Source organism: Aegilops tauschii, chromosome 4 (assembly GCF_002575655.3).
Source record: "Aegilops tauschii subsp. strangulata cultivar AL8/78 chromosome 4, Aet v6.0, whole genome shotgun sequence".
NCBI lineage: Eukaryota > Viridiplantae > Streptophyta > Magnoliopsida > Poales > Poaceae > Aegilops > Aegilops tauschii.
Window position 1 is genome coordinate 299,459,462 of NC_053038.3, and position 72,089 is coordinate 299,531,550.

Below are 72,089 nucleotides of genomic sequence, written 5' to 3' on the forward strand. Positions count from 1 at the left end.
TTTTTCATTATGGTACGACCGATAAAGATCTTCGTAGAATATGTGGGAACCAATATGAGCATCCAGGTTCCGTTGTTGGTTATTGACCGGAGAGGTGTCTCGGTCGTGTCTACATAGTTCTCGAACACATAGGGTCCGCACTCTTAACGTTCGATGACGATTTTGTATTATATGAGTTATGTGATTTGGTGACCGAATGTTGTTCGGAGTCCTGGATGAGATCACGGACATGACGAGGAGTCTTGAAATGGTCGAGAGGTAAAGATTCATATATTGGACGATGATATTTGGACACCAGAAGTGTTCCGGGGGTACCGGGTACATATTGGGTCACCGGAAGGGGTTCCGGGCATCCCCCCGGGCCTAATTGGCCAAGAAGGGGACAGACCAGCCCCCAGGGGGCTAGTGCGCCCCATGCAGGCCGAAATAAGGGGGAAGGAAAGAGGGGAAGAGAGAAAGGAAGGGGAGCAATTCAGCCGCCCCCTTCCTTCTCTCCTCCCTCCTCCTTCCTTCCCCCTCCGGATGAATATGGAAGGGGGGAGGCCGAATTGGGAGGCGCCCAAGTAGGATTCCTCCTACTTGGGGCGCCCCCTGGGCTGCCTCTCCTCCCCTCCAACCTATATATATGAGGGGGGCACCGCTAGAAGATAGATCAACAATTGTTAGCCGTGTGCGGCGGCCCCCTCCACAGTTTACGCCTCCGGTCATATTGACGTAGTGCTTAGGCGAAGCCCTGCGCAGATCACTTCACCATCACCGTCACCACGCCGTCGTGCTGACAGAACTCTCCCTCGACACTTTGCTGGATCAAGAGTTCGAGGGACGTCATCGAGCTAAACATGTGCAGAACTCGGAGGTGTCGTACGTTCGGTGCTTGATCAGTCAGAACGAGAAGAAGTTCGACTACATCAACCGCGTTGTCAAACGCTTCCGCTTTCGGTCTACGAGGGTACGTGGACACACTCTCCCCCTCTTGTTGATATGCATGTCCTAGATAGATCTTGCGTGAGCGTAGGAAAAATTTGAAATTGCATGCTACATTTCCCAATAATGGCATCCGAGCCAGGTCTATGCGTAGATGATATGCACGAGTAGAACACAAAGTGTTGTGGGCGGTGATCATCATACTGCTTACCACCAATGTCTTATTTTGATTCGGCGGTATTGTTGGATGAAGCGGCCCAGACCAACCTTACATGACCATGTTCATGAGACCGGTTCCACCGACAGACATGCAACTAGTTTTGCATAAAGGTGGCTGGCGGGTGTCTGTTTCTCCAACTTTAGTTGAATCGAAATTGACTGCGGCCGGTCCTTGTTGAAGGTTAAAACAGCAAACTTTATAAATCACCATTGTGGTTTTGATGCGTAGGTAAGAACGGTTCTTACTAGAAGCCCGTAGCAGCTACATAAAACTTGCAACAACAAAGTAGAGGACGTCTAACTTGTTTTTGCAGGGCATGTTGTGATGTGATATGGTCAAGACATGATGTGATATACATTATTGCATGAGATGATCATGTTTTGTAAAAGTTATCGGCAACTGCAGGAGCCTTATGGTTGTCACTTTATTGTATGAAATGCAAACGCCATGTAATTGCTTTACTTTATCACTATGTGTTAGTGATAGTTGTAGAAGCAATAGTTGGCGAGACGACCACGACGCTACGATGGAGATCAAGGTGTCAATCCGGTGACGATGGAGATCATGACGGTGCTTTGGAGATGGAGATCAAAAGCACAAGATGATTATGGCCATGTCATGTCACATATTTTGATTGCATGCGATGTTTATCTTTTATGCATCTTATTTTGCTTAGTACGGCGGTAGCATTATAAGATGATCCCTCACTAAAATTTCAAGGTATAAGTGTTCTCCCTGAGTATGCACCGTTGTGACAGTTCGTCGTGCTGAGACACCACGTGATGATCGGGTGTGATAGGTTGTACGTTCACATACAACGGGTGCTAGACAGTTTTGCACATGCAGAATACTGAGGTTAAACTTGACGAGCCTAGCATGTACAGACATGGCCTCAGAACATTGGAGACTGAAAGGTCGAACGTGAATCATATAGTAGATATGATCAACATAGAGATGTTCACCATTGAAGACTACTCCATCTCATGTGATGATCAGACATGGTTTAGTTGATTTGGATCACGTGATCATTTAGATGGCTCGAGGGATGTCTATCTAAGTGGGAGTTCTTAAGTAATATGATTAATTGAACTTAATTTATCATGAACTTACTCCTGATAGTTTTTGCATATCTATAGTTCCCCTGTTTTTTTTATATGTTCCTAGAGAAAACAAAGTTGAAAGATGATAGTAGCAAATATACGGATTGGGTCCGTGATCTGAGGATTATCCTCATTGCTGCACAGAAGAATTATGTCCTTGATGCACCGCTAGGTGACAGACCTATTGTAGGAGCAGATGCAGACGTTATGAACGTTTGACAAGCTCGGTATGATGACTACTTGATAGTTCAGTGCACCATGCTTTACGGCTTAGAACCGGGACTTCAAAAATGTTTTGACCGCCTTGGGAGCATATGAGATGTTCCAAGAGCTGAAAATGATATTTCAGACTCATGCCCGTGTTAAGAGGTATGAGACCTCTGACAAGTACTTTGCCTACAATATGGAGGAGAATAGCTCAGCTAGTGAGCATGTGCTCGGAATGTCTGGGTTACTACAATCGCTTGAATCAAGTGGGAGTTAATCTTCTAGATCAAATAGTAATTGACAGAGTTCTCTAGTCACTATCACCAAGTTACTGGAACTTCATGAGGAACTATAATATGCAAGGGGTGATGAAAACGATTCCCAAGCTCTTCGCGATGCTGAAATTGGCGAAGGTAGAAATCAAGAAAAGCATCAAGTGTTGATGGTTGACAAGACCACTAGTTTCAAGTAAAAGGGCAAGGGAAAGAAATGGAACTTCAAGCAAAATGGGAAGCAAGTTGCCACTCCCATGAAGAAGCCCAAAGCTAGACCCAAGCCTGAAACTGAGTGCTTTTACTGCAAAGGAAATGGTCACTGGAAGCGGAACTACCCCAAATACTTGGCGGATAAGAAGGATGGCAAAGTGAACAAAAGGTATATTTGATATACATGTTATTGATGTGTACTTTACTAGTGTTCATAGTAACCCCTGGGTATTTGATACCGGTTCAGTTGCTAAGATTAATAACTCGAAACAGGAGTTGCAAAATGAACAGAGACTAGTTAAGGGCAAGGTGACGATGTGTGTTGGAAGTGATTCCAAGGTTGATAAGATCACCATCGCACACTCCCTCTACCTTCAGGATTAGTGTAGAACCTAAATAAATGTTATTTGGTGTTTGCGTTGAGCATGAGTATGATTGGATCATGTTTATTGCAATACGGTTATTCATTTAAGTCAAAGAATAATTGTTATTCTGTTTACATGAATAAAACCTTCTATGGTCATACACTCAATATAAATGGTTTATTGAATCTCGATTGTAATAATACACATATTCATAATATTGATGCCAAAAGATGCAAAGTTGATAATGATAGTGCAACATGCTTGTGGCACTTCCGTTTAGGTCATAATGGTGCGCATGAAGAAACTCCATGCGGATGGACTTTTGGAATCACTTGATTATGAATCATTTTATGCTTGCGAACCATGCCTCATGGGCAAGATGACTAAGACTACGTTCTCCAGAACAATGGAGCAAGCCACTGACTTATTGGAAATAATACATACCGATGTATGCGGTCCGATGAGTGTTGAGGCTCGCGGCGGGTATCGTTATTTTCTGACCTTCACAGATGATTTGAGAATATATGGGTATATCTACTTGATGAAACACAAGTCTGAAACATTTGAAAAGTTCAAATAATTTCAGAGTGAAGTGGAGAATCATCGTAACAAGAAAATAAAGTTTCTACGATCTGATCGTGGAGGCGAATATTTGAGTTACGAGTTTGGCCTTCATTTAAAACAATGTGGAATAGTTTCACAACTCACGCCACCTGGAACACCACAGCGTAATGGTGTGTCTGAACGTCGTAACTATACTTTATTAGATATGGTGCGATCTATGATGTCTCTTACCGATTTACCACTATCATTTTGGGGTTATGCATTAGAGACAACTGCATTCACTTTAAATAGGGCACCATCTAAATCCGTTGAGACGACACCGTGTGAACTGTGGTTTGGTAAGAAACCTAAGCTGTCGTTTCTTAAAGTTTGGGATGGCGATGCTTATGTGAAAAAGCTTCAGTATGATAAGCTTGAACCCAAATCAGAGAAGTGCATCTTCATAGGATACCTAAAAGAAACTGTTGGGTACACCTTCTATCACAGATCCAAAGGCAAGATCTTTGTTGCTAAGAATGGATCCTTTCTAGAGAAGGAGTTTCTCTCGAAAGAAGTGAGTGGGAGGAAAGTAGAACTTGATGAGGTAACTGTACCTTCTCTCGAATTGGAAAGTAGCTCATCACCGAAAAACGTTCCCGTGATGCCTACACCAACTAGAGAAGAAGCTAATGATAACGATCATGAAACTTCAGATCAAGTTGGTACTGAACCTCGTAGGTCAACCAGAGCACGCTCCGCACCAGAGTGGTACGGTAATTATGTTCTGGAAGTCATGTTACTAGACCATGACGAACCTATGAACTATGAGGAAGCGATGATGAGCCCAGATTTCGATAAATGGCTTGAGGCCATGAAATCTGAGATAGGATCCATGTATAAGAACAAAGAGTGGACTTTGGTTGACTTGCGCGGTGATCGGCAAGCCATAGAGAATAAGTGGATCTTCAAGAAGAAGACTGGCGTTGATGGTAATATTACTGTCTACAAAGCTCGACCTGTCGCGAAAGGTTTTCGACAAGTTTAAGGAGTTGACTACAATGAGACCTTCTCACCCGTAGCGATGCTTAAGTCTTTCCGAATCATGTTAGCAATTGTCGCATTTTATGATTGTGAAATCTAGCAAATGGACGTCAAAACTGCATTACTTAATGGATTTCTTAAAGAAGAGTTGTATATGGTGCAACCAGAAGGTTTTTTCGATCCTAAAGGTGCTAACAAAGTGTGCAAGCTCCAGCGATCCATCTATGGACTGGTGCAAGCATCTCAGAGTTGGAATATATGCTTTGATGAGGTGATCAAAGCATATGGTTTTATACAGACTTTTGGAGAAGCCTGTATTTACAAGAAAGTGAGTGGGAGCTATGTAGCATTTCTGATATTATATGTGGATGACATATTGTTGATTGGAAATGTTATAGAATTTTGGGATAACATAAAAGGATACTTGATTAAGAATTTTCAATGAAAGACCTCGGTGAAGCTACTTATATATTGGGCATCAAGATCTATAGGGATAGATCGAGACGCTTAATAGGACTTTCACCAAGCACATACCTTGACAAGATTTTGAAGAAGTACAAAATTGATCAGTCAAAGGAAGGGTTCTTGCCTGTGTTGCAAGGTGTGAAGTTGAGTAAGACTCAAAGCCCGACCACGGCAGAAGATAGAGAGAGAATGAAAGTCATTCCTTATGCCTCAGCCATAGGTTATATAAAGTATGCCATGTTGTGTGCCAGAACTATTGTGTGCCTTGCCATGAGTTTGGCAAGGAGGTACTATAGTGATCCAGGAGTAGATCACTAGACAGCGGTCATAATTATCCTGAGAGGACTAAGGAAATGTTTCTCGGTTATGGAGGTGATAAAGAGTTCGTCGTAAAGAGTTACATTGATACAAGCTTTGACACTAATCTAGATGACTCTAAGTCTCAATCTAGATACGTATTGAACGTGGGAGCAATTAGCTAGAGTAGCTCCATGCAGAGCATTGCAGACATAGAAATTTGCAAAATACATACGGATCTGAATGTGGCAGACCCGTTGACTAAACTTCTCTCACAAGCAAAACATGATCACACCTTAGTACTCTTTGGGTGTTAATCACATAGTGATGTGAACTAGATTATTGACTCTAGTAAACCCTTTGGGTGTTAATCACATGGCGATGTGAACTAGATTATTGGCTCTAGTAAACCCTTTGAGTATTGGTCACATGGCGATGTGAACTATTGGTGTTAATCACATGGCGATGTGAACTAGATTATTGACTCTAGTGCAAGTGGGAGACTGAAGGAAATACGCCCTAGAGGCAATAATAAAGTTGTTATATATTTCCTTATTCATGATAAATTTTTATTATTCATGCTAGAATTGTATTGATCGGAAACATAAATACACGTGTGAATACATAAACAAAACACTATGTCCCTAGCGAGCCTCTACTTGACTAGCTCGTTGATCACAGATGGTTAAGGTTTCCTAACCATGGACATGAGTTTTCATTTGATAACGGGATCACATCATTAGGAGAATGATGTGATGAACATGACCCATCCGTTAGCTTAGCATATTGATCGTTCAGTTTTATAGCTATTGCTTTCTTCATGTGTGCTATCAAACGTCACAATGTAACTGGGTGATTATAAAGATGCTCTACAGGTATCTCCGAAGGTGTTTTGTTGGGTTGGAATGAATCGAGATTAGGATTTGTCACTCCGAGTATCGGAGAGGTATCTCTAGGCCCTCTTGGTAATACACATCATAAGCTTGCAAGCAAACGACTAAGGAGTTAGTCACGAGGTATGATGACCCACAAGTATAGGGGATCTATCGTAGTCCTTTCGATAAGTAAGAGTGTCGAACCCAACGAGGAGCAGAAGGAAATGACAAGTGGTTTTCAGCAAGGTATTCTCTGCAAGCATTAAAATTATTGGTAACCGATAGTTTTGTGATAAGATAATTCGTAATGGGTAACAAGTAAATAAAGTAACTAAGGTGCAGCAAGGTGGCCCAATCCTTTTTGTATCAAAGGACAAGCCTGGACGAACTCTTATATAAAGCAAAGTGCTCCCGAGGACACATGGGAATTGTTGTCAAGTTAGTTTTCATCATGCTCATGTGATTCGCGTTCGTTACTTTGATAATTTGATATGTGGGTGGACCGGTGCTTGGGTGCTGCCCTTCCTTGGACAAGCCTCCCACTTATGATTAACCCCTCTCGCAAGCATCTGCAACTACAAAAGAAGAATTAAGGTAAACCTAACCATAGCATGAAATATATGGATCCAAATCAACCCCTTACGAGGCAACGCATAAACTAGGGTTTAAGCTTCTATCACTCTAGCAACCCATCATCTACTTATTACTTCCCAATGCCTTCCCCTAGGCCCAAATAATGGTGAAGTGTCATGTAGTCGACGTTCACATAACACCACTAGAGGAAAGACAACATACGTCTCATCAAAATATCGAACGAATACCAAATTCACATGACTACTTATAACAAGACTTCTCCCATGTCCTCAGGAACAAACGTAACTACTCACAAAGCATATTAATAATCATAATTAGAGGAGTATTAATTATCATTAAGGATCTGAACATATGATCTTGCACCGGATAAACCAACTAGCATCAACTACAAGGAGTAATCAACACTACTAGCAACCCACACTTACCAATCTGAGGTTTTGGGACCAAGATCGAATACAAGATATGAACTAGGGTTTGAGAGGAGATGGTGCTGGTGAAGATGTTGATGGATATGGACCCCCTCTCGATGAGAGGATCGTTGGTGATGATGATGGCTTCGATTTCCCCGTCCCGGAGGGATGTTTCCCCGGCAGAACAGCTCCGCCGGAGCCCTAGATTGGTTCTGCCCAGGTTCCGCCTCGAGACGGCGGCGCTTCGTCCCGAAAGCTTCCTTCTGATTTTTTACAGGTCAAAACACACCATATAGCCAAAGATTGGCACCGGAGGCCTGCCAGGGGGCCCAGAAGGTCGGGGGCGCGCCCAGGGGGTAGGGCGTGCCCTCCACCCTTGTGGCTGGCTGGTGGCCCCCCTCTGGTATTTTCTTCACCCAATATTTTTTATATATTCCAAAAACATGCTCCGTGAAGTTTCAGGACTTTTGGAGTTGTGCAGAATAGGTCTCTAATATTTGCTCCATTTCCAGTCCAGAATTCCAACTGCCGGCATTCTCCCTCTTCATGTAAACCTTATAAAATAAGAGAGAAAAAGCATAAGTATTGTGATATAATGTGTAATAACAACCCATAATGCAACAAATATCAATATAAAAACATGATGCAAAATGGACGTATCAACTCCCCCAAGCTTAGACCTCGCTTGTCCTCAAGCGAAAGCCGATATCGATAAATGTGTCCACATGTTTGGAGATAGAGGTGTCGATAAAATAAAAATACAGACATGAGAGCATCATGATCATCTTTAGAATAGCAACATATAATGCCATATAATTTCTTATGCTAAAGTAACAATTTGTTCACAAGGTAAAGTATGAATCAGAAACTTCATTGAAAACTAACAAACTATGATCTCAGTCATTGATGAAATTGCAATTTATTATAACATCAGAAGGAGTCAATTCAAGAGCTTTTCAGCAAGTCCACATATTCAACTATCATATAATCTTTCACAATTTCTAACACTCACGCGATACTTATGGGTTCAAAGTTTCAATCGGACATAGAGAAACATAAGGGCTTATAGTTTCGCCTCCCAACCTTTTACCTCAAGGGTAATGTCAACAATAATACGTTATGAAAACCTACATCCGAGTGGATATATATATATCCGGATCTCTCCAACACATAGAGCTTGCCAAAGGAAAAAATGTAAAAAGGAAAGGTGATGATCACCATGACTCTTGTATAAGGGCAGGAGATAAAAGTAAAAGATAGGCCCTTCGCAGAGGGAAGCAGAGGTTGTCATGTGCTTTTATGGTTGGATGCACAATGCAAAAGAACGTCACTTTATATTGACGCTTGTGATAAAGACCTTTATTATGTAGTCCGTTGCTTTTATTTCTTCCATATCACAAGTTCGTATAAAGCTTATTTTCTTCACACTAATATTTCATGCATATTTAGAGGAGCAATTTTTATTGCTTGCACTGATGACAACTTACTTGAAGGATCTTACTCAATCCATAGGTAGGTATGGTGGACTCTCATGGCAAAAATGGGTTTAGGGATGTTTGTAAGCACAAGTAGTATTTCTACTTGGTGCAAAGAATTTGGCTAGCATGAGAGGGAAAGGCAAACTCAACATGTTGGATGATCCATGACAATATAACTTCTATTCGGATATAAGAAAACATAACCTATTATGTTGTCTTCCTTATCCAACATCAACTTTTTAGCATGTCATATTTTAATGAGTGCTCATAATTACAAAAGATGTCCAAGATAGTATATTTATATGTGAAATCCCTCTTTCTTTATTACTTCCTATTAATTGCAACAATGACCGAAACTATGTTTGTCAACTCTCAACAACTTTTATTCATCATACTCTTTATATGTGAAGTCATTACTCTCCATAAGATCAATATATGAACTTTTTATTTCTTTCTTTTTACTTAATTCCCTCAAGATCATAGCAAGAAAGCAAAGCCCTCAACTCAAAATTACTCTTTATTATATAGCTCACGGACTCATTACATAGATAGAGATCAAAGCAAAACTCAAAGCTAGATCATACTAAAAACTTTATTCTACTAGATCAAGATATAACCAAAAGGATCGAACTAAGAAAAACGATAAAGGTAAAGATGTGGTGATGATACGATACCGGGGCACCTCCCTCAAGCTTGGAAGTTGCCAAGGGGAGTGCCCATACCCATGTATTTAGATCTCTTTCTTCGGAGGTGGTGATGATGGATTTGTTGCACTCTTCTTCTCCAGCTTACGTCCGAGGCTAAAATTTTCTTCCCTCAGAAGGTTGAGGTAGTGGATCGTCCTCTTCATCGGAGCTTGCCTCCTCCTTCCTCTTTGGATCATAGTCTTCTTCTTCCTCTGTGGTCCAGCCATAATGTTCCACATCCCCATATGCCTTTGGGTTTGTGATATAATTAGCCATGTAGCTCTCTCCCTCTGAATCCTGGGACGACATCTTGCTCCAAATCTACTGCAGAAACAACTCAAAACAAGAACAGAGGATTTTGTCGAGGTACGGTGGTCAAAACCTTCGGGAGATTATATAATGAATTTTTACCGACCATAAGAAGTATCGTGCAAGAAAACGGAGTCCAGAGGGCACACGAGGTGGCCACAAGGACGGGGGGCGCGCCTTCCACCCTTATGGACGCCTCGTGTCTCTTTTGGACTACTTTCAATTTTTCCTAATTTTTTAAATATTCCAAAACGGAGAAAATTTATCATCGGAAACATTTTGGAGTCGATTTACTTACCGTACCACATACCTACTCTTTTTCGGAGTCTGAAACGTTCTGGAGAGTGTCCCTTATGTACTCCTCCGGTGTTACGGTATTAATTATATTGGTCTCAACATTTATGGGAGCACCTGAGATATAATGTTTGATTCTTTGACTGTTTACCACCTTCGGCATTGTTAATTTTTATGGCACTGGAACGATAGACCTCCTTGATGATGTAAGGGCCTTCCCATTTAGAGAGAAGCTTTCCTGCAAAAAATCTTAAACGAGATTTGTATAGCAAAACATGATCACCTACATTAAACTCACGCTTTTGTATCCTTCTGTCATGCCATCTTTTAACTTTTTCTTTAAACAACTTGGCATTCTCATAGGCCTGGGTTCTCCATTCATCAAGTGAGCTAATGTCAAATAACCTCTTCTCACTGGCAAGTTTAAAATCATAATTGAGCTCTTTAATAGCCCAATATGCCTTATGTTCTACTCCCTCCGTTCCAATGTAACGACCCGACCTCAAACGGTCAAGTCTCTATGTATCTGTGCCATCCCTGGATCAGTATGCTGGCACACACAGTACATCAGTGTATATATCAAAGTGCAATCACATGTATAAATAACGTAGAACTGATATATACCTTATAAGTCTCAGCGGAAACAAACAATCAGGTGTGGAGTCCCATCAACGCCATCGGCAAGTTGAGTGTAGACCGTAACCCTGTATCGTAACTCTTACTCGTCGAAGAAATATCTGCAACATGATACGTTGCAGCCGTGTAGGTCAGTACATTGAATGTACCGGCAAGATCACTGTAAGAAAAACAAATGATAAACTATACTATATGCAATATGGCTTTGTGGCTCTGTATCTGAGTTTTTGCGTAAAAGCTGGATTTATTTTCCCTACAACAAAGGAAATAACCGGAGTCTGTACTACGGAGTTTTCTACCATGACATGGTTCCTCCAACCGATGTCTCATAACCCAAATCATCATAAGTTGCCCACAATTAAGTTATCAGTCCGGTGTTGAGAGTTCCAAGATAGATCCAAGTCCAGAGGCTCAAATTTTCTGTAATCGGGGACACGACTAATCGATTATGTTCTAACCCTCTGTAGAGGTTTGTACACTTTACCCGCAAGATTCGATCCCTGTTTTTACGTTCTCGCACTTCAGGGTGTTTTGAGAACAAGACGACCGAAACATGGTCTTCCGAAAAGTTCCCCTAACCACTATCCGGTACTCATCCGATCCTACCGTAGTTTTACATCAGCTAGCACCGTCCCAGCCAGAGTCACAACTAAGGTCAACCAAGCCAGAGCCCATAATGACTTGCGGTTGCACAGGTAAGCTTCCGGGCATGAAGTATTCTTCCATCTCTTTGAGCCTGGGTGGAGCTTTCCGCATGATATCACGGCGCTTCTCCGGAATCACTGAGTACTGGACGCACCATTGTACCCTTCTTAACTATTCTCCACCCAGAGGTATATTGAATTCTTGTCTCGAGTCTTGAAGTCTTGAGGTCTTGAAGATGCAATCCTTGCAGATGCCATCATGGAGTTGTCGTCATTGACGTAGATTCCTCCTTCTTCACACCACTCCCGAGCACTCATACCAAACCCCGTCTAAAATAGCGTAGCATTAAAACTATATACGTCCCGGGCTTGATAACAGGGAGATGGGTTCCTACCTCATGCATTCTACTCAACTACAAGAAGTCAATATAACTACTAGAGGGATTATGAATGGTGACACTAAATGCAATAAAAACATAGGTATGGAAAGCATGGTCAAAGTGAACTTGCATGGTATGTTGATGAAGATAACAACGCTCTCGGAAACTTTGATAAACTATTCGTCACTCGGAGAAAATCTATATCAAACAAACATGGCATTCATATAACCAAACATACTAGCAAGCAATTCTAACACTCATAATAAAATGAACAAATAAAATGCAAATCAACAAGGGCCATCAAATAAAAACCGAGAAAAACTTCACAACAAAACTACTAAAGAAAACTCTAAGACATAACACACAATAGTTTTGTCGTAAGTAAAAACTTAACAACAATTAAAACACTAAACTAATAAATTAACAGAAAAGAAAAATGTAAAACAACTAATTTAACAGAAAGTATTTTTCATAAACTTTTAGTAGCAAAAAGTAACAAATAAAAATCTTTTATAAAACTCTAACAATGACCTATACAAGTTTTCATACAGAAATAAAGAAAATATTTTTAAAAAAATAAGAATAAAATTGTCTATTGTTAAATAACAGAAACAAAATAATTTTTTTATAAAGTGACAAAAAGAAATAAATTAAAAACTATTAAAACTATAAAGAAAAGACTAAAACAAAACTAAAACTAAAACAATACTGTTTTGTCTAAACCACTAACTTAAAATAAACTAAAAATAAATCACTATATGTACTGGATAGACAAAACAATAACAAAATAGTAGCAAAAAGAATCAACCGAAAATATTTCATAAAACTCAAGATACGACCATATTAGTGATTTGAACAAATTTTATCAAATTCAAATTTAAAGTACTAAATTTGAAATCCGAGTGCACCAACAGAAACTTTAACAAATTTTGAATCTAATGCAAAAAGAATCACTCAATTTGGATAAGCACACAAAAATATATTAAATATCTAAGATTGAAACTTTTCTGTTTTTAAAACAGAAACGAAAATAAACTAAAAAACAGATCGGACAGGTGCTACGCGTCGGGCTGCTACTGGGCCTAGAGGATGTGCGATCCGATCTATAAAAAGCTTGGCTGATACTTAACAAAACCACACGTGCTAGTAAAAGAAAAACCGACCGGCTAAACCGACTAGATCTAAACCGTAAATAAAGCGATCTAGAAAAAAAATTACCCGTTCAGCGATCTAATCTAACGCGTTTATTTTAGATCGGACGGTGGAGGGGTAGTGGAGAGTTCACCGCGGCGAGGTCGACGGTGAGCGGCTCGGACGTCGTCGTCGGCGGGGTCGGCAGAGACGTCGAGTGGGTGCCGCAGTCGACGGTGACCTCGTCAGTTGTCGTGGCGTCGTTGGAGGTGGTCTGAGGAGGTCGGCGGCGAGGTTGCGGCGGTGGATGGCGTCGGGTGGCGGCGCTCCGTGGTCCTCGAGCTCCGACGAGTGCACCAGGCGATGCGGTAGTAGACGGCGGGACGCTCGGTGGTGGTGGGAGGGGTTGAGGTGGTCTGAGACGAGCAGTGCAGGGGCAATGGCGCGCCGGGTGTCTTGGACTCCAGCGAGCGATTCCGGCGTCGAGAGGGGGTCAGGGTTAGGGCTTTAGGGCGGAAACGGGCGAGCGGGACGTCTATATATAGGGGGAAGTCTACTTGGAGAAGGGGCGAAGGGAGACTCGCGATCCCGAGATCTCCGGGATATGGCGGCGCGGGTGTTGCTCCGAGCGAGCGCGTGGCTTGCGAGAGGAGGAAGGAGTAGCGGGGCCCGCTGTCAGTGACAGAGGTGAGCGAGGGAGGGAGCGGTTGACTGGGGCAGAGGGGGTTTGGTGCGGGAGAGAGGCCATGGGCCGATTCGGCTGTGGGCCGTGGGGAGGAGAGGGAGAGAGAGAGAGAGAGAGCAGTGCTGGGCTTCGGCCGGGCACTGTTCAAAGAGCTTTTTTTCTAACAGAAGGAAAAAGAAAAGAAAGAGAATAAAATAAAATATTATATTGGCATATAATATATCAAAATTTTCAGAAAAAGAAATCCTAAATCATGAACATACTTTCTAGTTCAAATAAAATATAAAGAAAAATAAAAAAGTCAAAAAGTGTTGCTGTTGCAATAAAACCCAATAAAAAGTATTTTTAAAATACCAAAATGATTTCAAAATCATTTTCTCCTAATTTTCCATTGAAGGGAATCATTTTACCCTTATTTCTATTTATTTATTTTTAGGAGAAAATTAATTTGATTAAAAGCCAAATAACTCCTAAATGGTTTTAAATTTGAATTTCAAACCACTTGCAAAACTTCCTGTTTTTTCCTCATTCAAATATATTTAAATTTGCCCCTGGTTTGGAGGGTCATATTGCTCCTCTCCTTACTTTGAAATTGGTCAGAGGAATTTGAAATTATTCAAATGGAAAGGATTCCAAATGGAATTCAAAATGATTTAACTCCCCACTCTCTTTCATTTAAATTTGGAGAAGTCATTTAATCTCCTCTCTCGAGAGTCCTTGAGTGGCATGAAGTTTGAATTAATTTCAAATGAAGTTTCAAAACATTTCAAATGGAAACACTTTTGGGGAAGTCCTTTTATTCCCTCTCATTCAACTTTCAAAAGTTTCAAATTTCACTCAATTCACACAATCAATCACTCAACAATCAAACAAACAAACATAAATATTTATTTAATATAACATTCCAAAATTTAGAATTTTGGGATGTTACATACCTACCACACTTAAAATGAATCTCGTCCTCGAGATTCGAAGAGGCTAGAAAGAAAAGGTTGGGGTTTGGGGGTCTTCTTGAAAGTCCATTGATCAGAGAGGTGAGACGATGTGGATCTTCTCATGTTCTCTGGGATAACTCCTTCATTGAGGCTCTACCGGCAAGGGCATAACCTTTTCGTCAAATACGTGTCCTTTCATCCTGGTGAGGTTCTTCCGAGACTGTGTCTTCTTAGCTGACTAGTCTGTCGCCAATACTAAATAACTTTCGAAATTCTCAGGGTGGTCAACCATGTATGGTTTCTCTTGCAGGAAATGGGTTTGGTTGAATCTCACCGTATATCCTACGATTGGCAACGGTTGCCTGTAAAGGGTTCCGTCGTCCTACCATTCTATGGTTTTATGGCTTGACGTGTCGACACTCTTCTAAGGTTTTCAAGGTTCTCTGATTTTCCATCAACATATGATAGTTCATGATAGAAGTCTCCGATATGGGGGCCAATCCAACCCGTACTTGAACCATTACTACATATGCAGACATCGAATCACGTATTCTAACACTTGGGCATACTCACAAGCATTGCAGAATTTCTCTTGTCCTGGAACTGGGTTCGGGTAAATCCATGGGTTATGCAAGCTGAACCAAACATCTATCGTTTCTTCCCAACGCTCGGGTTTTCGTATTCTCCTAAGAAATGTCTGCTGATCAAATCATAGCTTCTTCCAATATTTCTTCTTCTCGGGAGTTCTTGATCCTTATTAATTTCCTAGGCCTGTGGGTTATGGACCCACTTCAACACTTGTATAGCTTTAACTCAGCTTGGGAGTTACAATTGTTCCATATTCCAACATTACACCTCCATTTAAATCCAATAATACTTCATTCCTTCATACTCCTGAGGTAACCAAAATATTAAAATAAAACTCATACTTATTTTGTCCAAACTCCACTCCGCGGAATACATTTTCCTTTCCATGACTCGAGTGTCCTCACAGGGTACTACCACCCTTAAAAAGTAATACACAAATCCATCCGTAGACCATATTTCTCATATCCTCGAAAATGGTCAACATATGTGTTCGTAAAGTAGTAACTCATACAATTCAACATATGAAATCATGACACATTAACTTTATTGATTCATGAATTCATTACAAACTCTAAGGCTTCCATTACATAATTCAACTCATCGAACTTATGAAAATAAAATTGCTTTCTACTACTCTTATTATCCATACCAAAATCTCAACTACTCAGCTCCAGCTTTCTTCTGATCTGAACATTCCCTAGAAAAATGTCCTGCTTCCTTGCAGCGAAAACAAATGTCTCGGGGCTTCTTTGTGATTATGTAGGCTCCTTGGATTCTAGGCTTCTTTTCTGGACATTTACTAGTGTAATGACCTAAATCCTTGCACCTGTAACAAGTGATATGACTCAGGTCCTTCTCTACAGAAATTGAGTTGTTCTGGGGATGCCTTCGTTTTCTCTTCCTAGATTTCTCCGTAATGATCAGAGCTTCTATTTCCTGAGGATCAAACTTCACTTCTGCTGTCGGGAAGTCTTTGAGATACTCTTGGCTTTCCTTCGTGCAATACTCTGAAAAATGTCCTTCTTCTCCACATGAATAGCAGGCTTGGGAGAAAAACCTGTTTAGGCCCTCACCATCAGGGTCTTCAATAACTTCCTTCATCGCAGATTCTTCTGAATTTTCCCTGAGGGTTTCTTTCATGGCTTCTTTCTGCTGCTTGGTAATTTCCTGTACCTTGGGGTAAATGTGACACTAACCAGGGTAGTGTGTAGTTCCTTCACACAGGAAACAAGTAACTTGCCCAGTCGGGCACTCTTCAGCTGGGTGATTCTCCTCACAATGAGGGCATCCATCCTTGTGTTCCTCCTGGGTGTGTCCTATTTCTCCACATATCTTGCATGAACAAGTTTGCTTCATTTTACTATCACCGGGCTTCTGGATAAAACGAGACCTCAGTAGAATCGTCTTGAATTCTTCCCAAGCATTTGCTTCATTCCATCCTTGTATAGCTTGATGTATCTCTCGCCATGTTGTAGCACCTTGTGTGATGCGCCGTAAGGTGTATGGAACCATATACTCTCCTTCAATACGGTGCTCCTTCATGCGATCTTCCATGTTCCGTATCCATTGTGCTACCTCTGGCTGTGTCATTGATCTCGGAAATACAACTCCATCTTTATTCATCATCTATTGGGTCCAAGTGTTTTGGGATGAGATACGGAAGATAGAGAGAGATACACACAATACAAACAATAGTTTTGAAGAAATGGGTTTTATTTGTGGCTGTCGGAAAAACATCAAACAAATGACAACTCACAAATTGTCGCATCTAACGTAAGTATATAACTGGGGTTTGGTCTTCTAAAGGTCAAATAAATCTTCGGATCCTTCAAATTCTTCAAATCTTCAGAGTCTTCAACTGTTGTAGCTTCAACTATTCTAATGCATGGTGAAATTCTCTTTACTTTGAGATGGCCATCAGTTGTCCTATATCTTATTGACTTCAGTTGATCCTCCGTGTGGTCAAAAGGGAACAGGGTATATTCTAACAATTTGAGGTAACAGGTAATATTTGATAAATTCAGAGAAGATGAGAAGTAAGTGATACGTCTCCAACGTATCTATAATTTTTTATTGTTCCATGCTATTATATTATCTGTTTTGGATATTCAATGGGCTTTATTATACGCTTTAATATTATTTTTGGGACTAACCTATTAACCGGAGGCCCAGCCCAAATTGCTGTTCTTTTTGCCTATTTCAGTGTTTCGAAGGAAAGGAATATCAAATGGAGTCCAAACGGAATGAAACCTTCAGGAACGTGATTTTCTGAACAAACATGATCCAAAGGACTTGGAGTGGATGTCAAGCAATCAACAAGGAGGCCACGAGGCAGGGGCGCGCCTACCCCCCTGGGCGCGCCCTCCACCCTCGTGGGCCCCTCGTAGCTCCACCGACCTACTTCTTCCTCCTATATATACCTACGTACCCCGAAAACATCAGAGAAGGAGCAAAAACCCTATTTCCACCGCTGCAACCTTCTGTACCCGTGAGATCCCATCTTGGGGCCTTTTCCGGCGCTTCGACGGAGGGGGCATTGATCACGGAGGGCTTCTACATCAACACCATAGCCTCTCCGATGATGTGTGAGTAGTTTACCTCAGACCTTCGGGTCCATAGTTATTAGCTAGATGGCTTCTTCTCTCTCTTTTGATCTCAATACAAAGTTCTCCTTGATTCTCTTGGAGATCTATTTGATGTAATCTCTTTTTGCGGTGTGTTTGTCGAGATCCGATGAATTATGGGTTTATGATCAAGATTATCCATGAACAATATTTGAATCTCCTCTGAATTCTTTTATGTATGATTGGTTATCTTTGCAAGTCTCTTCGAATTATCAGTTTGGTTTGGCCTACTAGATTGATCTTTCTTGCAATGGGAGAAGTGCTTAGCTTTGGGTTGAATCTTGCGGTGCTCGATCCCAGTGATAGTAGGGGAAACGACACGTATTGTATTGTTTCCATCGAGGATAAAAAAGATGGGGTTTATATCATATTGCATGAGTTTATCCCTCTACATCATGTCATCTTGCTTAAAGCGTTACTCTATTCTTATGAACTTAATACTCTAGATGCATGCTGGATAGCGGTCGATGTGTGGAGTAATAGTAGTAGATGCAGGCAGGAGTCGGTCTACTTGTCACGGACGTGATGCCTATATACATGATCATACCTAGATATTCTCATAACTATGCTCACTTCTATCAATTGCTCGACAGTAATTTGTTTACCCACCGTAATACTTATGCTATCTTGAGAGAAGCCACTAGTGAAACCTATGGCCCCCGGGTCTATTCTCCATCATATTAACCTCCCGTCAATAAGCTATTTCTATTAACGTTTACTTTGCTTTCTTTACTTTTAGTCTTTATCACAAAAATACCAAAAATATTATCTTATCATCTCTATCAGATCTCACTTTTGCAAGTGGCCGTGAAGGGATTGACAACCCCTTTATCGCATTGGTTGCAAGGTTCTTATTTGTTTGTGTAGGTACGAGGGACTTGCGTGTGGCCTCCTACTGGATTGATACCTTGGTTCTCAAAAACGGAGGGAAGTACTTACGCTACTTTACTGATCACCCTTTCCTCTTCAAGGGAAAACCAACGCAGTGCTCAAGAGGTAGCAAGAAGGGTTTCTGGCGCCGTTGCCGGGGAGTCTACGCACAAGTCAAGACATACCAAGTACCCATCACAAACTCTTATCCCTCGCATTACATTATTTGCCATTTGCCTCTCGTTTTCCTCTCCCCCACTTCACCCTTGCCGCTTTATTCGCCCTTTCTTTCCGTCCGCCTCTTTTTCGCTTGGGTCTTGTTTGCTTGCGTGTTGGATTGCTTGCTTGTCACGATGGCTCAAGATAATACTAAATTGTGTGACTTTGCCAATACCAACAACAATGATTTTCTTAGCACTCCGATTTCTCCTCTTACCGATGTTGAACCTTGTGAAATTAATGCTGCTTTGCTAAATCTTGTCATGAAAGATCAATTCGATGGCCTTCCTAGTGAAGATGCCGCTACCCATCTAAATAGCTTTGTTGATTTGTGTGATATGCAAAAGAAGAAAGATGTGGATAATGATATTGTTAAATTGAAGCTATTTCCTTTTTCGCTTAGAGATCGTGCTAAAACTTGGTTTTCATCTTTGCCTAAAAATAGTATTGATTCTTCGAATAAGTGCAAAGATGCTCTTATCTCTAAGTATTTTCCTCCCGCTAAGATCATCTCTCTTAGAAACGATATTATGAATTTTAAGCAACTTGATCATGAACATGTTGCACAAGCTTGGGAGAGGATGAAATTAATGATACGTAATTGCCCCACACATAGTTTGAATTTATGGATGATTATACAATTTTTTATGCCGGATTGAATTTTGCTTCTAGAAACCTTTTAGATCCGGCCGCGGGGGGCACTTTTATGGAAATCACTTTAGGAGAAGCTACTAAACTCCTAGATAATATTATGGTTAAAGTAAAAAAGTGCATGCGATAGAAGAAATTAATGTTTTGAGTGGAAAGATGGATGAACTTATGAAATTGTTTGCTAATAAGAGTGTTTCTTCTGATCCTAATGATATGCCTTTGTCTACTTTGATTGAGAATAATAATGAATCTATGGATGTGAATTTTGTTGGTAGGAACAATTTTGGTAACAACGCCTATAGAGGAAATTTTAATCCTAGGCCGTATCCTAGTAATTCCTCTAATAATTATGGTAATTCCTACAACAACCCTTATGGAAATTTTAGATGCCCTCTGATTTTGAGACTAGTGTTAAAGAATTTATGATTTCTCAAAAGAATTTCAATGCTTTGCTTGAAGAAAAATTGCCTAAGATTGATGAGTTGGCTAGGAACATGGATAGAATTTCTCTTGATGTTGATTCTTTAAAACTTAGATATATTCCACCTAAGCATGATATCAATGAGTCTCTCAAGGCTATGAGAATTTCCATTGATGAGTGCAAAGAAAGAACCGCTAGGATGCATGCTAAAAAAGATTGCTTTGTGAAAGCGTGTTCTTCAAGTTTTCATGATAATAAAGATGAAGATCTAAAAGTTATTGATGTGTCCCCTATTAAATCTTTGTTTTGCAATATGAATATTGATAATGATGGGACTGGAGATGAGTCAACTTTAGTTAGAAGGCGTCCCAAAAATTCGGAGTTTTTAGATCTTGATGCAAAAATTGATAAAAGTGGGATTAAAGAGGTTAAAACTTTAGATAGCAATGAACCCACTATTTTTGATTTCAAGGAATTTAATTATGACAATTTCTCTTTGATAGATTGTATTTCCTTGTTGCAATCCGTGCTAAATTCTCCTCATGCTTACAGTCAAAATAAAGCCTTTACTAAACATATCGTTGATGCTTTGATGCAATCTTATGAAGAAAAACTTGAGTTGGAAGTTTCTATCCCTAGAAAACTTTATGATGAGTGGGAACCTACAATTAAAATTAAAATTAAAGATCATGAATGCTATGCTTTGTGTGATTTGGGTGCCAGTGTTTCCATGATTCCAAAAACTTTGTGTGATTTGCTAGGTTTCCGTGATTTTGATGATTGTTCTTTAAACTTGCATCTTGCGGATTCCACTATCAAGAAACCCATGGGAAGAATTAATGATGTTCTTATTATTGCTAATAGGAACTATGTGCCCGTATATTTTATTGTTCTTGATATAGATTGCAATCCTTCATGTCCTATTATTCTTGGTAGACCTTTCCTTAGAACGATTGGTGCAATTATCGATATGAAGGAAGGGAATATTAGATTCTAATTTCCGTTAAGGAAATTCATGGAACACTTCCCTAGAAATAAGATTAAATTACCTTATGAATCTATTATGAGAGTCACTTATGGATTGCCTACCAAAGATGACAATACTTAGATCTATCCTCGCTTTTATGCCTAGCTAGGGGCGTTAAACGATAGCGCTTGTTGGGAGGCAACCAAATTTGTATTTTTGTTTCTTGCCTTTTATTTCTATTTAGTAATAAATCTTTGATCTAGACTCTGGTTAGATGTGTTTTTATGTTTTAATTAGTGTTTGTGCCAAGTTAAACCTATAGGATCTTCTTGGATGATAGTTATTTGATCTTGCTGAAAATTCCAGAAACTTTCTGTTCACGAAAAAAATTGTTTAAAATCACCAGAATGTGATAAAATACTGATTCCAATTGCAGTAGATCAATAAACAAATTATCTAGGTTGTCCTATTTTGGTAGATTTTTCTGAGTTCCAGAAGTTTGCGTTAGATACAGATTACTACAGACTATTCTGTTTTTGAAAGATTCTGTTTTTCGTGTGTTGTTTGCTTATTTTGATGAATCTATGGCTAGTAATAGAGCTTATAAACCATAGAGAAGTTGGAATACAGTAGGTTTAACACCAATATAAATAAAGAATGAGTTCATTACAGTACCTTGAAGTGGTGTTTTCTTTTCTTTCGCTAACGGAGCTCACGAGATTTTCTGTTAAGTTTTGTGTTGTGAAGTTTTCAAGTTTTGGGTAAAGATTTGATGGATTATGGAACAAGGATTGGCAAGAGCCTAAGATTGGGGATGCCCAAGGCACCCCAAGGTAAAATTCAAGGACAACCAAAATCTTAAGCTTGGGGATGCCCCGGAAGGCATCCCCTCCTTCGTCTTTGTCTATCGGTAACTTTACTTGGGGCTATATTTTTATTCACCACCTGATATGTGTTTTGCTTGGAGCGTCTTGTATGATTTGAGTCTTTGCTTTTTAGTTTACCACAATAATCCTTGCTGTACACACCTTTTGAGAGAGACACACATGATTCGGAATTTGTTAGAATACTCTATGTGCTTCACTTATATCTTTTGAGCTATATAGTTTTTGCTCTAGTGCTTCACTTATATCTTTTAGAGCACGACGGTGGTTTTATTTTATATAAATTATTGATCTCTCATGCTTCACTTATATTATTTTGAGAGTCCTACAAAACAGCATGGTAATTTGCTTAAGTTGTGAAATTAGTCCTAAAGTGATGAGCATCCAAGATAGGTATAATAAAAACTATCATATAGAGTGCATTGAATATTATGAGAAGTTTGATACTTGATAATTGTTTTGAGATATGAAAATGGTTATATTAGAGTCATGCTAGTTGAGTAGTTGTGAATTTGAGAAATACTTGTGTTAAAGTTTGTGATTCCCGTAGCATGCACGTATGGTGAACCGTTATGTGATGAAGTCGGAGCATGATTTATTTATTGATTGTCTTCCTTATGAGTGGCGGTCGGGGACGGGCGATGGTATTTTCCTACCAATCTATCCCCATAGGAGCATGCTCTTAGTACTTCGTTTCGATAACTAATAGATTTTTGCAATAAGTATGCGAGTTCTTTATGACTAATGTTGAGTCCATGGATTATACACACTCTCACCCTTCCACCATTGCTAGCCTCTCTAGTATCGCGCAATTTTCGCCGGTACCATACACCCACCATTACCTTCCTCAAAACAGCCACCATACCTACCTAATATGGCATTTCCATAGCCATTCCGAGATATATTGCCATGCAACTTACCACCGTTCCGTTTATTATGACACTCTTCATCATTGTCACATTGCTTAGCATGATCATGTAGTTGACATTGTATTTGTGGCAAAGCCACCTTCATAATTCTTTCATACATGTCACTCTTGATTCATTGCATATCCCGGTACCCCGCCGGAGGCATTCACATAGAGTCATATTTTGTTCTAAGTATTGAGTTGTAATTCTTGAGTTGTAAGTAAATAAACGTTTGATGATCATCGTTATTAGAGCATTGTCCCAAGTGAGGAAAGGATGATGGAGACTATGATTCCCCCACAAGTCGGGATGAGACTTCGAACGAAAAAAAAAGAGGCCATAAAAAAAGGCCCAAATAATAAAATGAGAGAAAAAGAGAGAAGGGACAATGTTACTATCCTTTTACCACACTTGTGCTTCAAAGTAGCACCATGATCTTCATGATAGAGAGTCTCCTATGTTGTCACTTTCATATGCTAGTGGGAATTTTACATTATAGAACTTGGCTTGTATATTCCAGTCACGGGCTTCCTCAAAAATGCCCTAGGTCTTCGTGAGCAAGTGAGTTGGAGGCACACCCACTTAGTTTCTTTTGTTGAGCTTTCATACACTTATAGCTCTAGTGCATCTGTTGCATGGCAATCCCTACTCACTCACATTGATATCTATTAATGGGCATCTCCATAGCCCGTTAATACGCCTAGTTGATGTGAGACTATCTTCTTCTTTTGGTCTTCTCCACAACCACCATTCTATTCCACATATAGTACTATGTCCATGGCTCACGCTCATGTATTGCGTGAAGATTGAAAAAGTTTGAGAACATCAAAAGTATGAAACAATTGCTTGGCTTGTCACCGGGGTTGTGCATGATTAAATACTTTATGTGATGAAGATAGAGCATAGCCAGACTATATGATTTTGTAGGGATAACTTTCTTTGGCCATGTTATTTTGAGAAGACATGATTGCTCTGTTAGTATGCTTGAAGTATTATTATTTTCATGTCAATATTAAACTTTTATCTTGAATCTTCCGGATCTAAACATTCATGCCACAATAGAGAAAATTACATTGAGGAATACGCTAGGTAGCATTCCACATCAAAAATTCTGTTCTTATCATTTACCTACTCGAGGACGAGTAGGAATTAAACTTGGGGATGCTTGATACGTCTCCAACGTATCTATAATTTTTGATTGTTCCATGCTATTATATTATCTGTTCTGGATATTCAATGGGATTTATTATACACTTTTATATTATTTTTGGGACTAACCTATTAACCGGAGGCCCAGCCCAAATTGTTGTTTTTTTTGCCTATTTCAGTGTTTGGAAGGAAAGGAATATCAAACGGAGTCCAAACGGAATGAAACCTTCGGGAACGTGATTTTCTGAACAAACATGATCCAGAGGACTTGGAGTGGACATCAAGCAATCAACGAGGAGGCCACGAGGCAGGGGGCGCACCTACCCCCCTGGGCGCACCCTCCACCCTCGTGGGCCCCTCGTAGCTCCACCGACCTACTTCTTCCTAGTATATATACCTACGTACCCCGAAAACATCAGAGAAGGAGCAAAAACCCTATTTCCACCGCCGCAACCTTCTGTACCCGTGAGATCCCATCTTGGGGCCTTTTCCGGCGCTCCGTCGGAGGGGGCATTGATCACGGAGGGCTTCTACATCTACACCATAGCCTCTCCGATGATGTGTGAGTAGTTTACCTCAGACCTTCGGGTCCATAGTTATTAGCTAGATGGCTTCTTCTCTCTCTTTTGATCTCAATACAAAGTTCTCCTCGATTCTCTTGGAGATCTATTCGATGTAATCTCTTTTTGCGGTGTGTTTGTCGAGGTCCGATGAATTGTGGGTTTATGATCAAGATTATCTATGAACAATATTTGAATCTCCTCTGAATTCTTTTATGTATGATTGGTTATCTTTGCAAGTCTCTTCGAATTATCAGTTTGGTTTGGCATACTAGATTGATCTTTCTTGCAATGGGAGAAGTGCTTAGCTTTGGCTTCAATCTTGTGGTGCTCGATCCCAGTGACAGTAGGGGAAACGACACGTATTGTATTGTTGCCATCGAGGATAAAAAGATGGGGTTTATATCATATTGCATGAGTTTATCCCTCTACATTATGTCATCTTGCTTAAAGCGTTACTCTGTTCTTATGAACTTAATACTCCAGATGCATGCTGGATAGCGGTCGATGTGTGGAGTAATAGTAGTAGATGCAGGCAGGAGTTGGTCTAGTTGTCACGGACGTGATGCCTATATACATGATCATACCTAGATATTCTCATAACTATGCTCAATTCCATCAATTGCTCGACAGTAATTTGTTTACCCACCGTAATACTTATGCTATCTTGAGAGAAGCCACAAGTGAAACCTATGGCCCCCAGGTCTATTCTCCATCATATTAACCTCCTGTCAACAAGCTATTTCTATTACCATTTATTTTGCTTTCTTTACTTTTAGTCTTTATCATAAAAATACCAAAAATATTATCTTATCATCTCTATCAGATCTCACTTTTGCAAGTGGCCGTGAAGGGATTGACAACCCATTTATCGCATTGGTTGCAAGGTTCTTATTTGTTTGTGTAGGTACGAGTAGGGATGAAAACGGAGCGGAAATGGACGGAACTAAGTGCTATCATATTTGTTTTCACATTTTTTTACAGAAGCGGAAACGAATACAGAAACCCCGGAAATGAATACGGAAACAGATACTGCCGAAAACGGACACAGAGCGAATACAAAGCGGATACGGAAACAGAAATAGGCATTGATCGGAACTTAAAACCCCCTGAATCATAGAGAAATACACACAAAAACAAACAAATTTAATGAGTTGTTAACATGGCTACAAAATAATATCATTATGTTAGCAACTTAGCATAGTCTTGTAGTAGTACCGGACAATTGCGTATAGGGTCAAGCTTAATACATGTGTGGTAGTAGAAGTTGGGCCTTAGATCCATTCTACTAATTGTGTCATTGTGTTCTCTTTGGTGGTTAGGCTACAAAGCAGCTATATGACTATAGTAAAAACAGAAATTCCATACTCACGGAAACAGAAAGTTCCATTTCCATGCATGTTCCACCAGAAAACACCGTTCCGTTTTTGTTTTTGTTTCCACATAAAAAATTCCATTTCCACTTTCGTTTTGCAAATTTCCGTTTGCGTTTTCATATTTCCTCTCCGTTTTCATTTTTCCTCCGTAAAAACGGAAAGTTTCCACTCCATTTTCATCCCTAGGTACGAGGGACCTGCGTGTGGCCTCCTACTGGATTGATGCCTTGGTTCTCAAAAACTGAGGGAAATACTTACGCTACTTTACTGCAGCACCCTTTCCTCTTCAAGGGAAAACCAACACAGTGCTCAAGAGGTAGCAGTAAGGGTCTTTGAAAACAAAGTTTTAGAGATATCCTATCCTAGGGCTTTCCAGTTTCTAGGGTCACGACCTACAGCTAACATGTGCTCTGATACCATATATGTAACGACCCGACCTCAAACGGTCAAGTCTCTGTGTATCTGTGTGATCCCTGGATCAGTATGCTGACACACACAATACATAAATGTATATATCAAAGTGCAATCACATGTATAAAATAACGTAAAACTGATATATACCTTATAAGTCTCAGCGGAAACAAACAATCGGGTGTGGAGTCCCATCAACGCCATCGGCAAGTTGAGTGTAGACCGTAACCCTGTATCGTAACTCTTACTCATCGAAGAAATATCTGCAACATGATACGTTGTAGCCGTGTAGGTCAGTACATTGAATGTACCGGCAAGATCACTGTAAGAAAAACAAATGATAAACTATACTATATGCAATATGGCTTTGTGGCTATGTATCTGAGTTTTTGCGTAAAAGCTGGTTTTATTTTCCCTACAACAAAGGAAATAACTGGAGTCTGTACTACGGAGTTTTCTACCATGACATGGTTCCGGCAACCGATGTCTCATAACCCAAATCATCATAAGTTGCCCACAATTAAGTTATCAGTCCGGTGTTGAGAGTTTCGAGATAGATCCAAGTCCAGAGGCTCAAATTGTCTGTAACCGGGGACATGGCTAATCAATTAGGTTTTAACCCTCTGCAGAGGTTTGTACACTTTACCCGCAAGATTCGATCCCTCTTTTTACGTTCTCGCACTTCAGGGTGTTTTGAGAACAAGATGACCGAAACATGGTCTTCCGAAGAGTTACCCTGACCACTGTCCGGTGCTCATCCGATCCTACCGTAGTTTTACATCTGCTAGCACCGTCCCAGCCAGAGTCACAACTAAGGTCAACCAAGCTAGAGCCCATAATGACTTGTGGTTGCACAGGTAAGCTTCCGGGCATGAAGTATTCTTCCGTCTCTTTGAGCCTGGGTGGAGCTTTCCGCATGATATCACGGCGCTTCTCCGGAATCACTGAGTACTGGATGCACCATTGTACCCTTCTTAACCATTATCCACCCAGAGGTATATTGAATTCTTGTCTCGAGTATTGAAGTCTTGAGATCTTGAAGATGCAGTCCTTGCAGATGCCATCATGGAGTTATCGTCATTGCGTAGAGTCCTCCTTCTTCACACCATTATCGAGCACTCATACCAATCCCCGTCTAAAATAGCGTAGCATTAAAACTATATACGTCCCGGGCTTGATAACAGGGAGATGGGTTCCTACCTCATGCATTCTACTCAACTACAAGAAGTCAATATAACTACTGGTGGGATTATGAATGGTGACACTAAGGGCCTGTTCGGGAGCTCGCCAGCTCCCAGCTTCCGCGAATCCGCGAGCAGAGCTGGCCCGAACGGCCCGGCTCCAGGAAGCTGACTTCCCGGATCAAAGCAGCGTCTACGGACAAAAAATCGGAGCAGCGGTTTCGGCGATCCCAGAATCGGAAATCCTGGAGTTGACGTTATTTACCGAGAGCTGCCACCGCGAAGTGAAAGAAAACGGTTTGTGCGATGAAAGAAACGAAACGGTTCGTCCCTACCAGGCCAAAAATGAGTTTAATGGGCTAGGCCGCTAGAAGCCCAACACGAGCGACTGGATCAGGGAGTTCTAGTGCTGAACGGTTTTCCTGATCCTTAATTTTCGTCGGGAAGCTGGAAGGCAGATCGGGAAGCCAGATTTGAGGATTTCTTGGCGGTGGGGAGTTGCCGAACAGGCCCTAAATGCAATAAAAACATAGGTATGGAAAGCATGGTCAAAGTGAACTTGCCTGGTATGTTGATGAAGATAACAACGCTCTCAGAAACTTTGATAAACTATTCATCACTCCGAGAAAATCTATATTAAACAAACATGGCATTCATATAACCAAACATACTAGCAAGCAATTCTAACACTCATAATAAAATGAACAAATAAAATGCAAGTCAACAAGGGGCATCAAATAAAAACCGAGAAAAACTTCACAACAAAACTACTAAAGAAAACTCTAAGACATAACACAAAATAGTTTTGTCGTAAGTAAAAACTTAACAACCCCATAGGGTTGGCGCCCCTCTTCTCCAATACAAATTGAATCATAGCAAGGGCTAAGCTATCTTAAAACCTACTATCAATTGATAATACATAAATGATCCGGGGCTAGTGTTGGGTAGCCGGGCCCACTAGAATTCAAGTGCTTCTTATCGATTCAATACGCCCTTAACGGATCCCCGTGCTTTATCTCCATTGGGTTTTCAATTAAAACACTAAACTAATAAATTAACAGAAAAGAAAAATGTAAAACAATTAATTTAACAGAAAGTATTTTTCATAAACTTTTAGTAGCAAAAAGAAACAAATAAAAAACTAAATAAAATATTTTTTTAAAAAATAAGAATAAAATTGTCTATTGTTAAATAATAGAAACAATTTTTTTTTCAAAAGTGACAAAAAGAAATAAATTAAAACTATTAAAACTATAAAGAAAAGACTAAAACAAAACTAAAACTAAAACAGTACTGTTTTGTCCAAACCACTAATTTAAAATAAACTAAAAATAAATCACTATATGCTATTGGATAGACAACACAATAACAACAGTAGCAAAAAGAATCAACCGAAAATATTTTATAAAACTCAAGATACGGCCATATTAGTGATTTCAACAAATTTCATCAAATTCAAATTTAAAGTACTAAAATTTAAAATACGAGTGCACCAACAGAAACTTTAACAAATTTTTAATCTAATGCAAAAAGAATCACTCAATTTGGATAAGCACAGAAAAAGATATTAAATATCTAAGATTGCAACTTTTCTGTTTTTAAAACAAAAAGGAAAAAAAACAAAAAAAAAACAGATCGGACACGTGCTACGCGTCAGGCTGCTACTGGGCCTAGAGGATGTGCGATCCGATCTATAAAACGCTCGGCCGATACTTAACAAAACCACACGTGCTAGTAAAAGAAAAACCGACCGGCTAAACCGATTAGATCTAAACCGTAAATAAACCGAAGCTAAACCGATCTAGAAAAAAAACCTACCCGTTCAGCGATCCAATCTAACGCGTTTATTTTAGATCGGACGGTGGAGGGGTAGTGGAGAGTTCACCGCGGCGAGGTCGACGGTGAGCGGCTCGGACGTCGTCGGCGGCGGCGCTCCGGTCGTCGGCGGAGACGTCGAGTGGGTGCCGCAGTCGACGGTGACCTCGTCAGTTGTCGTGGCGTCGTTGGAGGTGGTCTGAGGAGGTCGGCGGCGAGGTTGCGGCGGTGGATGGCGTCGGGTGGCGGCGCTCCATGGTCCTCGAGCTCCGGCGAGTGCACCAGGCGATGCGGCAGTAGACGGCGGGACGTACGGTGGTGGTGGGAAGGGTTGAGTTGGTGGGAGATGAGCGGGGCAGGGGCAATGGCGCGGCGGATGTCTTGGACTCGGGCGAGCGATTCCGGCGTCGAGAGGGGGTTAGGGTTAGGGCTTTAGGGCGGAAACGGGCGAGGGGGAGGTCTATATATAGGGTGGAAGACTACTTGGAGAAGGGGCGAAGGGAGACTCACGATCCTGAGATCTCCGGGATACGGCGACGCGGGCATTGCTCCAAGCGAGTGCGTGGCTTGCGGGAGGAGGAAGGAGCAGCGGGGCCCGCTGTCAGGGACAGAGGTGAGCGAGGGAGGGAGCGGTCGACCGGGGCAGAGGGGGTTCGAAGCGGGAGAGAGGCCATGGGCCGATTCGGCTGTGGGCCATGGGGCGGAGAGGGAGAGAGAGAGCAGTGCTGGGCTTCGGCCGGGCAGTGTTCGAAGAGTTTTTTTCTAACAGAAGGAAAAAGAAAAGAAAGAGAATAAAATATAATATTATATAGGCATATAATATATCAAAATTTTCAAAAAAAGAAATCCTAAATCATGAACATATTTTCTATTTCAAATAAAATATAAACAAAAATAAAAAAGTCAAAAAGTGTTGCTGTTGTAATAAAACCCAATAAAAAGTATTTTTAAAATACCAAAATGATTTCAAATTTATTTTCTCCTAATTTTCCATTGAAGGGAATCATTTTACCCTTATTTCTATTTATTTATTTTTTGGAGAAAAATAATTTGATTAAAAGCCAAATAACTCCTAAATGGTTTTAAATTTGAATTTCAAACCACTTCCAAAACTTTCTCTTTTTTCCTCATTCAAATATATTTCAAATTTGCCCCTAGTTTGGAGGGTCATATTGCTCCTCTCCTTATTTTGAAATTGGTTAGAGGAATTTGAAATTATTCAAATGGAAAGGATTCCAAATGGAATTCAAAATGATTTAACTCCCCACTCTCTTTCATTTAAATTTGGAGAAGTCATTTAATCTCCTCTCTCGAGAGTTCTTGAGTGGCATGAAGTTTGAATTAATTTCAAATGAAGTTTCAAATCATTTCAAATGGAAACAATATTGGGAAAATCCTTTTATTCCCTCTCATTCAACTTTCAAAAGTTTCAAATTTCACTCAATTCACACAATCAATCACTCAACAATCAAACAAACAAACATAATTATTTATTTAATATAACATTCCAAAATTTAGAATTTTGGGATGCTACATCCAAATTACTCGTCGTGAACTAAAACCACGACGAGTAATTTGGAACGGAGGGAGTAGTTCGAGAGGTAAATGACATGCTTTTCCATAAACCATTTTGTATGGAGGCATACCCATAGGATTCTTATAAGCAGTTCTGTAAGCCCACAAAGCATCATCAAGTTTCTTAGACCAATTCTTTCTAGATCTATTAACAGTCTTTTGCAAAATTAATTTAATCTCTCTATTGCTCAGTTCCACTTGACCACTAGACCGAGGATGATATGGAGATGCAATTTTATGGTTAACATCATACTTAGCAAGCATTTTACGGAAAGAACCATGAATAAAATGTGAACCACCATCAGTCATTAAATATCTAGGGACTCCAAACCTTGGGAAAATAACTTCTTTAAGCATCTTAATAGAAGTGTTATGATCAGCACTACTAGTTGGAATAGTTTCTACCCACTTAGTAACGTAATCAACAGCAACTAGAATATGTGTATACCCATTAGAGGAAGGAAAAGGTCCCATATAATCAAAGCCCCAGACATCAAATGGTTCAATAACAAGTGAACAGTTCATAGGCATTTCCTGACGTCTACTAATATTGCCAATTCTCTGGCACTCATCACAAGATAAGACAAACTTACGGGCATCCTTAAAGAGAGCGGACCAATAGAACCCGGATTGCAATACCTTATGTGCAGTTCTATCTCCAGCGTGGTGCCCTCCGTAGGCCTCGGAGTGACACTTTGTGTAGGATATGTTCCTGTTCATGCTCAGGTACACACCGTCTAATATCACCATCTACTCCTTCTTTATAAAGGTGTGGGTCATCCCAAAAGTAATGTCTTAAATCATAGAAAAACTTTCTCTTTTGCTAGTATGTGAAACTAGGTGGTATAAATTTAGCAACAATATAATTAGCATAATCAGCATACCATGGAGTACTACGAGAAGCATTTATGACATTTAATTGTTCAACAGGAAAGCTATCATCAATAAGTAGTGGGTCATCAAGAACATTTTCTAATCTAGACAAGTTGTCTGCAACGGGGTTCTCAGCTCCCTTCTATCAATGATATGCAAATCAAATTCTTGTAGCAAGAGAGCCCATCTAATAAGTCTAGGTTTAGCATATTTCTTTTCCATAAGATATTTAATAGCAGCATGATCAGTGTGAACAGTTACTTTGGAATCAACAATATAAGGTCTGAACTTATCACAAGCAAAAACAACAACTAAAAATTCTTTTTTAGTGGTAGCATAATTTCTCTGGGTACTGTCTAGAGTTTTACTAGCATACCGAATAACATTTAATTTCTTATCAACTCTTTGTCCTAGAACAGCACCAACAACATAATCACTAGCATCACACATAATTTCAAAGGGTAAATTCCAATCAGGTGGCTGAACAATAGGTGCAGAGATCAAGGCTTTCTTAAGTATTTCAAATGCTTCTACACAATCATCATCAAAAACAAAAGGAACATCTTTTTGCAAGAGATTAGTGAGAGGCCTAGAAATTTTAGAGAAGTATTTAATAAACCTCCTATAGAAACCAGCATGACCAAGGAAACTTCTTATACCTTTGATATCTTTAGGACACGACACCTTTTCAATAGCATCTACTTTAGCTTTATCAACTTCAATACCTCTTTCAGAAATTTTATGCCCCAAGACAATACCTTCATTAACCATAAAGTGGCACTTCTCCCAATTGAATACAAGATTAGTTTCTTCACATCTCTGCAAAACTCGGTCAAGGTTGCTTAAGCAATCATAAAAAGAAGTTCCGTAAACGGAAAAATCATCCATGAAAACCTCAACAATCTTTTCACAGAAATTAGAGAATGTAGCAGTCATACATCTTTGAAAGGTAGCATGTGCATTACATAAACCAAAAGGCATACGTCTATAAGCAAAGGTACCAAAAGGGCAAGTAAAAGTGGTTTTCTCTTGATCCTCTTTTGACATAGGTATTTGAGAGAAACCAGAATAACCATCTAGAAAGCAAAAATGTGTATGTTTGGATAATCTTTCCAGCATTTTATCGATAAAAGGTAGAGGGTAATGATCTTTTCTAGTAGCTTTATTCAATTTGCGAAAATCAATTACCATTCTATATCCGGTAACAATTCTTCGAGGAATCAATTCATTCTTATCATTAGGAACAACAGTATTTCCTCCCTTCTTAGAGACACAATGAACAGGGCTTACCCATTGACTATTAGCAATAGGACAAATTATACCTACTTCCAGAAGCTTTAGTATTTCATTTCTTGCCACTTCTTTCATCTTAGGATTTAACCGTCGTTGATGATCAACAACTGGTTTAGCATCTTTCTCCAATTTAATTTTATGCTGACATAGAGTGGGACTAACGACCTTAAGATTATCAAGAGTATATCCAATAGCGGCATGGTGCTTCTTCAGAGTTTTCAATAATTTCTTTTATTCATGCTCTGAAAGGTTAGCACTAATAATAACAGGATATATCTTCTTTTCATCAAGATAAGCATATTTCAGATTATCGGGTAATTGTTTAAGCTCAAACACGGGATCACCCTTAGGTGGAGGAGGATCCCCGAGGATTTCAACAGGCAAATTGTGTTTCGAAATAGGTCCCTGATTAAATAATACTTCATCTATTTCCCTTCTTTCATTCATAAACATATTATTTTCATGGTCTAGCAAATATTGTTCTAATGGATCAGCAGGAGGCACGGCAATAGAAGCAAGACCAATAATTTCATCCTTACTAGGCAATTCTTTGTAATGAGGTTGTCTACGAAATTTAGAGAAGTTAAAATCATGAGACATATCCCCCAAACCAACAGTAACAATATCTTTCTCGCAGTCTATCTTAGCATTAACAGTATTCAAGAAAGGTCTACCAAATATAACGGGACAAAAGTTATCTTGTGGGGAACCAAGAACAAGAAAATCAATAGGATATTTAATTTTTCCACACAAGACTTCAACATCTCTTTCAATCCCAATTGGTGATATAGTATCTCTATTGGCAAGCTTAATAGTAACATCAATATCTTCTATCTCAGCTGGTGCAATGTCATTCATAATTTCTTTATATAAGGTATAAGGAATTGCACTCACACTAGCACCCACATCACATAAGCCATGATAACAATGATCTCCTATTTTAACATACAACGGGCATGCCAACCACATGTCTATGTTTATCTTTAGTATCAGGTTTAGCAATCCTAGCAACTTCAGCACAGAAATAAATAACATGCCCATCAATATTATCGACCAAGAGATCTTTAACCATAGCAATACTAGGTTCAACTTTAATTTGCTCAGAGGGTTCGGGTGTTCTAATATTACTTTTGTTGACCACAGTTGAAGCTTTAGCATGATCCTTTATTCTAACAGGGAATGGTGGCTTCTCAATATAAGCAATAGGAACAATAGGATCAACATTATAAGTAATAGTTTCTTCTTCAACTTTAATAGGTTCTACTACTTTAACTTCAATGGGACGATGATATTTAAACCACTTCTCCTTAGGGAGATCAACATGAGTAGCAAAAGATTCACAGAAAGAAGCTACTATTTCAGAGTCAAGTCCATATTTAGTGCTAAAATCACGAAAAGCATCGGTATCCATAAAAGAATTTAACACAATCAAACTTAAGGTTTATACCTGACTCTTTACCTTCCTCGAGTTCCCAATCTTCAGAGTTGCGTTTAATTCTTTCCAATAAATCCCATTTGAATTCAATATCCTTCTTCATATAGGAACCAGTACAAGAAGTATCGAGCATGGATCGATCATTATGAGAAAGCCGATGATAATTTTTTTGAATAATAATTTCTCTTGAGAGCTCATGATTGGGGCATGAATATAGCATTGACTTAAGCCTCCCCCAAGCTTGAGCGATACTTTCTCCTTCACGAGGCCAAAAATTATATATATAATTTCGATCATGATGAACTAGATGCATAGGATAAAACTTCTGATGAAATTCCAATTTCAATCGGTTGTAGTTCCATGACCCAATATCATCCAATAGCCTATACCATGTCAACGCCTTTCCCTTCAAAGATAAAGGGAATACCTTCTTCTTGACAACATCCTCGGGCATACCCGCAAGCTTAAATAATCCACAAACTTCATCCACATAGATTAGGTGCATATCGGGATGTAATGTTCCATCTCCTGCATAAGGATTAGCTAGCAGTTTCTCTATCATACCCGAAGGAATTTCATAATAAATATTTTCAGTAGGTGTAGTAGGTTGAGGAGCAACTCTTTGCTCTTCCGGTCGAGGTGAAGATACGCCGAACAAGCCACTCAAAGGATTATTTTCCATAGTAACAAGTGACAGTAAATTTCAGCACACTATATAAATGTTTCCTTACCAAATTCCACTTACCAAATGTGCTTCACTCCCTGGCAATGGCGCCAGAAAAGAGTCTTGATGACCCACAAGTATAGGGGATCTATTGTAGTCCTTTCGATAAGTAAGAGTTTCGAACCCAACGAGGAGCAGAAGGAAATGCCAAGTGGTTTTCAGCAAGGTATTCTCTGCAAGCACTGAAATTATCGGTAACAGATAGTTTTGTGATAAGATAATTCATAACGGGTAACAAGTAAATAAAGTAACTAAGGTGCAGCGAGGTGGCCCAATCCTTTTTGTAGTAAGGGACAAGCCTGGACGAACTCTTATATAAAGCAAAGCGCTCCCGAGGACACATGGAAATTGTTGTCAAGTTAGTTTTCATCATGCTAATATGATTCGCGTTCATTACTTTGATAATTTGATATGTGGGTGGACCGGTGCTTGGGTGCTTCCCTTCCTTGGACAAGCCTCCCACTTATGATTAATCCCTCTCGCAAGCATCCGCAGCTACAAAAGAAGAATTAAGGTAAACCTAACCATAGCATGAAATATATGAATCCAAATCAGCCGCATAAACTAGGGTTTAACCTTCTATCACTCTAGCAACCCATCATCTACTTATTACTTCCCAATGCCTTCCCCTAGGCCAAAATAATGGTGAAGTGTCATGTAGTCGACGTTCACATAACACGGTAACACCACTAGAGGAAAGACAACATACGTCTCATCAAAATATCGAACGAATACCAAATTCACATGACTACTTATAACAAGACTTCTCCCATGTCCTCAGGAACAAACGTAACTACTCACAAAGCATATTAATAATCATAATCAGAGGAGTATTAATTATCATTAAGGATCTGAACATATGATCTTCCACTGGATAAACCAACTAGCATCAACTACAAGGAGTAATCAACACTACCAGCAACCCACAGGTACCAATCTGAGGTTTTGGGACCAAGATCGAATACAAGAGATGAACTAGGGTTTGAGAGGAGATGGTGCTGATGAAGATGTTGATGGAGATTGACCCCCTCTCGATGAGAGGATCGTTGGTGATGACGATGGCTTCGATTTCCTCCTCCCGGAGGGATGTTTCCCCGGCCGAACAGCTCCGCCGGAGCCCTAGATTGGTTCTGCCCAGGTTCCGCCTCGAGACGGCGGTGCTTCGTCCCGAAATCTTCCTTTTGATTTTTTTCAGGTCAAAACACACCATATAGCCAAAGATGGGCACCGGAGGCCTGCCAGGGGCCCACAAGGTTGGGGGCGCGCCCTCCACCCTTGTGGCTGGCTGGTGGCCCCCCTCTGGTATTTTCTTCGGCCAATATTTTTATATATTCCAAAAACATGCTCCGTGAAGTTTCAGGACTTTCGGAGTTGTGCAGAATAGGTCTCTAATATTTGCTCCTTTTCCAGTCCAGAATTCTAGCTACCGGCATTCTCCCTCTTCATGTAAACCTTGTAAAATAAGAGAGAAAAGGCATAAGTATTGTGATATAATGTGTAATAACAACCCATAATGCAATAAATATCAATATAAAAACATGATGCAAAATGGACGTATCAAGGTGATGTATTACGGAACGAGTAAAGAGACTTGCCGGTAACGAGATTGAACTAGGTATGAAGATACCGACAATCGAATCTCGGGCAAGTAACATACCGATGACAAAGGGAATAACGTATGTTGTCATGACGGTACGACCGATAAAGATCTTCGTAGAATATGTGGGAACCAATATGAGCATCCAGGTTCCGCTATTGGTTATTGACTGAAGAGGTGTCTCGGTCATGTCTACATAGTTCTCGAACCCGTAGGGTCCGCACGCTTAACGTTCGATGACGATTTTGTATTATATGAGTTATGTGATTTGGTGACCGAATGTTGTTCGGAGTCCTGGATGAGACGGACATGACGAGGAGTCTCGAAATGGTCGAGAGGTAAAGATTCATATATTGGACGATGATGTTCGGACACCAGAAGTGTTCCGGGGGTACCGAGTACATACCGGGTCACCGGAAGGGGTTCCGGGCATCCCCCCGGGAACTACATGGGCCTAATGGGCCAAGAAGGGGACAGACCAGCCCCTAGGGGGCTGGTGTGCCCCATGTAGGCCGAAAATAAGGGGGAAGGAAAGAGGGGAAGAGAGAAAGGAAGGGGAGCAATTCGGCCTCCCCCTTCCTTCTCTCCTCCCTCCTCCTTCCTTCCCCCTCCGGATGAATATGGAAGGGGGGAGGCCGAATTGGGAGGAGCCCAAGTAGGATTTCTCCTACTTGGAGCGCCCCTTGGCTGCCTCTCCTCCCCTCCAACCTATATATATGAGGGGGGCACCGCTAGAAGATAGATCAACAGTTGTTAGCCGTGTGCGGCGCCCCCCTCCACAGTTTACACCTCCGATCATAATCACATGGTGCTTAGGCGAAGCCCGGTGCGGATCACTTCACCATCACCGTAACCACGCCGTCGTGCTGACCGAACTCTCCCTCGACACTTTGCTGGATCAAGAGTTCGAGTGACGTCATTGAGCTGAACGTGTGCAGAACTCGGATGTGGCGTACGTTCGGTGCTTGATCGGTCGGAACGAGAAGAAGTTCAACTACATCAACCACGTTGTCAAACACTTCCGCTTTCGGTCTACGAGGTACGTGGACACACTCTCCCCCTCTTGTTGCTATGCATCTCCTAGATAGATCTTGCGTGAGCGTAGGAAAATTTTGAAATTGCATGCTACGTTTCCCAACAGTGTCCTTGTGTGGCGCCCCCTACCTATGTATATATAGGTGGGGGGGGGGAGGAGGCAGCCCCTAGGGCGCCCCAAGAGACCTGGCAGCAGCCCTAGGTTTGCTGCCTTACCCCACGCCCCCTTTCCTTGTAAGAAGAAGGGGGAAGGAAAGAGGGGGGGAGAGGGAAGGAAGGGGGAGTCATACTCCACACTTTCCTTTCCCTCCCCTCTTTCCTTTTCCTCCTCATAGGGCTGGCCTGTAAAGGGGCGCACCAGCCCCTTGTGGGCTGGTGTGTTCCCTCTCTTGGCCCATAAAGCCCATATCTTTGCTGGGGTTGCCCGAAACTCCTTCCGGTGACCCGATAAGTACCCGGTACCCTCCGAAACACTTCTGGTGTCCGAATACCATCATCCTATATATCAATCTTTACCTCTCAACCATTTCGAGAATCCTCTTCATGTCCGTGATCTCATCCGGGACTCCGAACAACATTCGGTCACCAAATCACATAACTCATATAAAACTATATCGTCAACGAACGTTAACCGTGCGGACCCTACGGGTTCGAGAACTATGTAAACATGACCGAGACACCTCTCCGGTCAATAACCAATAGCGTAACCTGGATGCCCATATTGGCTCCTACATATTCTACGAAGATCTTTATCGGTCAAACCGTTATGACAACATACGTAATTCCCTTTGTCCATCAGTATGTTACTTGCCCGAGATTCGATCGTCGGTATCTTCATACCTAATTCAATCTCGTTACCGGCAGGTCTCTTTACTCGTTCCGTAATACATCATCCTGTAACTAACTCATTAGTCACTTTGCTTGCAAGGCTTCTTATGATGTGTATTACCGAGAGGGCCCAGAGATACCTCTCCGATACTCGAAGTGACAAATCATAATCTCGATCTATTCTAACTCAACAAACACCTTCGGAGATACCTTTAGAGCATCTTTATGATCACCCAATTACGCTGTGACGTTTGATAGGACACAAGGTATTCCTCTGGTGTCCGGGAGTTGCATAGTCTCATAGTCGAAGGAATATGTATTTGACATGAAAAAAGCAATAGCAATAAACTAAACGATCAAAATGCTAAGCTAACGGATGGGTCTTGCCCATCACATCATTCTCCTAATAATGTGACCCCGTTATCAAATGAAAACACATGTCCATGGTTAGGAAACCTTAACCATCTTTGATCAACGAGCTAGTCTAGTAGAGGCTTATTAGGGACACGGTATTTGTTTATGTATTCACCCATGTATTTAGGTTTCAGATCAATATAATTCAAGCATGAATAATAAACCTTTATCATGAATAGGGAAATATAAAATAACAACTTTATTATTGCCTCTAGGGCATATTTCCTTCACCATGCCCTCTCCCTGAACTCTTGCTCTCTCGACATGGTCTTCTTTGGCCTCGGCGATCAAAGGTTTGCACGGGGAGTACTCGGCTGCACCAACATGGTTGATGGGGATGATTGTGGAAGCGGCAGGGAAGGGCGAAGAGAGGGGGCGATGTGGCGACCAACTTAGGGGGTGAGTGTGGCGGTGACGACAATGGGAATTTTTATATACCCGCGAAGGGGCGTGCTCCGACGAGAAACGGGGGTGGATTTACCACGTGCGGGTTGAAAAGGGGTCTGAAATGTGGAAACCATTAATTGGCGTTCTTTTCTGGTGGAAGCGATAACCATAGGGACTAACGTCTGCGCGACCGGTTGGCGGATGACGTGCGCTTCTTACCAACACTCACAACCTTCAAATATGAACTATGACGGGCCGTATATGGAGTGCGCCCCATAAATTATGATGATCCCAAGGCATGCACCTCTACTAGAGTACCCTTTTTAGCCGAATCTACATATCAACGGTTATTATGTCGATCGACACGATAGAGTTGCCATTAAGCATTATACTCGGTTATGATTTGGTCGGCTTGTGATGTTTTTTTTCTTTCAAGAAGAACTAGACACGTGCCTTTTTCAAAAGGGAAAAAAGCCACATTTTCTAGACAAACAATTAGCCACGTGACTGTCATGAGCCAGACTTGTCGAATTGGGCCATTAAAGTATTATTATAAACTAACAGATTCTTCTAAGAAAAGAGAGTATATTAAACTAACGGAGCCATGTTAAAAAAAAAAAAAACTAACGGAGCCCTTGATTTTCCAGACGAGGACCTTTTTGCAAAAGGAGCGTTCGGTCATCTTCGCTCGCTCTAGTCGCCCCGCCTTCTCCCCCTGCGCCGGGCTCAAACCCCTAGCCCCGACGAACCCAACCTAGGGTTTCCGCTTCCAGCATGCCCCGCTGCTGACCTACTAACTTCCATGGCGCTGGCATCCTTGTCCCTGCCATGAACACGGACGCACAACTCCGCTTTAATTGCCGCAAGCGCTGCCTACCGGCTGACGGTCGCCTCGACGACCACTGGCGCGGCCAGCAGCGCAAGCGCCGCGGCGTCCGCGTCCTCGTTCCCGACTGCTTCCTCGTGCCCCCGCCGGAAGCCAAATCCGCTGATTTCGACATGTGGTACTACATCCGCAGCATCCCGGACATGTGGGACAACGGCCTGAGGCTGCTCAAGGGCTGGGTCCGTGCGTCCAAGGATGTGCCGCAGGATCCGTCGGATCTCACGTGTCTCACCAAGAACAACGATGTGAAGCCAGGGCGCGTGCTGGCCGCGGGGAATTGGAAAGTAGATGACCCCGTGAAGGTCGCCTTGAAGGCGGCGGCGCCGCCTCCTCCTCGGCGGGAGAAGGTGAAACCGTATTGGAAGTATCTCCACGAGGAGACGAGACATAATGACAAGAGCTTGGGCGAGATCGACGCCCGGGTGGCTCTTCTGGAGAAGACGCTCGAGGAGCAGAGGAGGGTGGCTCTTCTGGAGAAGACGCTTGAGGAGCAGAGGAGGGTGGCTCTTCTGGAGAAGACGCTTGAGGAACAGAGGAGGGTGGCTCTTCTGGAGAAGACGCTTGAGGAGCAGAGGACGCTGGCTGAGCCGCCTAAGGAGGTATGTTTTATCAGCGCCTTTTTATGTTGGTATATGCAGGGTGAGTAGGAAGATTACGTTCATGGACGAGAGCTCTGTAAGAGAACCCAGGTTGCAAGAGTGGACAAATTGATAACGAGGGATATGCCAACTGGATTTGCATTAGGCTTTAGAGAAAACTAGTGTTGCCCCAATCGAAAAACATGCATTGAATTTGCGAAAGAAATGGAGAAGGCATAGCGAAATAGCGCGCAATCTTGAAGGTGTCAAATCTGGTTTAACTGCTTCATCAAGTTTTGAAAGGGTCCTCTTCTGTTTCTTTTCTCTTTAATGGGTGGCTGATTGACCTGTTTGATTGTGACAACCTTATATTCTCCATTAACCCTTTGATTTATGCGTGTTGATCTGTCTTCAGGATCTGTCTCAATTCTTTGTACCTTTAACTGCTGAAGATGAAAAGGAAGTTCAGGATTGTTTGTATGGTAATGGTTCAAGGTACATTTGATGACAATTGCATCTTGTTTGAAGCTTTCCTATATACTCCCTCTGTACAGAAATATAACATTGCCCCTTTTCACTTACAGTAGCAAAGTCCTGGTGCTGCATGAACCGTCTAACATTGAGGTTAGCAGGGAAAAATTTCGGTGTTTGAGACCACATGGCTGGTTAAATGATGAGGTAAATATTCATCTTAAATGTACTAAACCATCTTCACTGATCGCAAACATGTAAGTTTTACACTGATATTTTCATGCGTAATGGGGAAAGTGATTCCTGTTGTTTTCAGGTCATTAATTTGTACCTTGAATTGTTAAAGGAGAGGGGAATGAGAGAACCAAAAAGGTTCTTGAAATGCCATTTCTTCAATACATTTTTTTATAAGAAGGTTAGAATATATGCACCTTGTGTTTTCTCCTATTGAATGTGCAGAGTGTCATATTAAATATTTGCATATCTTTCCTGTGTTCTATGGCTTTGTTTGTTTTTGCATTTCTTCTAATCACATGCCGACTTAGGATTAGTTGCAATATGCTTGATGAGCGGTTTAGATACTGTGGTTAGCGCTCGAAGGTTGCTATATTGTACCTTGGTTCTGGCTCAATTTATGGACATGCATTAGCTTATCACTTAGTGTATGTTCCATGCTGCTTATGCCTGTCACTTTATAAATTACTAGTAAGATGCCCGTGATACGCAACGGAATCACAAAAGACGATGTGGAACATAATTTACTTAAATTGTACTAGTCAAGAGTGAGTACATTGCTACAAAACAATAATAAAATGTACCGAGATATTGATCAAAATGATGTTATATTGTTGATCAATACACGTCGAGCACAATCGAACATACGGTTTCCAACTAAAAAACCCTTCTTCTAAGCCAAACGGTTTCTTCTCCATATTCACCTTTCAGGAGGACTTCCTGTGCTTTATCATTCCTTGCTCTATCCTATAGTGCATAGAGCATGTGACAAAGAAAATCTTTCCACACACGCATTTGGCAATTGCAATGACAATCCAAATAAGTCTCTGTCTTCAGCTCCTCCTCGCTTAACATGTGCTTCACCCTCCAGCCCACACACCATTCTCTGCTAGAAATAGTGACATATTAAGCACATCACTTTAACCTAACCTTTACTATCAATAATAGAAGAACGACAATGCGACAATACCAATACTTGTCCCCACGAATCTGTGCAATGGAGGTATGACGACTACTGACTGAACCTGCTAGTGCATTTCCTACTCGGTCACCCTTCCATGTCACGCATCGTCATCTCTCCATGTCTGTGAGCATTATACGAAGTAGCATGCCGCCCATGGGTAAACGAATTGATATTGTAGCGTTCCAAATCACTTAATTTTATCTTGTAGCATAGAATTCTGCAATATTGCAAGTGTGTCAGCCAATACCAAATATTGCTAAAACAGTTTGCTAAGTGCATTATAGTCCCACAAACATATCACAATCAGCAATCGGCCAAGAGAACGAACATGAAAAAAAAAGGAAAACGTAATTAAAAGTACTTGATATAAAACTTGAATACATAAGAGAGTATATACAGGTTCAAACCGTATTGTATGCACATGCATAATTGGCACTGGGAAAATTATGGTACAAAAAAGCACAGAAAACACAAAAGAGATAACACACAATGTCCGTTGGTGCACTAAGATAGACTACAACGAAAACAATTTGCTACCATGGGAGATTGATGCACAGGGCTGGATAGGATGACACCTGTGGTAGACCGTACCAGCTAGTCCATCCTCCACATCTTAACCACACAAAGCACATTTGATAGGTTCTGTAATATATTTAGGCAAAAGGGGGAAATGTGCCTATAGAGGGTCCATAGTATACCTAGACAAAGGAACAAACAATTGACAACACTTGTGATGCATTTTATATGGAATGCACACTAACTGATGGAGATGTACCTATCAAACAAAGCCGACAGACATTTTATAGAACTATACAGTGACTTGCATCTTCCAGTTTTGATGTCAACTCAGCAATAAAAGTGGCATCCTTGTCTAATAGTAGTATATTCCGAAACCGATCTATATCATTACTAAATTTTGGGGTGCCAACAAATTATTTTATCACAAAGTTATGGCAGGCATGGTATTGAGGTCAATTGCACAAATAGGCATTGCTTAACAAAGATGAAGCGGGAGTTGATGATATGTAGAGACGTTCTTACTCTTCATCAACACCAATACCTTGGTCTCTAATGAAGTAGATTAGATGTTGAAGGGCAACAAAAAACATATATTCTTTCCTCTTTATGTCTAACAAAACTCCCGCTTTATAAGTCTGTGTGCTTCTCCAGTATTTCAATTTCTGCACCTACAAAAAGGTGGGGATATTGCTAGGAAGATATTCATGCTAGAATGCTTATGGCGGGTTTGGAACAACTTAGTATTGTGCGTAAGCCAGCTGCCTACATAAGTTAGAAGATGAAAAGTCTAAAATACTCCTGAATTTTCAGTTACCACCATACCAAATGTTACATCATCACGCTACAGAATACTTGCCTGTTTCTGAATTTTAACAATCAATAGTTTGAATAAACACTTAGAAACAAAAATCATAATTTGTCAGACTCCACGATCCATGACATGAGTAGTAACCACCGTCCACAGCCCATGTCCGTTGAAATAACATTTATGTAGAAAGAGTTCTGGATGCAATTAGTTGAATAAACCATATTTCTTACCAGCTAGCTAGGAAAGAATGTGCAAATCCAAATTATGAACTGTCTAATTATTTAACATTTGCACTAACTGGCACTTCCAAAAACAAACAAATGCAATCAGGTCGGCTTGAGAAGTCTGCTATGGAAGACACAAACAAATAACATATTTGGAACACAAATATGTTGTCTTTTAAGGAAGAATAAACTGCTAACTGCACATCGTCCACTGTTTTGGTAGTTGCTGCTCCCGTATACACATAATGCAGAGAACAAAACTGCTCTCTGTAGTTTCTTCTCAATACACACATATTGAGAGAGAAATAATTAACTGCTCTATCTCAACTCAGCAAGAACGCACTAATGTAACTGGATGTAGAGAATACCTGGAGGGAAGTTGACCACCAGGTTGTTAATCCGACCACGTGAGTGACTCCTGCGGCAGCCTGTAGGCAAGTTAGGGGCAGCGGCGGGACGAGCTGATGCTGGTATTGGGGCCACCTCCACCGGATCCACGAGCTGTGCATCCGCATACGTGGCGGCCTGGCTAGGTGTCTGTCACCTCATGTGTAGTGGCTGTGGAGGTCTGTAGACTAACTCGAGCCAGCTGCCATATGAGCTCACCCTGGGATTGGGGCGATTTCCACCAGATCCGGCAGCTTGGCAACCTCGTATACGGAGGGCAGAAAAATCGAGTATCTCGTCTGTAGGTTTGGCGGCTTGCTCGGGAGGACGGAGATAAGCTTTGGATGGGCGAGCTAGGGGCGGAGGCGCAGAAGAACGGGGGCGTTGTAGGCGGCGCAGATGTGGGTGGCGGCTAGATGGAGGGGGCATCGGCACACAGGTGGCCGGTGGGAGGGGCCGGCGGCGGCGAAGGTTCTAGCCTTCTAGGTGTCGATGGATACGGAGTCGTAGGCCTAGAGGTCAGGAGGTGGGCGGCTTGAGCTGGGAAGGGGTGGGGATTGGGGTTGGATGGGAAAGATCAAGGAGTTCCGTGAAAATTTGGGCAGAGTGGCGGGCATGTTTCTGCAAATGTGTCATGCCTTGCATTTGCATGCATTAGATGGAAATCTGATGGTCTGAAATCATAGATGGCAGGCACACCGCACACCATCATCACTAACTGAGATTTTTATGCGAGTATAGATGTGGTTCAAAAGTATCTGTTTGGCCACAAATTCTTGTAATTATAGATTATCAAGGACTCACGACCTTGTAATATACCGTGGAAACATCTGTTTTTTTAAGCTAAATTATACTTATGTCACTTTTGTACATCATTGGTCATTGATATTAGGATGTTTGAATATACCATGATTTCCCTCCTGGGTTTCTTAATTTGAATTTTTACGTGGGGCATCTGTTTGGAATACATTATAGATTGCCCTCCTGAGTAGTCACAATCAGGAAAGTTTCACTTCATGCATGTCATGGACACAGTGACACACACATTTTTGAATGGAGAGTAGTTCTCTGTCTGCCTTATTTGGTTCCTTTTGTTGTGTTGTTACTTGATTTGAGACCTTTGATTGGAAATTAGACTAGATATCATGCATTTCAGCCTTGATTTTCATTTGGATAAAATTGATTACCATCTAATTCAGCCCTGTTTATTTTCTGAATTCTTGCTCAGCTTGCTTGTGGAAAAACTGGATATGACTACAAATCTGTAAAAAGATGGACTACCTCCAGGAAGTTGGGTTATGAGCTCATTGAATGTGATAAAGTAAAGTGGATGCTGCGTTCTTTAATTTTCTATTGTTACTGCACGTGCTCTTTGACGTGCTTATTTCTTATGTTCAGAATTTACTTTGCAGATCTTTGTCCCCGTACATCAAAATGTGCATTGGTGTTTGGCAATTATAAACATGAAGGCGAAGACAGTACAATATCTTGATTCTCTTGGCGGCGATGATTTTCGTGTATACGAAATGCTGGTAACTTCTTTTTTTCATATTTTTTCTTCCAGAAAAGACACCCAAAGGGCATGTTAGATCTGATAATTATCAAGGAAAACAGTAGCTAGTACAATGGAAACACAGTTGGTAACAGTAGCTAGTACAAGGGCAACAACAACAACAACAAGAAAACCTTTAGTCCCAAAGAAGTTGGGATAGGCAATTGGACGCAAAATGACCAGTAAAACAAAACTACATTGAAAATAATACTAGTCATCTTCCTTCGATAGTACGCCACCCTCCGGATATTGAAAATTGCACTGAACCGACAACAAAGGAAACAGACACCTGCAAACGCCCTCGCCATACTAGGCTTTGAAGACCACAATAGCCACTCACCGCTTGAAACGAAGAAACCGCTGAAGGAACATCGGTTGGGGCATCACCCCACGCAGCATAGGCTTACAATTCTTCACCACGAGTCCATAGGGTTGGAGAAACCGGACGACAAATCAAAAGAAGATGCCGAAATCGCCACACCAAGATCCAACCGACAGCTTCTCATGATTGACACACCAACTGCCAAGATCCGTAGAGAGCCAGATACGGCAACACCTACCCTCATAGGCCCTTTGTCGAACAAATCGAAAGAAGATGCCGAAGTCGCCACACCAAGATGCAACCAACAGCTTCCCTTGATTTGACACACCAACTGCGAAGATCTGAAGAGCCAATGGATATGGCAACACCTACCCTCACAGGCCCTTCGTCGGCGTCAAATTGGACGATGTCGAGGTAGGGAGAGGCTGGAAAGACCTTATTCCAATGCGCCATCATCACCACTCGCCACCACCCGGCCAATGTCACCAGGAAACCAACCTAGTAAAAAAACCCTACTAGAACTAAGAAAAACGAAGTGGATAGGTCCTCACTCCTCTTGCCGCCGACGAGACTGCTGGATGGGCGATAAGATGGGGACGGTGGCAGCGGTGTGAAGAAGGCTTTGGATGACGGATAGGGTTGGGAGGAGGGAGTTTTGCGTTAGAACTGAATTTTTATATACTGCCTCTATTCTTTTTTTACTTCCTAGAATCCTTGTTGTCGAACTTTTTAAAGATTTCCTTGCAAAGAGAACTTTCTAAAATTGACTGTTTAGATTTATTAATTTTTAGACTAGCTATAAAATTGAATCATTAGATTTATCATTGAAAAGTATATGTTAATTCCACTGATACATCGTAATGGGAAGTTCAAATGTAGCATGCCAAAGACCTTGAAAAGTCATACATGATGTAAAAAGAAAGCAGGGAGTTATTTTTTTAGATGAAAAGGGCGAGCAGCTGGCAGTAGATGAATCAAATGCACCCTGGTTCCATTCCAATTTGGGAGTGCTTATTTTTCGAGAAAGTTAGTTTACTATATAAATAGCTTTTTGTAGTTTAACTTAAGTAAAACTTCTGGTGCACCTCCGTTTCAAAAAAAAAAAAAAACTTCTGGTGCACCTCTTCCAAATGTCAAATGTTAAATTAGGGGAAACCATATGTTTATGGGCCTCTGCACATGTGCTATGCTCTGGGAGAATTCACCTGATCTTGGTTCTTTCTATCTGCTAGAAGTACTAAATAATACCATCTCCATTAGGCATTTCCGTCTAATTCTTGCTTATAAATTGAGTAATGTCATGGTGTTTCTTCTTTACTCCATATACAGGCTAGATATATTGTGGATGAAGTGAAGGACAAGAGTAATAAAGAGATTGACATAAGTTCTTGGACCAAAGAATCTATTGATTGTATTCCTTTACAAGAGAATGGGTACGTCTTGTTTACACTAATGATCATTTAATGCGTAAACTCACTATTTATGGGTAATATCCGCTTTCAGTTCCTGTAACCATAATTTGTTGAGTATTAGTATCATTTACTCCCCTGATCCAAAATAAGTGTCGCAGTTTTGAACTAGTTTTGAACTGGAATTAGTTCAAAACTGCGTCACTTTTTATGGATTGGAGGTAGTAGTACATATGCACCATCTGTATATGTCCTTTCTTTGAAATCCATGTTTAGTTGGCTGGTCGTGCACAAAGTATGTTTTAAACTCAAAGATTAATTTTGACGGGTCTTCAATTATTTCAGGTGGGATTGTGGTATGTTTATGCTCAAGTACATTGATTTCCACAGCAGAGGAGTCAGCTTATCTTTTGGTCAGGTGAGTAAATTTGATCTGCCAAAAATTTAGCACTGGATTTGTTTCTGGGACTCTATGGAGATGCTTATTCTAGATTGATGCATACACATTGGGGCTAAGTATAAAATGGCGGAAGCTGGTCTATCTTAAGGTGATTATATGGTATGAATGCTTATGCACATTAGTTTGTCAACTGCAGGAACACATGGAATACTTTCGGAGGAGAACAGCTAAGGAAATCTTAAGACTAAGGGCTGACTAAGTCTTCTCTTTGGAAAATAAAGACAATTAAGTTCTGCAAATATTAATTATTGGGCCATTCTCCAAAACTGTGCCTTCACTCTTGGATGTTGCTGGCAAGGGTAGAAAATGTCCATTCCCCTGAGAAACTGAAGAGTTGCCGACCGTGACCTATAACTGCTGGCGTTGAAGGGTGCAGATGCTAACAAATTTCTGTAAAGCTCTTCTATATATGGATTTGATTGGCAGGAGCAGGAAAAAGGAAAGAAATCTTGAATAGGGGTTTGAGATTTTTTTTTGTAACTTAGAGAAGCCTAGTATTAAACCAGTGGCATCTTCCTTCTGTTAACTCGCTTTTGTTTCAGAGTTGGAGAAATTCCTTTTCCTGTTTTGTTAGCTTCGATGGCAAAAAATTCTGAAGTTTTGGTCCGTGTAAATTTCTGTATCTATTCACCGCAGTGACATTTGATCGCTCATGTAGAGTTTTGGTAATTGTAGTGGCAGCTTAGTTTTCAGACAAATAATCCCAAATAAGGCATCGTGGCCAAAATATCAGTCATCGTATCTTTTTGTGCTGTTTGCTCTGGAGTTTATGTTGCCTGTAGAGCCGGAGCTCCAGTATTGCCGCTAAAAGGAAAATACCCTTTTTTTCAAACTGTTAATTACAGGAAAACTGTACTAAAACCACACAACACACGCGCAATATTGCCCACGGCAGTGCCAAGTTACATTGTCACTGACACAATAACTTGACACCCGCCTCTAAGAAGAATTATGTGTCGTAGTCATCTACTCCCTCTGTTCCTAAATATAGGTCTTTATAGAAATTTCAATATAAATTACATATGGATGTATATAGACTATTTTAGAGTGTATTCACTCATTTTCCTCCGTATATGGTTCATATTGAAATCTCTAGAAAGACTTATATTAATTAAGGAACAGAGGAAGGTGTCATCCTCATCACCTCGTCCCCTCGACGCGGACACCAGCCCACGTCTGCCTCGGAGAAGACAACGCTAGCGCCACCGTTGAAGCTCGCAGCTGAGCCCTCCACACCCGCCATTGCGCCACATAAACAGCCCCGCCGCCGCTCAGGCTTTGCTCGACGACGACCTCCAGCGGTGGCGAGGGGAGGTGGGGAAGCAGGGAGGCAGGGGAGGCCCCTCGGTGACTGGATCTGGGCGCCCGGTGCGGCCGCAGGACCTGCACGGGAGTGAGTTTGAAAAATAACTAGGTAGTGCCTGGACTGGATGGATGGTTGTCATGAGTGTTCAAGTTTTTTTTTTGCGGGTGTGAGTGTTCAAGTTCAACGGTCAACTGTTCGGCTTTAGACTTTATACTGTGGGAGTAACATAAGTGGTAACATCATACATATTTAGGCAAAATAGATGACGTGGAAAGTAATTAATAAGAAAATAGAGGCATGTGGTAACATAGTACTCCCTCCGTTTTTATTTACTTTGCATATTAGGTTTGTCTAAAATCAAACTTTATATACTTTCAACAAGTTTGTTGAAAAATATATTAACATATACACCATCAAATATATATATCATTAGATTCACCATTGCACATATGTTCATATCATATAAATTTGGTTACTTTAAATGTTCATGTTGTTTTCTATAAACTTGGTTAAACTTTATAAAGTTCGACTTCAGTTAAAGGTAATATGCAGAGTAATAAAAACGAAGGGAATACGTTACTTATACTACGAGTAACATCACACATACCAAGACAATATGAGTCTACAATCTAATAAATGAAATGTTGCGTGACACCACACAGATGTTACTTCCCACTATAGAGGTAGTAATATACTCCCTCCGTCCAGAAATACTTGTCGGAGGAATGGATGTATCTAGTCATATTTCAGTTTTAGATGCATCCATTTTTATCCATTTGTGCGACAAGTATTTTCGGACGGAGGGAGTAGATAGTAACATAAGCATGTTACCACTCTAAGTTACTCCCCACTATGGGTAGTCTTAGAGTACTAATTTTGGAGATACGGGGTATCGATCCCCGTGCCTCTAGCATGCTAAGCGAGTGTGAGCTACATCCCCACGTTGTTTTGTATTACCTTTTACTGTGTATAACTGAGTTAATAATAACTGTTCCATCGTTCATGGCGTTGATACATCTTCAACGTATCTATAACTTTTGATTGTTCCATGCTATTAAAGTATCAATCTTATATGTTTTATACTCATTTACCAACAACTTTATATCTTTTGGGACTAACCTATTGGCATAGTACCCAGTGCCAGTTACTGTTTTTTGCTTGTTTTTTATTTCGTAGAAAATCAATACCAAACGGAGTCCAAATGACATGAAACTTTTTGGAGAACTTTTTCTGCCCAGAAGACACCTAGGGGGCCCAAGGAAGTGCGCCAGAGGAGGCTCGTGGGGCCCACTAGGCACCAGGGCGTGCCCTGGTGGGTAGTGGGGCCCACGGGAGGCTTCTGTAACGCCCCGGATCCGATGCGCCAGGTGTCTGCCAGTTATTCGCTGCCGTTGCCATGTCATCTGCTTGCGTGTTGCATTTTGCCATGTCATTATCTGCTTTTCATATCATGTCTTCATGTGTATCGCATTCGCATACGTGTTCGTCTCATGCATCCGAGCATTTTCCCCGTTGTCCGTTTTGCAATCCGACACTCCTATGTCACCCGGCGCCCCCTTTTGCCTCTTCTCGTGTGCGGGTGTCAAACTTTCTCGGAATGGACCGAGTCTTGTCAAGTGGCCTTGGTATACCACCGGTAGACCACCGGTCAAGTTTCGTTCCATTTGGAGGTCGTTTGGTACCCCAACGGTTAACCGGGCATCCGCAAAGTCCTTTTGGGTGTTGCAGCAAAACCCCCCCTTCAAACAGTCCCAAAACCCCTCTAAGTCCCTGCCATGCTCTCGGTCGTTCGATCACGATCGCGTGTGTTGAGAATATAGACCTTAGAGTCACCCGCCAGGAGGGGCCGGGTTACTCGTACGGTTGTTATCAGAAGCCCGGAGCCAAGTTTCAAGACGATGGGCCAGAGATGGGCTGAGACCCGGATATGGCTTAAGGCCCGTAGTTACAATCATTGTTATAGTAAACTTGTAGCGTAAGGCGTGTATAGTTTAGAGTCCGAGCCGGACACTCTTATGAGCCGGCCGGGACTCTAAGGGCTGCTGGACGTCAGCCTCCTTATATAAAGGGACGACCCGGCAGCCTATTGAGGGCGACAACAATCTCATCGAGAGCCGGGGATAGTTGTTTAACTCCTGGCGATCGTAACCCTAATCAATATCACCCCAAACTGGACGTAGGCTTTTACCTTCACCGTAAGGGGCCGAACCAGTATAACCCCTCGTGTTCCTTGTCCCGCATAACCCCTTCAAGCTTCCTAGTTGCGATGGCTCCACGACTAAGTCCTAGCTCAAGGACATCTGCCGTGACAATTCCACGACAGTTGGCGCCCACCGTGGGGCCAGCGCACGGTGGATTTGAGTTCTTGAAGGGCAGCTTCGAAGGGCTCAAGGGATACGCTGTGGGCCGGATGACCAAGAGTCGTCGCGGCAAGCTCTACATCGACGATGCAAACTGGGGCCCCGACGCCGGCTCAATTGAGTACGGGTACCGGGTCCCCTTCGGCGGAATTCACGTTTTCATTGGCAAGATTGGTGAGCCGGGCCCCGAGCCGGGTCTCTGCGCTGATCTCATCGAGACGGCTCAACTTGCGCGGCCCGCCTGGGCCCGGCCTGCCTTAAGGCATGCTTTTGTGGGGTGTATCCATGGAGGACTCTCCGATCGATCTGGATCCGGTGATGAGACGGCCGCCGGCTCTGACGGTGAGTCGGCCACCGATGAATCAAACTCGTTGTACCAACTTCTAGATGGCAGGCTCATGGGTTGTTCCGACGGCGACAGTATTCCGGACCCTTTTGAGCCGCCAAATCAGGTTGGAGTTTTTATGGCTGGTGCGCAGCCTGTTCAGAACCCCGCTGCCGGATCGGGAAACCCGGTGCCGTCTCCGGCTCAGGTGCTGATGGATCTCACGGACAAGATGACGGCCCTGTTAACCACCGCGGTTGACCCGGCGAATCAAGCTCAGCATGACGCGGAGGTGGCACAGTTAAAATTGGATTTGATAAAAGCTAAAGAGGATCTTGCAGCGGAAGGGATCAGGCTGGCTGCGGAGCGGGCGGCTCTCGACGCCCGGACTCAGCTGATTCAGGCACAGTCCTTCCAACTCATGATGGATCAGAACGCGGCCAACGAGGTCATGAGAAGGAGGCATCAGAAGGCCCAGTCTTGACTCCCACCGGTTTACGATCCACGCAATCTCTTCAACACGCTGGGTGCAGGGTCTAGTAACCCGCCAGGGGTCATTGCGCCCGGGTCTGGACCCCTTATTCAGCCACGAGTGATGGGGCCTCCCCAGGTGCCCCCTGCCCCGCCTCAGTATGTGCCAATACCCCCGGGTCATTATGATAACCCGCTGGAAAACATGGTGGCTGCGGCAGCACGACTGGCGGCTCTCCCCGTTGACGGCGACTCTCCGACGGCCATCGAAACCCGCCGGGTCAGGGAACTCCTGCAGACGGCACTGGCACAGCAAGAGGCGTACTCCTACAGCCGGGACAGGATCCACTCGACCCCTCGTCTAGGCCAGAGCCCGAGTTACAGCCGGCACATGGTCTCAGCAACCGGCTCAAGTAATGTCCGACGCCATGACCCGCCCCCTGGCCATGGCCCGGCTCATAATGGAGCCTTTTATGCAGCAAACCAAGCGCGGCAAGAGGCGGAGCAGGTGCCTCAATTGATGGCTTACCAGACCCCCCCGGCTTATCCGACGACGTCCGTTGATGTGGGTATTTCTACCAGGACCGGGGGTGTCCCTTGTTTGGTGCCAGCCATCCGTGATGAACGTCTACCTAAGGACTTCAAGGGCCCTAGGAAGGTGCCTAACTATACAGCGGACTTACAGCCTGCAGCCTGGATTGAGAGTTATGAGATGGCTATGGAATTGCTGGAGGTCAGTGAGGCGGCCATGGCCAAATATTTCACCATGATGTTAGATGGAACTGCCCGCAAGTGGTTGAAAGGGCCACCACCGAACTCCATTGGGTCTTGGGCTGAGTTGAAAGCCCGGTTCATTCAAAACTTCAAAGATACCTGTAGGCAGTCTATGTCAATTGTGGATTTGACTAACTGTAAGCAGCAGGAGGGTGAATCCACGACCCATTGGGTTCGCCGGGTCAAGGAGATCATACATTCATCAGATAAGATGGATGCCGACTCTGCAGTCTTAATGTTGGAACAGAACTATCGCTTTGTGCCCCTTAAGATGAAACTCGGGCGGCTTAAGCGCGACTGCACCGATATGGGTACCCTAATGGCGGCTCTTGTCAAGTACGCCGACTCCGATGGTACCAAGGATCCCCCTTCAGACGATGAAAGGACAGGGAAGGGAAAGAAGAACGGCAATGGCAAGGGTCCTCAGTTTAACCCGGGGAACCAAGGAGGAGGCAAGCGTAAGGCCGATGGTAGCCTAGAGTTTGTAGCCAACGCCAACTCCCAAGGTAATAACCAGCGACGCAAGGGGAGGCCCCCTCCCCGAGGCGGCGGGTCAGGTCCAACGCTGGAGCAGCTGTTGAATGAACCTTGTCCAAGGCATGGCTCTAGAGAGAAGCCAGCGACTCATCTGTGGAAGGATTGCGCGATCATGAAGGCCTTTAAGAGCTACAATGGCCCGGGCGGCTCAGGCGCCGGCAGCTTTCATGGCCCGGGCGGCGGCTCAAATTCCGGTCCTCAGAACGGTCAAGGGGGCTTTAATCAACAGTCTGGTCAGGGTCATCAACAGCAGCAGGGGGGTTATCAGACCAACCCAAAGCAGCTCAGCGGTGGACAGTATCATGTGTTCATCACTAGTTTGTGCAAACCAGATCAGAAGCTTCACAAGAGGGCTGTGAATGCTGTTGAGCCGGCAGTTCCACGCTACTTGCGGTGGTCTGAGCAGCCTATAGTATGGAGTAGGGAGGATCACCCTCCCCGGGTGGATAACCCGGGCCACTTGGCCTTAGTGGTAGCTCCTCAGGTGGGAGGTTACAAGTTCACAAAGGTACTCATGGATGGAGGCAGCAGCATCAACATCCTCTATTATGAGACTTTTCGCCGTATGGGGTTGGTTGATAAGAACCTCAGCCAGTCAAACACTATCTTCCATGGTGTGGTACCTGGTAAGTCGGCTTATCCAGTCGGCAAGATCGAATTGGAAGTGGCTTTTGGTGATGAGAACAACTACAGGGTGGAGAAATTGACCTTTGAGGTGGTCAAGATAAGAAGTCCATACCATGCTATATTTGGCCGGCCGGCTTACGCCAAGTTCATGGCACGGCCGTGTTATGTGTATTTACAGCTCAAGATGCCGGGTCACAATGGGACCATTACGGTTCATGGCAGCCGGAAAGTGGCTCTGGAGTGTGAGGAAGGTGATGCAGCTTATGCAGAGTCTGTTTGTGCTACAGAGGAGTTGAAGTTTTACAAAGACAATGTTGACCCAACGGACATGACCTCTCTGAAGAAGCCGACTACGGAGACTGAACCGGCGATGAAATTTAAGTCGACTGATGAAACTAAGCTTGTTGATTTTGTTCCAGGAGATTCATCTCAGCAGTTTAGCATCAGTGCCAATCTGGATCCAAAATAGGAAAGCGCGCTCATCGAGTTCATCCGTGAGAATAGGGACATCTTTGCGTGGAAGCCTTCTGCCATGCCAGGTGTACCTAGAGAACTCGCTGAGCATACTCTCAATATTGATCCGAAATTTAAGCCAGTCAGACAGTTCCTTCGACGGTTTAATGAGGAGAGGCGGAAAGCCATTGGTGAGGAAGTGGCCCGGCTCTTGGCGGCCGGGTTTATTGTTGAAGTTTTTCACCCAGAATGGTTGGCTAACCCAGTGCTCGTACTCAAGAAGAATGGCACCTGGCGGATGTGTGTGGACTACATGGACTTGAACAAGGCGTGCCCGGCTGATCCTTTTGCTCTCCCCCGTATTGATCAAATCATTGATGCTACGGCAGGTTGTGCACGCTTAAGTTTCTTGGATGCTTATTCCGGGTATCATCAGATTAAGATGGCAGTTAAGGACCAGGGGAAGACGGCATTCATCACTCCCTTTGGAGCCTTCTGCTATGTGTCTATGCCCTTTGGACTCAAGTGTGCACAGGCGACTTACCAGCGTTGTGTACAGAATTGTCTTCATAAACAGATCGGGCGCAATGTTCACGCTTACGTGGACGATATTGTGGTTAAATCCATCAAGGAAGAAACCCTGATAGATGACTTAAGGGAAACCTTTGATAATCTCTGGATCTATAAGATGATGCTTAACCCGGCCAAGTGTGTTTTTGGTGTTCCTGCAGGCAAACTATTGGGCTTCTTGGTTTCTGACAGAGGCATTGAGGCTAACCCGGAGAAGATTAAGGCCATCACCTCCCTAGCTAAACCGGCGTGTATAAATGACGTTCAGCGTTTGGCGGGCCGCATTGCTGCTTTAAGCCGGTTTATAAGCCGTTTGGGTGAGAAGGCTATGCCCTTATATCAGTTGATGAAGAAAACTGATAACTTTGTCTCGAATGATGCAGCTAATACCACTTTTGAGGATTTGAAAAAGCAGCTGGCAGAGCCCCCAGTCCTTGCTGCTCCGGTTGATAAGGAGCCCTTGCTACTGTATGTGGCGGCAAACGCGCGAGCCGTCAGCGTGGCTATTGTGGTGGAGCGCAAGGAGGCGGGTAAGGAGTATCCGGTTCAGCGGCCGGTTTATTATGTCAGCGAGGTGCTCATTGAGTCCAAACAACGGTACCCGCATTGGCAGAAGCTCGTATATGGTGTGTTCATGGCGATCCGGAAGCTTAAGCATTATTTTCAGGGTCATCCCATCACTGTGGTCAGTTCTGCCCCTCTTGGCGATATCATTCAAAACAGAGAGGCCACAGGGCGAATTGCTAAGTGGGCTATAGAACTTGGACCTCATGGCCTCAAATATGTGCCACGCACTGCTGTTAAATCTCAGGCTTTGGTGGATTTCATCAACGATTGGACAGAGACTCAAGTGCCTGAGCAAAAGCCGGATAACACTTATTGGACTATCCACTTCGATGGGTCCAGACAGTTGGAGGGCTCGGGGGCTGGTGTTGTATTGGCTTCCCCTAAAGGTGACAAGTTCCATTATGTGCTACGGTTGATGTTTCCTTGCACTAACAATGCGGCTGAATACGAGGCTTTGCTCCATGGTCTTCGGGTGGCTAAGGAGATGAGCTTAAGCCGGGTAAGGTGCTTTGGTGACTCAGACTTGGTGGCTCAACAAGTATCAGGCACCTGGGATTCTAAGGATCCTCTCATGGCGGCTTATCGCCGCGAGGTTGATGCCATTGCTGGGCACTTTCAGGGATACCAAGTGGAGCACATTGATCGCAGGAAGAACGAGACGGCTGATGCTTTAAGCCGGCTAGGCTCTCAGCGAAAACCGGTGCCGCCTAACACTTTCTTGGATGTCCTGTATAACCCTTCGGTTAGGTTGCCTACGGAGGAGGACTTGGCTATCCCTGACCCGGAGGCACGACTGGTGGCGGCTCTTCATGTCATACCAGACTGGACAATGCCGTATCTGGCTTATATAACCCGGGGAGAGTTGCCTGAGGATGAAACTTTGGCCAGGCAAATAACCCGGCGGGCTAAGTCAATGATCGTCATCAATGGCGAGTTACATCATCGCAGTGTTTCAGGGGCATTTCAACGTTGTATCTCCCCTGAGGAAGGCCAAGAGATCTTGCGGGAGATCCATGAAGGGGATTGTGGCCATCATGCCGGCTCAAAATCCCTTGTAGCCAAGGCTTTCCGTCATGGTTTTTATTGGCTGACGGCTCATGCTGATGCAGAGGACTTGGTCAGTAAATGTGATGGTTGCCAAAGGTTCTCACGACGGGCTCATGTGCCGGCTCAGGAGTTGAGGATGATCCCAATCACTTGGCCCTTTGCGGTCTGGGGGCTTGATATGGTTGGGCCTTTTAAACGGTCCAGGGATAAGAAGACCCACCTCTTGGTGGCAGTTGACAAATTCACAAAGTGGGTGGAAGCTGAGCCAGTTAGCAAGTGCGATGCAGCCACGACAGTTCAATTTATGAAAAAGGTGATTTTCCGCTTTGGTTTTCCGCACATCATTATAACTGACAATGGCACCAATCTCTCCAAAGGCGCCATGGAAGAATTTTGTCAACGAGAGCATATCCGACTTGATGTTTCTTCAGTGGCTCATCCTCAATCCAATGGTCAAGCTGAGCGAGCTAACCAGGAAATTCTGAAGGGTATCAAGCCCCGGCTTTTGGTCCCTTTGCAACGGACGCCGGGTTGTTGGGTGGAGGAGTTACCCTCCGTTTTATGGAGTATCAACACTACTCCTAACAGGTCTACAGGCTTCACGCCTTTCTTCATGGTTTATGGAGCAGAAGCAGTCCTCCCCAGTGACATCCGTCACGATTCACCTCGCGTGGCGGCTTATGTTGAGACGGATAATGAACATGCGCGTCAAGATGCTCTGGATTTGTTGGACGAACAGCGTGATGTGGCAGCAGCCCGTTCAGCGATTTACCAACAAGACCTGCGCCGTTATCATAGCCGCCGGGTCAAATCCCGGGTCTTCCAGGAAGGCGACCTTGTGCTCCGGCTCATCCAGGATCAAACAGATGCACACAAGTTATCCCCGCCTTGGGAAGGGCCCTTTGTGGTCAGCAAGAACTTGCACAACGGGTCATATTACCTCATTGATATTCGGGAGCATAAAGATTCGCGTAAATCTGAGGAGGAGACCCGTCGGCCGTGGAACATAGCTCAGCTCCGGCCTTACTACACTTGAGCTACCGGCTCTCGTGGTGTACATATTTATCTCGGACATATATATATATTATGATAAGCAATAAAGCAGGACCTCTGTCCTTTTTTCCTCCAAATAGGCGTGTGTTGTTTTTTACATACTGACTTAAAGGAGGATCCGGCTTATGATTGTATTCAAATCTAGCCGTAAGCAGTAAAGTCACTTGGGGGCTTCCTGTTCAAACATGGGTCGTATTCGAACCAAACAGAACATAGCTGTCGATACCCATTTGATTGGCAAAGTGCCGAGCTCATTGGGAGGTTGCCTTTGGTCATATTTGAATCATAGTTTAACCCCTCTGAGAACCGACGTGGATCGTATTCGAATCAGCGTCGTTAAACAATTTTAAGAATCACTTGGGGGCTTCCTGTTCAAACATGGGTCGTATTCGAACCAAAGAGAACATAGCTGTCGGTACCCTCTTGATTGGCATCGCCACACCCACTGGGGGCTGTATGATCGTATCCGAATCTTGGCTTAACCCCTTGGGGCCGGGTCTCTGGTCGTATTCGAACCGGAAGCCCCTCAGTTCTTCTATTTTTTTTTCACAAGTTTACTCTGAGGTGTGCATGACCGGGTTTCACTTGCCGGTTTAACTTTGGTTTACAGTGTTAGTTGCACGTCATGGGTGTCATCAAGACAGGTAAACCGGAGTCAAGGTGTCAACCTTACTACCCGGGTTATTTAAACCGGAAGATGCTTACAGGCTGTTAAGTGTGTTATTATGGCTATGTCTAGAGTATAATTAAGGGCCAGTCCTTTGTTGATTCGTATTCCGGGTTATTTATCTCAAACACCTGATTCTTAGGGCGGTAAGCCGCCTCGAGACTTGTGATTTGCCTTTTCTATGCAGATACTTAAAGGCATCTTTTGAGGTTGAGAAAAACAAAGGGATGATTCTGACCCGGAGAAACATAAAGGAGACAAATTTAAAGGGCTTTCGCGTTCAAAACGTGCACGATGGCACGACAGAGATAAACTGTTGCATTTACTCTATTACAATCATTCTTCAAGTCTAAAAGATGGAACAATGTTTGATAATCCGCCAGCTAACTTATGATGCCCGCTGAGTTGAAGTCCCCGGCTCATTTCTGTCTTCTCCTCCGGCTGATCCCAAGACCTCGAAGGTCGATGATTTCCAGTTGATGCCGCTGAGAGCTTCGAACTGGGCTTCTTCGTCAATTAACCCGGCCGGGTCAATCTCCGGGGCGAAGGTGTGCTGACGAGCCGGAGGGATCAGATTGAGGGCTTCATAGCGAGGGGTTGGAATCCTCTGATTCTCCGCATCATAACCCGGCTGGTACTTGGTTAAGTCGGTGTCGTTCCCAATGAGGGTGGCCATCGGGCGTACAGCCTTCACACATGCCGCGAAGTCCTTCTGGTCGAAGGCTGAGCCGTCTTCCTTCAGGCTTGGGTAACCCAGGGCGATGTCTGCCGGGTCTAGCTCCGGCAGGAATGCTTTGGCCCGGCTCAGCGCGGCAATTGCTCCGGCTCTTGCGGAGGCCCGTCGTAGCTCCTGGATCCGCTGCGGCAGAACAGCGACCCGACGCAGGACTTCGGCCAGATGAGTTGGCACCTCGTTGGATAAGGCTACCACAGCTAAGGCACGCTGTGACCCGGTGTAGAGTTGTTCCACCAGGGTGTACACGGCCTTTAACTTGGTGACCACGCTCTGGTTGAGGTTGGCACTCCTGGGACCTGTTTAACAAGATCAGATAAGCCGATGACAAGGATGAATCATGACATATACAGACTTGATGAAAGCTGGTGAGGCGACTTACCGAAGATAGCAGCCACCATTTGGGAAACCTGGCGCTTTAGGCCGGAGAGCTCAGCGGTCTTCTCAGTGAGGGCCTTCTCCGCCTGTTCCGCCCGGGTTACCAGTGCGGCCTTCTCTTCGACCCAGGCTTTCCTCTCAGCATTAAACTCGGTCTTCAACTTTTCTTGAGTGGCAATGCTGGATACAAACTTGGCGTTTGCCTTCCGGGTCTCCGTCTCCTGCATCTTTAGCCGGCCTTGAGATCCGCAAGGTCCGCTTCTAGTTTCTTGCCAACAGCCTGCATGTATTTCCGGGTTAATTAACAGTTGTTATATAAGTCCCAAGCGCTTTCCAAGCAAAGGCACTTGGCACTTGGGGGCTAATGCATATTGAACGTCTCTATCTACGTACTGCCGACTCAGTTGAGTAAGCCGGAACCTAAGTCTACAACATATTCAAGTATAAGTCATCGACTTGGGGGCTAGCATGGCAAAGGTAACTATACAGTAAAGTAAGAAGACGGCAGAAGGGTACCTCGGATTTTTGTTGGATCTGGTTGACCATGGCAACCTCGGCGTCCCGGCTCTTGTGGACTTGGCTGATGTAGCCAGAGACGAGCTCTCCAATGCTCAAGTCGGTGTAGCCGGAGAGGTCCAGGTTCACCCGGTGGGGCTGCAGTAACTCCCCCTTCGCGGCGCACTTGGCCAACGCGGTCGGTCTCCCCGGCTCAACGAATTCCGTCCGGGTGATTACCACGTCCGGGTCGTTTGCTGGTGGGGCTGAGCCGGAGGCCTCCTGGTTAACCGACGCTTCGGTCATTGTCTTGGTAGTCGGGGCAGGGGCCTCAGGCGCCGTGTCCATTGGAATGGTGGCTTCGGGGGCAGAGGTAGCTGGCGGCTCTTGAGCCGTTGCCTCCGGGTCAGGCAAGTCTGGCACTCCGGCTGATCTGGTCTTCTTTGCTCTTTTGGTGAGCTTTGCCTGGGCACTGAAAAGATAGAAGTGTTAGGCACACAAAGAGTAAGTACAGACAGATAATGTAAGGAGATTATTATTACCCGGGTGCAGTCTTGAAGGCCGGCAGACTTGACTGCATGGAGTCACCCGAAGAGGGGGAGGTCTCATGATAATTGGAGTCAGAAGAGTTGAGTGGGTGACGGAACACCCGCCAACGGATGAAAAGGGTACAGGTGAGAAAAAACCTCAGTGCGACGCTTCCTTGTTGCGTCGGGTAACCCGGCGGAGAGGTCGGTGTCCTTGCGGGCCCGGGTGTGACGCCGGCTTTCGTGAACCTGCTGCTTCAAAAGAAATTGAGGGTCTTGATGAGCTAATGGATGGGAAAAGCTTACTTTCCGGGTTACTCTTCGGACTTTCAGCTGTGGCAAAGGCTCCGAGTCGGAGGAAAGTGACATTACCTCTTCAACCACCGGGTTACTGGCGCTGGTGTCATCCTGTCAATGAGCAAATTTTGATAAGGCGGACAGCAACAAACAACAAATATGGCAAGAATTTAAAGGTTTAAGGATTACCTCTGACTCGGAGCTGTCACTTAATTGCAGTAGCTCCGAAGCAGTGGGTCTGCTTCCCTTTTTGCGAGGGGCGGCTTTCTTGGCGGCTTTCTTTGCCTTCCTGGCCTTCTTGGCCGCCTCATGGTCATATTTGACCCGCCAGAATTTATCATCAGCCTGAAAGATACAATGATTGACTCTTAAAACGGTTCAGTTGAAGGTTATATGCAGACGAAGATAAAAGTTAAAGTCAACGGCTTACCGCTGGGGCTGGACTGGTCTTGCAGAAGGGGGCTAGCCCGGTTCTTCCGCAGTCTGCCAAGCTCTCGTTTAGAAGAGCCTTGGTCTCTTCCTCTGCAACGTCTTCTGGAAGATCATTGCGACTGTGCCTCTGCGGGTCATCCTTTCGCCCGGTGTACTCACACATTAAGCCGGGGCGGCGGCTCAATGGGATCACCCGCCATGAGATCCAGACCTGGACCAGATCAATTCCGTTCAAACCGTTGCCTAGCAGGGCCTTGATCTTATTGATAGTTGGAAGCAGAGGTTGGCGTTCCGCTGCAGTCAGTTTGTCCGACAGCGGATGAGTTGGCTCTAGACGGGTTGGGCGAAAGCTGGGCAGCGGGTTCTCGTCAGCCGGGGACGTATCTTGGCAGTAGAACCAAGTCATATTCCAGTCCTTGGGGTGGCTTGGCGGCTCTGCGTAAGGGAACAGACAGTCCCTACGCCGCTGGATGGAGATGCCGCCTAACTCTAGACTTGGCCCGTTGGCACACTCATTTTGGCGGTTTAAGTAGAACAGCTCTCTGAAAAGCAGTAAACTGGGCTCTTCTCCAAGGTACACTTCGCAAAAGACTTGGAAGTTGCAGATGTTGGATACGGAGTTGGGTCCTATATCCTGAGGCCGTAAGTCAAAGAAGTTGAGCACGTCCCTGAAAAACTTTGAGCCGGGCGGTGCGAAGCCCCGGCTCATATGGTCTGCAAAGATCACTACCTCCCCGTCCCTTGGTTGTGGTCTCTCTTCCGACGGGTCAGGGGCACGGTAGGACATGATTTCCTTCTTAGGTAAATATCCGGACTTAACGAAATTGGCCAGGGTCTCGTCGGTGACGTTGGACTTCATCCAGTTGCAAGTGATGGGAGCCTTGGGAGGCATGGTGAAAGTTGGTGGTCTATGATAAAGAGAAAAGTGTCCGGGTTAATTATAAGCCGGAGATCTATTGTTCAAACTAAGATGGCGGCTTATGAAGGGGACTAATGATATATACTCAGTTACAGTAGGTTATTTAAGCCGCAGGGGGATTCAGAGTAAGTTGGTTATCTACGGTTATACCACAGTTAAGCCGGAGGATTCTACAGAGCATAGTTCTCTTTAAACCGGAAAGTTCTATGGCGCATGTTTTCTTTAAACCGGAGATATAAGCCGCCAAGATTCAAGGGTTGCAGTTTTTACTAAGTGTGGTAAAACAGGTTTCACATATAGCAGTAACTTTGTTGGATCAAAATGGTCAGGTGAAATGAAAACTTTCTAGACCTAGAAACAGACGAGCGGATATTCTAGAGCTCGAACGAAGCATGTAAACAGTGGAAGGAGATCTACTGGAACTTGAAATGAGGCTTAAACAGCTACCACACTAGTTCTATGCAAGGTTAAAGATCAACCAAGTACAGTGGCTACAAAAACTACCGAGGTTTGTGGCAATGGCGATGAACGCGAAGAACACAGACGAACCCTACAGCGGATTTATCTGACAGGGCAAAGGAGACTCACCGGAGTTGGAGAAGAGCGGAGGTCGCCGCCGTGTATCTGGTCCGGATCAGGGTGATGCAGCAGCCGGGTTGATGAAGACCAGGGGCGCGACGGCGGCGGCAGTGGCGGAGCTCGGGCAGAGGAGCGACGACGCGAGGAGGAAGAAGAGAGCGTGAGAAGAGCCTGTTGGGCCGGCCTATTTATAAGGCGAGGTCATAAGTGGGCACGAGATTCAAGGAGACCGTGGCGTGATTATCTCCCCCCACGATGCCTCGATTTTCGGAATGACAGTAAAGCAAAGATCCGTTGCGGATCTGGCGGAGTAAAAAACGGACATAATGGAGGATGACGTCATGGCGGATTATCCGGAGTCCAGAGGATGACGTCACTCCGGGTTATGGCCTTCGCATGAATGGTAAGCCGGAGATTTTTTCTATCAGAAGAGTTGAAGATTGACATGAGCCGGCTCAAATCAATCTGGGGCCTAATGTTGAGAATATAGACCTTAGAGTCACCCGCCAGGAGGGGCCGGGTTACTCGTACGGTTGTTATCAGAAGCCCGGAGCCAAGTTTCAAGACGATGGGCCAGAGATGGGCTGAGACCCGGATATGGCTTAAGGCCCGTAGTTACAATCATTGTTATAGTAAACTTGTAGCGTAAGGCGTGTATAGTTTAGAGTCCGAGCCGGACACTCTTATGAGCCGGCCGGGACTCTAAGGGCTGCTGGGCGTCAGCCTCCTTATATAAAGGGACGACCCGGCAGCCTATTGAGGGCGACAACAATCTCATCGAGAGCCGGGGATAGTTGTTTAACTCCTGGCGATCGTAACCCTAATCAATATCACCCCAAACTGGACGTAGGCTTTTACCTTCACCGTAAGGGGCCGAACCAGTATAACCCCTCGTGTTCCTTGTCCCGCATAACCCCTTCAAGCTTCCTAGTTGCGATGGCTCCACGACTAAGTCCTAGCTCAAGGACATCTGCCGTGACAATTCCACGACAGCGTGGGCGAAAACCGCACCTCGTTTGGACTCTCCTAGCTCCCTCTGCCTTTATATTTGCCCTCTCCCCCAAAAATTCGCGGATGAAACCCTACCGTCTCCCTCCTCGCACCGCCGGACATGTCCGCCCGCCGCCGGACGCCGTCCGCCGCCGCTCCCAGCCAATCCGGAGGCGACACGTCAGCTCCCCGCGCCTCCTCTCTCCTCCCGCCGCCGCGGCCCGCCGGGGCCCGAGGCCGGCCCGCCCCGGGCCGCATCTGGGCCGTGCCCCGCCCGAGCCCCGCCGCCCGTCCGCTTCGACCCCGCCGCCGGTAGCCGCGGCTCGCGCCGCCCCGTGCCTCCCGTCGCCGCCCTGAGATCCCGCCGCCGCCTGGGCGTCCCCGCCACCGTCGTGGCCTCGCCGCCCGGCGATGGCGCGCCGCCGCCCGGCGCTCCCCGCAGCCTCCAGCCGCCGGCGCCCCGCCCCGCCGGCGTGCCCCGTGGGCCCCGCCGCCGCAGCTCCTCCCTCCGACCTCCGCCGCCGGCACCTCCCCTCGCCGGACCGCCGCCTTGCCTCCTCCGTCGCCGTCTCCCCGCGGCCCCGCCTCGATCCCAGCGCCGAGCCCCGATCCAGTTCGCGTTGACTTCGCCCCCCCCCTCGAGGTCGAATTTTTCCTAAGTCTTTCTCTGATGTGATTATCATGCCATGTTCAACTGTGTGTAACTTCTTGCATGTAGCTCCGATTCGCGTGTGTAATATGTCAAATTGTTCGTCTCGTGATGCTCTACATTTTGTTACATTGCACCATGTTCATTAGAGCTCATCTTGATGCCCAAATCTCTGTTGGAAGAGGGCTAGTTGCTGTTATCCTCTGGTTCTTATCAGAACTTGGAGATTTGTCATTTTTGTATCATTAAATCTGTGCATCTTCTGAGCATGAGCTCTACATGTGTTTTGAAGTATGCCATGCCATCTTCCAAGTGGTATAGTTCATGTATTTTTTTGATCTCTGTGGTGACTAGCACAAGTATGCAAAGTAGGCTCCGTAATATTTCTGATTTCAGGGACTTGGTGATTTCTCTTAAGTTCTTGTCTGCTGTAATTTTGTTGCCATGTAAACTTGATGCTACAGAGAGATCCATGCATATTTTGGAGATGTTCATTAAGGATGTTTTGTAGCTATAGTTGTATTTGATCCATTCCTGCAATTGTTTGCAATTATGGAGGGCCATATCATGACTCAATATTGCTCTACTTTTGCTATAAAATATTTCTGGCAGATTCTTAACATGATATTCATTTTTGCCAAGCTTGTTATAGTTGATCCATACATGCTATGCTTTTACTCTTGCCATGGTTAGCTTCATAAACATGCCATATTGCTGTAGGTATGCTTGTTTTGTCATGTATTGCTCTGTAGTGAGTGCATCAAGCTCACAAAGAGACCTACATATTAATATTTATGCCATGCTCTGTTTTCTGCTAAGTCTGAAACCTGATAACGAAACTTGCTGTGTTTACATGCTTGCCATCATATCTTCTGGTCCTTTTTGACTTATGGTCAGTAAGGGACTTCTGTGATATGCTTTGAGTAGATTCATGCCATGCCTTGTTTTGCCATGTTAAGTTCCTGTAGCATGTTGATATCGTGCTCTGAACATTGCAACCTGATGTCATTTCTGTCATGTCCAGTAATTTCACCAAGTCTGTGAATCTGTTATTATTTTGCAATCTTGCCATGTCCTTTTGAGCATGTTCTAGTGATTTCTGGAGATAGCTCAGTGTTCATGTTTTGTTGTGCTTTACCTGTAAATCATGTCCATGCCTTTTATTTTCATGTTGAGTTGCTGTAGCATATTGTTTTGATGCTTGCCATATGCCCAGTTGCTGTTTTGAACAGATTGTTGCTATGTCTTGTTTGGAGTGTATGTGTTGCACCGTTGCTCCGTTTTGAGCATGCTCTATATGAAACTTGCTTAGTTTTGCATGTAGTCTCATATTATCATGTTGCATCCCTGTTTTGAGGTGTTTACTTGATGTTTGTATGCATTTTGCATCAATGCCATGTTTAACTTGTTTTGCTCATATCTTCTAGGCCGTAGCTCCGAGTTTAATGAACTTTATATGTAACTTGACTAGAATTTCGTGTAGATCATCATGGTGCTCTTTAACTTGCTGTTTAACAACTTCAACTTAATGCTTATTCAGTTCTGGACCAATTTTGAAATTTGCATATGAGGACTTACCGGATTTGTTATATGTTGTTTCCGGCCTCATTTAAACTTGCTTTGATGTGTTGTTCTTGTATGCATCATCTCTTGTCATGAGTAGCTTCGTTTAGCCTTGTCATGCATCATTCTTGGTTGAGCATCATGTCTTGTTCATGTGTGGTGTGTTTACCTTGTTGTGTGCTTCTTCTCGATAGTTCCCGTGTCGTTGCGATCGTGAGGATTCGTTCGTCTTCGTGGCTTCATCTTCTTCATGGGTTCGGTCTTCTTCCTAGCGGGATTTCAGGCAAGATGACCGTCACCTTGGATCTCATTACTATCATTGCTATGCTAGTTGCTTCGTTCTATCGCTATGCTGCGCTACCTATTCACTTGTTCCTCAAGCCTCCCATTTTGCCATGAATCTCTAACCTTTGTCACCCTTCCTAGCAAACCGTTGTTTAGCTATGTTACCGCTTTGCTCAGCCCCTCTTATAGCGTTGTTAGTTGCAGGTGAAGATGAATATTGCTCCATGTTGGATTATGTTTTATTGGGATATCACAATATCTTTTATATTACTAATGCATCTATATATTTTGGTAAAGGGTGGAAGGCTCGGCCTTATGCCTGGTGTTTTGTTCCACTCTTGCCGCCCTAGTTTCCGTCATACCGGTGTTATGTTCCCGGATTTTGCGTTCCTTACACGGTTGGGTGATTTATGGGACCCCCTTGACAGTTCGCCTTGAATAAAACTCTTCCAGCAAGGCCCAACCTTGGTTTTACCATTTGCCTAGCCTATTTCTTTTCCCTAGGGAGTCGCTCTCTCGAGGGTCATCTTATTTTAACCCCCCCGGGCCAGTGCTTCTCTAAGTGTTGGTCCAAATTGAGTAGACTGCGGGGCCACCTCGGGGAAACTCGAGGTCTGGTTTTACTCGTAGGATGTCTCATCCGGTGTTGCCCTGAGAACGAGATATGTGCAGCTCCTATCGGGATGTCGGCGCATCGGGCGGCTTTGCTGGTCTTGTTTTACCATTGTCGAAATGTCTTGTAACCGGGATCCCGAGACTGATCGGGTCTTCCCGGGAGAAGGAATATCCTTCGTTGACCGTGAGAGCTTATCATGGGCTAAGTTGGGACACCCCTGCAGGGTTTTATCTTTCGAAAGCCGTGCCCGCGGTTATGTGGCAGATGGGAATTTGTTAATATCCGGTTATAGAGAACTTGACACTTGACCTTAATTAAAACGCATCAACCGCGTGTGTAGCCGTGATGGTCTCTTCTCGGCGGAGTCCGGGAAGTGAACACGGTTTCTGGGTTATGTTTGACGTAAGTAGGAGTTCAGGATCACTTCTTGATCATTGCTAGTTTCACGACCGTTCCTTTGCTTCTCTTCTCGCTCTCATCTGCGTAAGTTAGCCACCATACATGCTTAGTCGCTGCTGCAACCTCACCACCTTATCCATCCCTTTCCCTTTAAGCTTTGCTAGTCTTGATACCCATGGTAATGGGATTGCTGAGTCCTCGTGGCTCACAGATTACTACACCACCAGTTGCAGGTACGGTTTTATGCGATGATCATGACGCGAGAGCGATGTTTACTTGTTCGGAGTTCTTCTTCTGCTTCTTCTTCGTTCAGGGGATAGGTTCCAGGTCGGCAGCCTGGGCTAGCAGGGTGGTTGTCGTTTGAGCTTCTGTTTATGTTTCATCCGTAGTCGGATGTTGTTCTCATGTATGATGTATTGTTGTATTCTTGCGGCATTTGTATGCCTTGTATGTATCCCCAAATATTATGTATTGTTGATGTAATGATATCCACCTTGCAAAAGCGTTTCAATATGCGGTTCTATCCTTGGTGGGACCTTCGAGTTCCTTTTGGATAGGGTCGCATATTGGGCGTGACAGCTTCTCCACCGACTATCATCTCTATAAATATTCTAAAATCCCCAAAACCCTAGGGGAGTCGACGAAGCACTTTTCCAACCGCCGCAAGTTTCAGAACCACAAGATCCAATCTAGAGGCCTTTTCCGGCACTCTGCCGGAGGGGTCAACGATCACGGATGGGCTCTTCATCATCCTTGTTGCCCATCCGATGATGCGTGAGTAGTTTACTACAGACCTACGGGTCCATAGGTAGTAGCTAGATGGCTCCTTCTCTCTTTTTGATCTTCAATACAATGTTCTCCTCGATGTTCTTGGAGATCTATTTGATTTAATGACTTTTTGCGGTGTGTTTGTTGGGATCCGATGAATTATGAGCTTATGATCAGATCTATCCATGAATATTATTTGAGTCTTTGCTGAACTCTTTTATGCATGATCTTTATAGCCTCGTATTTCTTCTCCGAAACTTTGGTTTGGTTTGGCCAACTAGATGTTGGAAATATGCCCTAGAGGCAATAATATATTGGTTATTATCATATTTCCTTGTTCATGATAAATGTTTTCATGCTAGAATTGTATTGACCGAGAACTTAAATACATGTGTGAATACATAGACAACACAATGTCCCTAGTGAGCCTCTACTAGACTAGCTCGTTGATCAAAGATGGTTAAGGTTTCCTAACCATAGACATGAGTTGTCATTTGATAACGGGATCACATCATTTGGAGAATGATGTGATGGAGAAGACCCAACCGTAAGCTTAGCATCAGATCGTTTAGTTTATTTGCTATAGCTTTCTTCACGTCAAGTATCTCTTCCTTCAACCATGAGATCGTGTAACTCCCTGGCACCAGAGGAATACTTAGTGTGTATCCCAACGTCACTTCGTAACTGGGTGATCACAAAGGTGCTCTACAGGTATATCTGAAGGAATCTGTTGGGTTGGCATAGATCAAGACTGGGATTTGTCACTCCGTATGACGGAGAGATATCTCTGGGCCCTCTCGGTAATACAACATCTTAAAGAGCTTGCAAGCAATGTGACTAATGAGTTAGTCACGGGATCTTGTATTATGCAGCGAGTAAAGAGACTTGCCGGTAACGAGATTGAACTAGGTATGGAGATACCGACGATTGAATCTCAGACAAGTAACATATCGCCGGACAAAGGGAATTGCATACGGGATTAACCGAATCCTTGACATCGTGGTTCAACCGATAAAAGATCTTCGTGGAATATGTAGGAATCAATATGGGCATCCAGGCCCCGCTATTGTTTATTGACCGGAGAGGTGTCTCGGTCATGACTACATGATTCCCGAACCCACAGGGTCGCACGCTTAACGTTCGTTGACGCTAGATTAGTATTGGGATATTTGATGATTGGTAACCGAATTTTGTTCGGAGTCCCAGATGAGATCTCGGACGTCATGAGGAGTCTCGGAATGGTTGATAGGTAAAGATTTATATATGGGAAGTCATATTTTGGGTTCCGGAAAAAAGATGCAGTTTTTTTCGGCATTGTACCGTGAAGCTTCTAGAAGGTCCCGGAGGATTCTGGAGGGGTCCAGAAGTCCAAAAGTGGGTCCACCATGACCCAAGGGCTGGCATGGGCTAAGGGGAGGCGCCCTGGCCTTATTGGGCTAGGTGCACCAAGTCCTCAAAAGGCCATATGGCTAGGGAAGGAAAAAAGGGGAGTCCTAGTAGGAATAGGATTGGACTTAGGCCCCCTTTGTTTGGGCTAGAGATTCATGAAAATCGATTCGACTGTGGATTCCAGAAAATCGCTGCAGCTGTGGATTCCGAAGAATCAGAATCGATTCATTTGTTTACCCTGTGCTGCTGCAGGAAAGAACACATGGTGCTGGTCAGACCGTCGCGGGTCAGGGAAGGCCGTAGCCGAGCTCAGGGGTGGCCGCTACTGGATCTCGGGCGCCAGATGTGGATGCTTGTGGTAGGGCGCGCGGTGCAGGGAGACCTCGGGGCGGCGTATGCGGTGACTAGGGCAGCGCGGCGCTGGTGGAGCTGCTGGACAGCGGCAGACGCGGGGCACGCGGGGCTCGCAGGCCGGAGTATGGGGAGGAGAGAAGTTTGCAGCGCCAGATCCGCCTGTTTTGGAGCTACCGGCGAACATGGCAGCGCCGGAACCCTAGAGATCGCCCCGCATCGCCCCTCTCTCTGATTCGTTCTGTTCAAAATAACGAAGGGGAGGAGAAACAAGGTCGTGGGGAGACTTGGGTCATGGGTGGAGTGGCATTCCTGTTGTAATAACGGGTAGAACTTGGGATGGACTTCAAGTTGCGTAAGTGGCAGCTCGGGAATCACCAGAATCACCAAATTCGCAGCTTCGGCTTGGACGACCATGGTAGTTCATTTTCTAAAAGCGATTCTAGGAATCTGTGTGTTCGTTTGAGGTTGAGATTTTGTGAGGCCTAGAATCCGAGAATCAGTAGTTATAGCTCAAACAAAGGCCACCTTAGAGTCCAAGTCCTCTCCCCCTTGGCTGCACCCTAGGGCTTGGAGGGTGTCGGTGTCAAAACCGGCATATCTCAGGTAGGGGGTCCCAAACTGTGCGTCTGAGGATTGATGGTAACAAGGGACAAGTGGGACACAATGTGTACCCAGGTTCGGGCCCTCTTAATGGAGGTAAAACCCTATGTCCTGCTTGATTGTATTTGATGAGTATAGGGGTTACAAGAGTTGATCTACCTCGAGATCGTAATGGCTAAACCCTAGCTGTCTAGCCTATGAGAATTATGATAGCCTCTACGGACTAAACCCTCCGGTTTATATACACACCGGAGGGGCCTAGGGTTGTACAGAGTCGGTTTGTGGGGGAAGGAAATAACATATCCAGACACCAATCTTGCCATCCACGCATAGGGGAGTCCTACCCGGACACGGGGGAAAAGTCTTCTGCTTGTATCTTCACGACCCATCAGTCCGCCCCATATCGAATAACCCGGACACCCGGGGACCCCTTAATCCAGGACTCCCTCAGTAGCCCCTAAACCACTCTTCGATGACGATGTGTTCGGCACGCGGATTGTCTTCGGCATTGCAAGGCGGGTTCCTCCTCCTGGACACTTTAAAACAATTCCCTGAACAAAGGAACTGTATACGGCTCGGTATAATTGTTACAACCCTTAGCCACGAAGGCAAGATATCCAAATAAAACAGTGTCCCTTCGCTGACAAATTTTTCGGCGAAACGTCATATCTGGCTCTTTAACATTTCGAACCGTTTTCACGCCTCCCGCTTCGCGTTTCGAGGCATAGCCTCCATTGGCACGTCTTGTCAAAACAGAGATCGTGCCTGCCCATTACGGGATCCTCATCAATACAGTTTTGGGTAATCCAACCGTGCCATTCGCACGATCTCTTTAGGAACTGGCGAGTTTTAAGGCTTGAGAGGGGGGCATTTGGCATTTCACCGCCTATATATGAGGGTAAAGATTCCTTCTTTTTCTCCCACGCCTTTCTCCTAGCTCTTGCCTTCCCTTCCTCTGAGCTCCGGCGCCCAAAATATCAACCTTTCCCATCGCCACCAACCTCCCCAGCCATGTCTGGATCTGGTTCCAAGGGCAAGTGGGAGGCCTCCTCCGTC

At 43.8% G+C, this 72,089-nt stretch overlaps 1 protein-coding gene and 1 long non-coding RNA gene across 2 annotated transcripts; one reads left to right on the forward strand and one right to left on the reverse strand.

The window, feature by feature from the left end:
* The first annotated feature begins 40,139 nt into the window (after positions 1–40,139).
* On the forward strand, positions 40,140–49,044 carry LOC109740849 (putative ubiquitin-like-specific protease 1B). Its single transcript, XM_020299900.4, has 9 exons — positions 40,140–40,974; positions 41,369–41,448; positions 41,538–41,631; positions 41,741–41,839; positions 45,789–45,881; positions 45,973–46,092; positions 47,764–47,867; positions 48,189–48,261; positions 48,440–49,044. The coding sequence occupies exons 1-9, from the start codon at positions 40,318–40,320 to the stop codon at positions 48,500–48,502; spliced, it is 1,383 nt and encodes a 460-aa protein (XP_020155489.1). The 5' UTR covers positions 40,140–40,317; the 3' UTR covers positions 48,503–49,044.
* LOC120962975 (uncharacterized) lies at positions 42,174–45,780 on the reverse strand. Its single transcript, XR_005754419.1, has 2 exons — positions 44,542–45,780; positions 42,174–42,839 (listed from the first exon to the last, which is right to left on the reverse strand). It is a non-coding gene; the product is annotated as an uncharacterized lncRNA (long non-coding RNA).
* Positions 49,045–72,089: the final 23,045 nt, after the last annotated feature.

What these genes read in the sequence shown, in the direction of transcription:
- LOC109740849 (XM_020299900.4), top strand. Translation starts at nt 40,318, where the DNA reads ATGAACACGGACGCACAACTCCGCTTTAATTGCCGCAAGCGCTGCCTA. An exon ending in AGCTCATTGAATGTGATAAA is followed by an intron (nt 45,882 to 45,972) that starts GTAAAGTGGATG and finishes TTTACTTTGCAG; the next exon opens with ATCTTTGTCCCCGTACATCA. An exon ending in TTCGTGTATACGAAATGCTG is followed by an intron (nt 46,093 to 47,763) that starts GTAACTTCTTTT and finishes CTCCATATACAG; the next exon opens with GCTAGATATATTGTGGATGA.